A 72,089-nucleotide genomic window follows, 5' to 3' on the forward strand; every position below is an offset into this window, starting at 1 on the left:
GCAAAAACCGCATGAAGGAAGAACATCTGGGTGAGGCAGCCACCCACAGTAATGTTGTTCAGATTGAACCAAAATATACACAGTGCCTTTGGCACAACAGAGGTAGAAATGCCAATGTCTGTGAGCGCCAGCATGCAGAGCAGCAGGTACATTGGCTTGTGCAGGGTTTGCTCTTTGCTTACAACAAACAGAACCATGAAATTTCCCAATAGGCTGATAATGTAGAACATAGAGAAAGGGATGGAAATCCAGATATGGGCAGTTTCCAGGCCAGGGATGCCTGTTAGGAAGAATGTTGAAGGGTCAAAGGGGGAGAGGTTGAAAGCTGCCATGATGCGGTCGATGTGTTGACAGGAATCCAATATTCTCAAGGTGCCTATGAAGGGAGAGAAGCACAGAGAGCGGGGTTACACACTTTATAACAGATAGGTATGGTGAATATCTTATAGTTATTTACAATCCTGAAAGGAGGGTGAGCGGTGATATGACAACATTTACAGATGGCATCAGATTTTTTAGGTCATAGACAGTCCAGGAAAGTTGTCAAAGGGAGCTAACCAAGCCAGGTGAATGGGGAGCATGATGACAGATGAACTTCAAGGTCAATAACTGCAACATGTATGCCCAGTGGGGGGTGGGGTGAAGCACGAACTCCTCTGTCATAGGTTTCACCCCCACTCTGAACTTTAGGGTACAGATGTGGGGACCTGCATGAAAACCCCTAAGCTGATTTCCCAGCTTAAGTCAGTATGCTGACACCACCAAATAGTTTAAACAAATGTTTATGGGAAAGTTATTTGGAAACTTTTCCTTCCCCCTCCCCACCAATTTCCTGGTAAACACAATCCAAAATCCTTGGATCTTAAAACAAGGAAAAATTACTTATCCTCTCTTTCCTGGCAGGATTTGAGTCTAATTTTCCTTTCCCTCACCAATTTTTGTTGAGTCCAGATCCAATCCCCTTGGATTTTGAAACAAGGAAAAATTAATCAGGTTCTTAAAAAAAAGACTTTTAATTAAAGAAAAAGAAAGGTGAAAGGAAAACCTCTGTTTGCATAATTGGGAGAATTAAATTGTTTTTTTTTTTTAAAGTCTTAAAAAAAAGAAAGGTGAAAGGAAAACCTCTGTGAGATTTACATGCAAGGAAATCTCACAGACAACATATTTACAACACAGAGGAGTTCCCTCTGGGCAGAAACCTTAAAGTTACACAAAAGAAAAACTCAAGTTAATTCTTCCTCTTATGCAAAAGAAGTTACAGAAGAAAATAAACATAATCTAATACATTCCTTCTCTAATACTCACTACCCTGTTTGATTTCTGGATCTTTTCACTCCGGCCCACTTACAAAACAGAACAAAGGACAAAGACTTCCCTCCTTTCTCTTTGAAACATCTTGTCCCTCCATTGGTTCCTCTGGTCAGGTGTCAGCTAGGCTATTTAAACTTCTGAACCCTTTATAGGTAAAAGAGGAATTAACCCTTAATTGTCTATTTATGACATCATCAAACACCCAAAAACGTTGTAATTAAACTATGAACTCAGGACAGGGACCTGGGCATCATGGTACACAGCTCTGTGAAACCGTACCCAAAGTGCAAGCACAGACAGAAAATGAAGAAAATGTTGGGATCCAGGAGAAGTGGGATGGAGAATCATACTGAAAATACAATGCCATGTGGTCACCGAGTCAATGTTTCACCATCATATATTCTATTCTGTGTAGTACTGGTCACCCCGTCACAGAGGATATTGCAGAACTAGAGGGAATCAGTTATTGTTCTGGACTATGAGTTTGTGCTAAAAGGAATGGGCATGAAGGTCACAAGAGTCTCTGTTTTTAGGGCTACAGGTCTGCACCTCACCTACTTCTCCTGTGTCTTTCGGTGAGACACTTTCTTGCGGGCACCCAGCTTTGTCTGAGACATAAGTTACAGGTGTTAACTGACAAGAGACACTCAGCTGCTAACCCTTCTCATGCCTGAATAATAAAACTCATTCACCAAAACTGGGACTTTTCAGCTTGGAAAAGAGGAGACTAAGGGGGGATATGATAGAGGTCTCTAAAATTATGAGTGGTATAGAGAAAGTAAACAAGGAAATGTTATTTACTCCTTCTCATAATAAAAGAACAAGGGGCCACCAAATGAAATGAATGGGTAGCAGGTTTAAAACAAATATGAGAAAGTATTTTTTCACACAATGCACTGTCAACCTCTGGAACTCTTTGCCAGATGCTATTGTGAAGGCGAATACCATAACACGATTCAAAAGGGAGCTAGATAGATTAATGGAAGATAGATCCATCAATGGCTATTAGCCAGGATGGGCAGGGATGGTGTCCCTAGCCTCTGTTTGCCAGAAGCTGGGATTGGGCGACAGGGCATGGATCACTTGATGATAACCTCTCTGTTCATTCCCTTTGGGGCACCTGCCATTGGCCACCGTCAGGGGACAGAATACTGAGCTTGATGGAGCTTCGTTCGAACCCAACATGGCCGTTCTTATGCTCTGAATATTGATGAATTTTGTTGATGACACAAAAATTGGGGGATGATAAATAATGAAGATGACAGGTCACTGATTCAGAGCAATCTGAATTTTTTGGTAAACTGGGTCAAAGCAAAAAATACCTATTCTAATATGGCCATGTAGATATATACATCTAGGAAGAAAGAATGTAGGCGATCCTTACATGATGAGGGACTCCCACGGGAATCACAGTGATTCTGAAGATGATTTTGGGATGTGAAGGAATAATTAGCTAAACATGAGCTCCCAGTTTGACCGTGTGGCTAAAACAGCCAATCTGATCCTGGGAAGATAACCAGGGGGATCTAAAGGAGAGGGAGTGTGGTTATTTTACCTCTCTTTTTGGCAATGGTGCGACTGCTGCTGGAATCCTGTGTCCAATTCTGGTGTCAGGATTAAAGATGGATGTTAATACGCTGAAGAGGATTCAGAGAAGAATCACAAGAATTAGAAAAAGCTTAGAAAACCTGCTTTATAATGATAGACTCAAAGATCTCAATCTATTTATTGTAATAAAAATAGTCAAGGGGTGACTTAATAACAGTCAGTAAGTACCTGCATGGGGAACAAATATTTAATAATAGTCCTTTCAGCCTAGCATACAGAGGTGTAACATGATCCAATGTCTGGAAGTTGAAGTTAAAGAAATTCTGACTTGAAATAAAGTATAAATTTTATAAAGGGTGAGAGTAATTAACCACTGGAAGAACTTAGCAAGGGTCTTGGAGGATTCTTCATCACTGAGAAAGTTTAAATCAAGGTTGGATGTTTCCCTACAAGATCTGCTCTAGGAATAATTTTGGGTTGTTAAAGGGCCTGGGGGATGGGCAAAGAATTTCTTTCCACGGGCCACCTGTTGCTTCCAGGATTCCCAGAGGGGTGGGGGGGGGGGGCGCTGAGGATCCACCGGCCCCTCCCCCGCTTCCCCACCCCCTAGAGCTGCAGAGTGGCCAGCCACAGGTGGTCACTCACAGACACACCTGCACGCTGGGCAGGTAAGCTGAGTTCCGGAGTCTTCCTCCTGCCGCTTTTTGAGAGGCCGCCAGCAAGGTAAGGGGGGCTGCTGCAAGCTCTCCAGGGCAGCCCGGTGGGAAGGGCAAGGCAATTTGTCCCGGCTCGGGCCCGGGCCCTGCAGGGGCCCCCGGCCCCATGAGGATGCTAGATCGCAGGCCCTGGTTCTCATGGGAGACTTTAATCACCCTGATATGTGCTGGGAGATCATAAGGCGGTGCACAAACAATACAGGAAGTTTTTGGAAAGTGTAGGGGACAATTTCCTGGTGCAAGTGCTGGAGGAACCAACTAGGGGCAGAGCTTTTCTTGACCTGCTGCTCACAAACAGGGAAGAATTAGTAGGGGAAGCAAAAGTGGATGGGAACCTGGGAGGGAGTGACCATAAGATGGTCGAGTTCAGGATCCTGATACAAAGAAGAAAGGAGAGCAGCAGAATATGGACCCTGGACTTCAGAAAAGCAGACTCTGACTCCCTCAGGGAACAGATGGGCAGGATCCCCTGGGAGAATAACATGAAGGGCAAAGGGGTCCAGGAAAGCTGGCTGTATTTTAAAGAATCCTTACTGAGGTTGCAGGAACAAACCATCCCGATGTGTAGAAAGAATAGTAAATATGGCAGGCGACCATGGACTGCACTCTCAGCAAGTTTGCAGATGACACTAAACTGGGAGGCATGGTAGATACACTAGAGGGTAGGGATCGGATACAGAGGGACCTAGACAAATTAGAGGATTGGGCCAAAAAAAACCTGATGAGGTTCAACAAAGACAAGTGCAGAGTCCTGCATTTAGGACAGAAGAATCCCATGCACTGCTGCAGACTAGGGACCGAATGGCTAGGTACCAGTTCTGCAGAAAAGGACCTAGGGGTCACAGTGGACGAGAAGCTGGATATGAGTCAACAGTGTGCTCTTGTTGCCAAGAAGGCTAACGGCATTTTGGGCTGTATAAGTAGGGGCATTGCCAGCAAATCGAGGAACGTGATCGTTCCCCTTTATTCGACATTGGTGAGGCCTCATCTGGAGTACTGTGTCCAGTTTTGGGCCCCACACTACAAGAAGGTTGTGGAAAAATTGGAAAGAGTCCAGCGGAGGGCAACAAAAATGATTAGGGGTCCAGAGCCCATGACTTATGAGGAGAGGCTGAGGGAACTGGGATTGTTTAGTTTCCAGAAGAGAAGAATGAATGGGGATTTGATAGCTGCTTTCAACTACCTGAGGGGGGTTCCAAAGAGATGTTCTCAGTGGTGGCAGATGACAGAACAAGGAGCAATGGTCTCAAGTTGCAGTGGGGGAGGTCTAGGTTGGATATCAGCGGCACTGCTATGGGTACCCGCATGGCCCCACAGTATGCCAACATTTTTATGGCTGACTTAGAACAACGCTTCCTTAGCTCTCGTCCCCTAACGACCCTACTCTACTTGCGCTACATTGATGACATCTTAATCATCTGGACTCATGGAAAAGAAGCCCTTGAGGAATTCCACCATGATTTCAATAATTTCCATCCCACCATCAACCTCAGCCTAGATCAATCCACACAAGCGGTCCATTTCCTGGACACTACTGTGCTAATAAGCGATGGTCACATAAATACCACCCTATACCGGAAACCTACTGACCGCTATGCTTACCTACATGCCTCCAGCTTCCATCCAGGACACACCACACGATCCATTGTCTACAGCCAAGCTCTAAGATATAACCACATTTGCTCCAATCCCTCAGATAGAGACGAGCATCTACAAGATCTCTATCAAGCATTCTTAAAACTACAATACCCACCTGCTGAAGTGAAAAAACAGATTGACAGAGCCAGACGAGTACCCAGAAGTCACCTCCTACAAGACAGGCCCAACAAAGAAAATAACAGAACACCACTAGCTGTCACCTTCAACTAAAACCTCTTCAGCGCATCATCAGAGATCTACAGCCTATCCTGAAAGATGATCCTTTACTCTCACAGATCTTGGGAGACAGACCTTTCCTCACTTACAAACAACCTCCCAACCTAAAGCAAATACTCACCAGCAACCACACATCACTGAACAAAAACACTGACCCAGGAACCTATCCTTGTAACAAAGCCCGATGCCAACTCTGTCCACATATCTATTTAAGTGACATCATCATAGGACCTAATCACATCAGCCAGACCATCAGGGGCTCTTTCACCTGCACATCTACCAATGTGATATATGCCATCATGTGCCAGCAATGCCCCTCTGCCATGTACATTGGCCAAGCCGGACAGTCTCTCCGCAAAAGAAATAATGGACACAAATCTGACATCAGGAATCATAATACTCAAAAACCAGTGGGAGAAAACTTTAACCTGTCTGGTCATTCTATGACAGACCTGTGGGTGGCTATCTTACAACAGAAAAACTTCAAAAACAGACTCCGACGAGAGACTGCTGAGCTGGAATTGATATGCAAACTAGATACAATCAACTCAGGATTGAATAAGGACTGGGAGTGGCTGAGCCATTACAAACATTGACTCCATCTCCCCTTGTAAGTATTCTCACACTTCTTATCAAACTGTCTGTACTGGGCGAGCTTGATTATCACTTCAAAAGTTTTTTTTCTCTTACTTAATTGGCCTCTCAGAGTTGGTAAGACAACTCCCACCTGTTCATGCTCTCTGTATGTGTGTATATATATCTCCTCAATATATGTTTCACTCTATATGCATCCGAAGAAGTGGGCTGTAGTCCACGAAAGCTTATGATCTAATAAATTTGTTAGTCTCTAAGGTGCCACAAGTACTCCTGTTCTTTTTGCGGATACAGACTAACACGGCTGCTACTCTGAAACCTGTTTCACTAGGAGGGTGGTTAGCACTGGAATGGGTTACCTAGGGAGGTGGTGGAGTCTCCTTCCTCGGAGGTTTTTAAGGCCCGGCTTGACAAAGCCCTGGCTGGGATGATTTAGTTGGGAATTGGTCTTGCTTTAACAAGGGGGTTGGACTAGATGACCTGCTCAGGTCTCTTCCAACCCTGATATTCTATGATTCTATAGGATTGTGTTGTCTTCCCCCCTCCCCCCTCAGAGCCGCAGGATGTCCAGCTCAGCTGCTGAGCTCCAGCCTCCGGGCTACCGGCAACAGCGGGGGGGGGCTGCGAGGTCCAGGGCCATGGGGGGGGGGAATGTGTGGGGAAATTTGCCCGGGCCCCTGCCTCCCCCCATCCCCCAGCTTAGACCATTGTGTAGTTTGGGGAGTGCAGCTGTGTAGGGGGGACAAGTGTGTATAGTGTGTGCGAAAAGAGTTATGTGTTGCGAGGTGGCTGTGTAGCAGGGGAGTTGTGTGGCTGGGAGCGGGTCTGCACAGTGGTGGGTATGGTGGGGCTGGGGGGTTGCGTGGAGAAGGGAGGGAGTGTTGGTTAGAGTTCAGGGGAGTTTGGGGTGGTGGGGGTGGGTGGATAGGGGTCGGGGTGGTCAGAGGGCAGGGAACAGGGGGATTGAATGGGGGAAAGGGTCCTGGGGGGGCAGTCAGGAAGGGGCAAGGGTTGGATGGGGCGGTGGGGGGCAGTCAGGGGCAGGGGTTCCAGCGGCAGTCAGGGACAGAGAGAAGGGGTGGTTGAATGGGGCAGAGGTCCCGTGGTGCCATCAGGAATGAGAGGAGGGGTTGGATGGGGAAGCAAGAGGCAGTCAGGGGACAGGGAAGGGTGGTGGATGGGGCAGAGGTCCCAGGGGGGCATGAAGGAACATGGGCGGTTGGATGGGGCAGGAGTCCCGGGGGCAGGGGGGGCATGACCCCCTCATGGGGTGAGGAGGAGGGAACAGGTTGTTAATTTTTAGCAGCTCATCACTGAGTGAAGGACCCGCCGCAGAAGTGCCGCCAAAGACCTGGAGTGCCACCAGGTGAGTCATCCCTGTCGGGGCCCCATCAAAACTATTTGAATCGGGCCCCGTACTTCCTAAAGCCGACCCTGGCCAGCGTAAGTATCTCTTCCTCAAAGCAACACAAAGCTTTAACATATTGCAGCCCCTAAGAAACCCAGACACACCTTCCTGAGGCGGCTTTTCCAAGATGGCAATTGCTGATGTCACTACAACGTTGTAGTGGGGTTGCTCAGGGGAGGAGGGATGGTCCACATGCCGTTACAGTCTGAGACACCCCCTACCCCAGGAGGTCTCGTTATGCCTCTCTGGTCTGTGCATTACGTGGGATGTGCATTCTCTATTTCATCCAGCATCCGGACTCCGTACCACTGTGATCTGGATACTGCACATCCCTGCCCCTCCCCGCAGCACACACACACACTGTGCGTTCCTAGAACACCCCTGGTGAGATTTCCAACCCCAACCAGTTTGCTCTAAATCAGAAACATGCTTTTCTTTTTACTGCCTTTTGGTTCTTCTTGTCCTCTCCAGAGACAGAGATGCCGGGGCACAGAGAGACCAGATCCCTCCCCCCGCCCCACAAAAGAATTGTAATTCTAACTGTTCTGAACCTCTAAGCCTGTGGGTTTCAGATTTCAGCAACAATCCTATCAGTATTTATTTGGTCCAAATGAGATCACCCATCGTTAAAGGCCACGGGACGACTCAAGTTGAAGTCACTGGAGGCTCATGGCCAGTGTAAACCAGACCCACTGAAGACAGAATGTGAGAGCAGAATCTGGTCAGTGTGTGGCCCATTCTTGTTGTGAATGCTCTGGTAACACATATTCTCACTGAGAGGCATTGGCTGCACATCCTGACATGGCAGTGAAGTTGCTGAATTCGAAAACTTGAGCGAACCAGAGGAAAATCCATAGAAACCCAAAAAGGAAGGTTCTGAGATAGACAAAGGGAAAAAGAAAGTCTAAACAATGAGGAGTCCTTCTGGCACCTTAGAGACTGATGAAGTGGGTTTGAGCCCACAAAAGCATAGGCCCAAATACATTTGTTAGTCTCTAAGGTGCCACAAGGTCTCCTCGTTGTTTTTGCTGATACAGGCTACCACAGCTACCACTCTGAAAGAAAGTCTAAACCATTTCCGGTACATTTGCAGTTCCAATTTTACTTGGTAAATCACTTCATTTTCTGACAGCACAAAGAGTCCAACTTTTCATATTCTTAATGTTTGTGCAGATGGTTCTTGTATTGGACCCTTGAACACTTCCTGTGGCCTTAGCACTAACTTTAATGCAGAAACAGGCAACTCACCGAAATCCTGCTCAGCAGAGAGAGGAAATCTCCTTACAGCGACAGGAAAAGCAGAGCCCTGAGAATCAGTGTATGAATCTCTCATCTGACACTCGGCGTGCTGGACAGCAAACTTTATGATTTCCCTGTACAATCCCAGTGGACTCTCAGGTTGGCCAGGGCTCCCAGACTATCTCCTCAGCTCTGTGAGCAGTGGAAAGAGAAGAAATTGGACCCTGGAGAACTTCAACCTGAGATCTTCCCCCGGGAGTGAAGAAATAATTTGCTGATAGCAGGGGCTCAGATTGTCAGCACAAACTGAGTCTTGAAGACTGTTCAGCCTAGAAATTGATGATGGCTTTTCTTCTGTGTGTAATGTACTGCCATCTGCTCTATGTTTGAGAATGCTGCCACAAGATACGGGACCAAAAACTATTTTCAATTGATGTTAGCAGTTTATCATTGCATACTTCCCATGAAGTTGTAATATCCAGTCCATTAGTCTCTGAAATTCACTGCCACCCTATGGAGGCCAAATGACTTGATAATGAATTGATGCAAGTTGAAGGGAATGGAAAAGGATTTCTTCTCTCAAGTTTCTTATATAAAAGGTCCTTGCCAGTATCCCTTGGTGAGGTCTAAGGTGGATACATATATAGCAGCTCTGAACTGTTCTAATATGTCTTCTACTATCTGTATCAATAAGCATGACATTTCAATACTGTGTTGATCTTTCCAAAAAAGATGCAGAAATGGGTTTTTCTATCCTGCGTCAGAATTAATACCATGGGTTTCTCTGCTATATCTGGATTTTTGTTCGGTCTACAGTCTCTCCCCTGCACTTGTGTAACAGGTGCCTGGATGCCTAATTTGGGTTCTGGAGCACATGAATGTGATGGTTTGTCACCCCTGGTCCATGGGAACTGCTGCACCCCTCTAAACACCCAGCAGGGCTGGCCCTTTTCCACACCACTTTGCTAGTGATTCAGCCTCTCCAGGCCCTGTTATCACTCAAAACAACAGCAGATAGTGCCACACACCCAAATTGAGTTACCTGGGAGTTTACCTAAGCCACCCAAGTACAAACAGCAGACATCAGACATTAGAGGGCTTTCCCTTCACCCTCTCACATGATTTTTGTCACACGGACAGAAAGCAGAAGACCAGAAGTCCCAAGTGCAGACAATGTGATGCATATTCATGTTAGTGTCCAGCAAGCATGTGTACCAGAAAACTGAAACCGCAGAACCTTTTTTTCAGTGTCCCAACCTCCCCCTCCTTGGCAGGCATAATTATCTTATTTGTTCCATTATACCAACAAATCCATCTGGCCAGGCAGAAACAACACACACACTGTCTTTCTCCTTTTGTCACATGCATCGGCATAAGACATAAGATTATATAAATATAAGAGTATCAAAAATCGAACGGGCAAACAAGAGTCAAAATTCTATCTCAGGCAAAGATACGGGCTTGAATCTTACATAGTCACTAGCACTTTTAACACTCCACCTGATTTTTTTCTCTTTTCTTCTGGGACTCGCCTGCCCAGGTATCCAGGGAAAAGCATAAGGCATATGGTGGCACATTTCCTGAAAGACACAGGTATCAAAGTGGAATGTGTTGGTGCTCCATTTGTCCCACTACCTTCGTGCAGTATGATATTCTGCACCTTCCCTCATACAGGCATAATGCAAGTTTTGAAATTAGAGATCCAGATTTCTCATAGCAATGGGCCTGAGAAGGTTGGGTCCAGGTTATCTGTTACACTATGGTGGAGGGCCTACATCGCTTTATGTGTTACAATTAGCAGTTGTGCTTTATGTATCTGTGCCCTCCTTAATAACCACAGTACACATTGCACAATTAGTAAACGTAATAATAGTCCAATAACCATAATAATTCAAAGTAACACGGAGAGCCCTGACCATTGCAATATTGTCCGTCCTCTGGGCCACCACCAGAAGCACTGCTTCTCCTCTTTGGACAGGGTTAAGATTCTTTTAACACCATTCTAGAGAACATATTGTAAAAGTGTCCAATTGTTGGCTGCTCCATCAAGCTGTTCCTGAAGGTTTTGCATGTTTTTATTCATATCATGAGTCCATTGAATATCCAAAGAGAAAAGGGGTATTGTCCTAAACTAGCTTAATGACTTGGTATGGAATCAGGGAGTATGCACTGCTTTGATTGTTCACAGCAATGAGTTCCACAGATCAATTTATGCACCAAGCCAGTGTGTAGATGTGTGTAATTTGGCCAGATACTGGTAGAATTCTACCCCCAAGTGTTATAGCACTGAACTGTGCTCATTCCCAGCAGAACACTCCATTCCCCATATGCATTACACCTAATTGTCCACCTCTTGCAACATTGGGTCTGCTCCTCCATGGCCATCGGTGAGGGGCCCATCCAAATATTTTCCCTGGACAAACAATGGTTTAGCTTAATTATTTTCCAGTTTTCTCCATTCCACCCTCCGCATCTATTCTCCCATGGGATCCAGTGTGCTCCCTCATCTTCTCATTACTCCCATGAGGCTCATGGGGACCACCTTAGTTGCCGTCCGATTCCAAGGTACTACGGTAACTATTACACAGGTGCTAGCTACACGGGTTGAGGATGTTATTTTCCATGCAGATGTATATGTTTTTCCAAGTGTGGATAAATATTTGCTAGCTTCATGAGTTAAAGCTGAAGGGCATTGTCCCACCCATGTGTCCCTCATGACATTCATGAAAAATTGCTAGTTGAACATTTTGTATCCCCATACACACCTCCCACCATATTAGCCTTCTGAAGCCATCCCCCACCCACGTTGCAAGATCTTCTGTTCATTTTGTTAACCACAGTTTTACCTCTGCTGCCTCTTCTACCCTGTTGCGATTGCTGTGCCAGTAGTTCATTGATTTGCTGCTGCAATTTCACATTTTGGCATATCAGTTGTGTTAGAAGAAAGGAGCAGGTTGACCCAGATTTGGATTTGAGTACAGGACTCTTTATTGTGATACTTGTTCCCCTCAATCCAATTGGCGAGTAAGCACTGGATTATTTACAGCATACTCTTTTTATTTAGGTTAATATGTAAATGCCTACATTTGCTACAACACCCCCAAAACCCTAATTAAGTAATAGAACACCCACACTATGATTATACCCACCCCATCGACTGATTACAGCAGTACGCACATTATACACACATCTTTACCTTGAAAATACATTTCTTTTCAGTAATTTGTTGCTACAAGTTCCCTTAATCAGCAGTTCTCAGGGGAGGGAGAAAGGGGCCATGAGCAGTTCTCAGAGGCAGGAGGAAGGGGCCATGAGTCAGGGCTCGCTTATGGAGCTGGGAAAGAATGGAGGGGGAAGATAACACTATTTTTACCTAAAGGGTATTCTTTAGACAACTATATTTTTCATGCAGCTGCAACATTTATTTATCCCCAGCAAGCTGAAGGGGAGGGCTAGGAATGACACTTATCTATCAAGTGAAGAAACGGTGCCTGCCTGTGACTCTATTCCCTAATACCATACCAGCACACCAGCGCTCTCCCAGGTCTCTACTTAACCTTTACATATCCCCCAAAATTGCTTTTTTACCTAACTGTCCCCCAGATTCCATACACCCAACTCTGTGTTCCCTGCTGCCGTGTGTTTACGGTGACAATTCCATGTGTGTCACTTCACGCACCAATTACATTGATGCTTCAATCCTTAGAATCATACAATCATAGAATATTAGGGCTGGAAGAGACTTCAGGAAGTCATCTAGTCCAACCCCCTGCTCAGCGCAGGATCAACACCAACTAAATCATCCCAGCCAGGGCTTTGTCTAGCTGGGCCTTAAAAACTGCTAAGGATGGAGATTCCACCACCTCCCTAGGTAAAGCATTCCAGTGCTTCCTCACCCTGCTAGTGAAATAGTGTTTCCTAATATCCAACCTAGACCAACCCAACTGCAACTTGAGACCATTGCTTATTGTTCTGTCATCTGCCACCACTGAGAACAGCCGAGCTCCATCCTCTTTGGAACCCGCCTCAGGTAATTGAAGGCTGTTATCAAATCCCCCCCTCACTCTTGTCATCTGCAGACTAAATAACCCCAGTTCCCTCAGCCTCTCCTCCAGGGGCGGCTCTAGCTCTTTGGCTGCCCCAAGCACGGTAGGCAGGCTGCCTTCAGCGGCATGCCTACGGGATGTCCCCGGTCCTGCGGATTCAGTGGCATGCCTGCAGGAGGTCCGCAGCCAAATAATCTGATAATGCCATGGGAAAAGGGGAGAGTCTCTCTATGCTAGGAGGGAGAGAGAGCAGGGGTGGACTCCAATTTGGAAAGCGGAGTGAGATTGCTGCTGTGGAGTCAGTCCATTCCAGGAGCTGCTGCTGAGAGCCTGCCATGGCTTTGATCTGCAGGGAGCCTCAGAGGCTGTTGGTGGCTTCACTGGAGTCAGAGCAGAGATTGTGCTGTGCTTGGAGATGACTGAGGTGGGCCTGCAGTGAAGGACTGTGAGTAATTCTGGCTTGGGAAAGTGCAGGCAAGGGAAGGGGCTGTCATAAATATAAAGGGAAGGGTAACAACCTTTATGTGTGCAGTAACATAAAATCCCTCCTGGCCAGAGGTACAGAATCACTTTACCTGTAAGGGGTTAAGAAGCTCTAATAACCTGGTTGGCACCTGACCAAAAGGACCAATAAGAAAAGAAGATACCTACAAATATGGGGTGGGAGGGAAGGTTTTGTTTGTACTCTTTTTGTTAATTCCCTCTCTGGATAGAGAGCGAGACCAAGCAGGTAAACCATCTCTTGAAAAGATACCTAAAATGATACATCTAAAATTACAGTAATTGTAAGTAAAGGCAAGGAAATGCGTTAGATTACCTTTTGTTTTAGCTTGTGAATTTTCCCTGTGCTAAGAGGGAGTTTTATTCCTGGTTTTTTGTAACTTTGAAGCTAAGCCCAGAGGGGAATCCTCTGAGTTTTAAAATCTTTTTATTTACCTTGCAAACTTACCTTCCATCCTAATTTTTCAGGTGTGAGTCTTTTACTTTTTATTTAAAAAAAAAATTCTTCTTTTAAGAACCTGATTGATTTTCAGTGTTCTAAAAACCCAGGGGTTAGGTCTGTGCTCACTTTGTAACCAATTGGTTAGTATATTATTCTCAAGCCTCCCCAGGAAAGGGGGCGAAGGGGCTTGAGGGCATACAGGGAGTCAAAGTTTTTCCTGGATTTTTGTCAAAATAACTTGGTGGTGGCAACAATACCATCCAAGGGCAAGGGAAGGAATTTGTGCCTTGGGGAAGTTTTAACCTAAGCTGATAGAAATAAGTTTAGGGGGTCTTTCATGCGGGTCCCCACATCTGTACCCCAGAGCTCAGTGTGGGGAGGGAACCCTGACAGGGGCACAGCAGCGAGACTGAATCTGAAGAGGGGCGGAGTGCAAGCAGCCAAAACAAAACAAAATAAAACAAAAAAGAAGCCGTGATCGCGATCTGCGGCGGCAATTTGGAGGGAGGTCCTTTGCTCCCAGGCGGAGTGAGGGACTGTCCGCCGAATTGCCGCCGAATACCTGGACGTGCCGCCCCTCTCCGAAGCTGCCACCCCAAGCACCTGCTTGAGAAGCTGGTGCCTGGAGCCGGCCCTGGCGGAGTGATCTTCCCATTGTGCCAGGACCCAGAGCTTCTGACATCTGGCAAGGCCAACTAAAATTTCAGAGGGGTTGTGCAGCTTGTTATCTTGGGTGGACTGATAGACACAACCTGCACAGTGTTGTCTCCAGCTGCAGATCTCCAAGCATGCCCACGCAAGCATCTGGGATTCTGAAATCCAGAGTAGTTTACACTCCAGGGTGGGGCAAATGGGGGCAGTGTAAATGTCAATTGAATAAGTCTAATTTATTACTGTATCCTGTATTTGTTAATTGATTTTATTCAAGTGTGCCTGGTTGTTCAAATCAGTATTAATATTTAATTTTAAACTGTTATACCTTTTTTCTTTAAGTTAAGTAAAGGAGTGTTAGTTCAAATTAAGTATATTGGAATGTATATAATTTATAATTGGTGTTTTAGACTTACATCCATGTCACAGATTATATTATTATTAATTATTAGAATGGGTTTATTCCTGGAGGTTCCCAAGGCACACCATTAAGTGTGTACCGTGGCCAGCCAGGTGGAAGCACCACCAATTTTAATTTTTTTAGGAGTAAAGGAAAAGCAGAAGAGGGGTGGATAGAGGATTCCCACCTATGTAACAGCACCACTGGGATACTCAGGATCTCCCTTAGTATCAACAACATCAGGTCCCCAGGCACACAAGTGAGTGTTGCCTGCTCCCGAGTAACCCAGGGTGAGAAGGGGTGAGGGGTTAACAGAATGCAGGGCAGGAAAATAATGATGGTCTTCAGCTTTACCTCTGCCTCACCACCCCAAAGAGATACTTGAAAACACCTGGAAACAAAAGGATGGTATCTGTGGGGGGCGGGGAGGACTGCTAGCCCCAGGCTAAGAGTTACCTGGCCTGTGAAAGACTATCTGAAACAGTAACCAGGGTGAGAAATTATCATTTGTAACCAGTTCTTCAGTGAATCTAGCATAGATTGCATGCTTTTCATTATTTTCTTAGCCCCGTCTACACTACAAACTTCAAAGCACTGCTGCGTGGCTCCCAGTGCTCTGAGCCTGTTCACACTAGAGCTTTACAGAGCTCAAACTTGCTACACTCAGGGCTGTGATTTTTCACACCCCTGAGACAGGAAGTTAGGCCTTGGCTACACTTGAGAATTCACAGTGCTGCTGAGGCAATCCTGTGAAGCGCGAGTGTAGTCGCGCCGCCAGCGCTGCGAGAGCTCTCTCCACCTCTCCGAGGGGAATAGCTTGCAGCGCTGCGAGCGAGCGTGCAGCGTTGCAGGCGCTGATTACACTGGCACTTTACAGCGCTGCGCTTGGGGCGGGGGGGGGGGCGTTTTCACACCCCTGAGCACAGCAAGTTGCAGTGCTGTACAGCGCCAGTGTAGCCAAGGCCTCAGAGCGCTTTCAAAGTTAAGTGTAGACAAGCCCTTATTAACCTGCTTTGTTCTATTTCCTACATCTTTTACCACCTGAAATACACCTTTTCATAGTTAATAAATTATTGTTTGGTTTATAATATAACCCAGTTTATGTACTTTCTAACTGGTGTGTGTGTGTGTGTGTGTGTGTGTGTGTATTCTCTTCCACACTGAGAGAAGATGCAGATTTCATATAATTTTGGGTTTGTTCTCCAAAGCGGGGTGGACATCTGGGTGCCATGAGAAGTCCCTTAAACGGAGTATTCCCAGAGCTGATCTCTGTGTCTGTTTCTGAAGCTGAGGGTGGCCGTGCCAGTAAGCTTCGCTAGAGGAGGCTTTAGTACCTGGCTCAGCAAGACAGGGTTTAAGGGGGCCCCAGGCTGGCAGAAGAGTCTGACTCAGTGGTATCCCATTACTCCAGGTGACATCCCAGGTGGTCCAGCCCATCACAACAGGGTCTCTCAAACCATTGGAAAACTGTCTGCAAGGAAAGCAGAACACTACATCTGCCTGCTCACTGTACTCGAAAAATGAAAATGTCTTGTCATAGTCCGATGTAAATGAGCAAGACCAAGACACAACTTATTTGCTCCTTCTTTGGACTTTATGCCAATGAATCACCTCTGGCATTTGCATTCCTCTGCGCTTTGGTTGATGTCTGGCTCCTACACCTGGCCCAGCTGTGGGACTCCTGCTGGGGCTGTGACCTGCTGGTGCTGGAGAAACCCAGATAAGGGAGCTGGAACACAGGGGCTGAGGAGGCCAGGGCAGTTGGTAGGGATGGAGTAGAGTGGGGCCTCAGCAGGCGGTGGGCAATGGGCCGTGTGGGAGGAGGACAGAGAAGAGGAGGGACTTAATGAGATGCTCTTAGTAGGGACATGGAGGAACTGGTGGAGGGGAGGAGAGAGTCCCCAGTAGAGAGAACACCACAGGGAATGGAGGGGCCCTGTGGGGGTAGAGGAGGGGGGATACTCAATGAGTGGTGGTCTGTGGGGGCTGCTTGGGGGAGGAGAGGAAGGATTTAGTGAGAAGCAGCTGGGGGTTTTCCGGAGTGGTGGCGCAGGGACAGGAAGAGGTGGAGCATGGGTGGGGCCATAGGGGAAAAGCTGGAGGGGCATCAGCGGCGGAATGCAGGCCAGGCTACTGTAGTAAGATGAGTCCATGAGACATAAACCCTTGGTATCAGGGCCCAGTATGAGGCCTGAGGCCTGAACTAGAGTAATAGTCAAGACATTGTTAAGCAAAGCTGGGCTGTGAGCCAGAGGCAGGTCCCACTCACAGAAGTTGGCAAGAAGAGGGATGCTAGAAGTCACTAATAAAATGAACATGTGCCAAGACGGCACCGGAACAGCTGGGTAGGAACATATCCCACACAGATAACAAGGAACAGGTAGACCTAGCCTAAAGACAGTATAGAAGAACAATATGTTGGATAGACAATATGAAAGGACAATACAGTGGAGACAATATGATATGAAAGGACAATACAATGGATAGTTTGATGGATAGTTTGTTTGAACGAACCCGTGCCAGGAGAAGGCAACCCCCTAATAGAGGGGCTGTACCTCAATATGTCAGGAGTGATGAGTAATCTGTTTGCAAAAGTGTATAAGAATGCATCGCTGAGGGGACGTCTTTGTCTGGCCTGGGGGCAGTGGAAAGTCCTGCCACTGACTGAGCTGTGTCCATTCTCAGGGGGCACAAATTCGTAGTATGTCCTGTAGAGTATATAAGAAACTATTACTGTGCTTCATTTGACAATAAACCTGGCCCGAGTGCCTTCATACCTTACTAGACTCTGTGGTCATTGGGGGTTCTCTCGGGGTCTGCTGTGTCAGCTCTCTGCGCAGAGCCGGGGCAGCACACAGAGGGAACACACGCACGCAGCTAACTGATATCAACATTGAACAGAGCAAAGCACCACACTGGTAGCGTCTGACGACAGACCACGTGTCCTCTCTCTCAAAGGCAGTGAGTCAGGAGCTGCACAGCTCAAGAGCTTTAGCTTCCCTGGACTTATTATAATCTTTCTGTACGTAAGATAGCCCTCCCGGGGCCACTTCCTACCCCCTCCCTGTTAATGTCCCAAGGCTGTTGTCTAGGGTACGGCAGCATGAAGGGTGTCTGCTCACCCCAAACCCCCTTTTGGTGCTTGCATGCAACAATGTCTTTCTCCTTTTTTCTCAGGCAGCAATTGCCTCTTCCTGTGGTATGGCCCAAAATTTGAGGGACAGCTTATTTCATGGGCTCTCCCCTACTGGGATAGTCCAAACAGCAAATAAAGGGAATCAGTCAAGTCCAGCATTCATATCAGAGATGAATGCTTGGCTGTTCCTGTAGCAGGCCCTCCGTTCCCTCTGGGAGGGAGCTCGGGGTAGTTGTTCAGGGGGACGTTCTGCCTTCCCTCATCTCATTTCCCCTGGAGCTGCTGGTAGCAGGTCTGCTATCCTCCCTGGCCTGCCATAAAACGAGCTGATCTTCTGCCTTTTTTACTTCCTCAGGCACTTTGTCTCAGACTTTATTTGTCTGCCCCATTTTCTTGATAATTTACTTGCTGTGCATTTGGCTTTTTTTAACTCAGTTTGAAACGTAGCTACAAGTTCAGTGGCTGTGGGTGATAACACTGCTGTTTTGTATAGGTCTGTGTCTCTGGACTATAGCAGTTTTGAAACAGCATTTCCCATATTCAGAATCATTCTTTGGAGCACATTGAGAAAAACTAAACTAATTTTTTTCTTTAATTCTGTTGGCTTGTAAACTTCAACAGCATTTTTTCTCAGACAAATTATTTCTGTGGGTTTCTCCATTGTGTCTAAATACCGAAATCTGAGAGGAAGGAGTGATTCATACTGGTTGTTGATAAATTCTCTAGTCAATTCCTTGACCAAGCTTCCATTTGTTATGAAATATGTTCTAGAGGTCAAACACACAATCTCAGATCTAGTGCTCTAACCCCATAATTAGACAGTACAGGGAAAAGGTTTTATATGATACCAGTCTCTGGGAAGCTATCTTGTACAGCGATATTATATTCATCTTATCCCCAAAGTTACACATTGCAGCTTTTATCATTCATATGAAGGTTTCACAAGTTACAAATCTCTTTAAAGGTCATTCAAATCCAACCCATCACTTTCTTCCAGTTCCCTAATGTAAGTGGGGAACTACTGTGGGGACCTTTCCTGGCTTCTGCATTGCCCCAGAGGAAATAGCTACAGAAAGGTTCTGAGTCCACGCTCCCACTCCCTGTACCCAGAGCCCTGCCTCACCTCCAGGACATCACCTCCACTCCCCTGTGTGGCAGAGTCCTCGTAATGGTGACACGGCTGGGCCCAGGATTCCTTTGAGGCTGAAACCCCAGTCTCATTCTTGTCACTTAGGACAGGGGCTACGATGTCCCCACTCCTGGGTACTCTCTTCATACTGGATGGTTCCCTGACCCACTGATCGCTACATTCAGTTCAAACTAACTATAGTTTATTAAACAGCAACAGTAAAATAATGAGAAAAAAATGGGAAAGGTTCAAGGTAACAAGGCGCCCCAGTCTGTGGGCATGGGGACATCACAAACAGCTGTCCCTGGGACATAAGAAAAATTCAAAGTCTGTGCCTCACCCATTCCAGGCCTCCTACCCATACCCTTGCTGCATTGCAGTGAGACGGTGGGTCAGACATTGCTCTGGCAGTGACCACATGCCCTGAGGGTCTAGGTGGCAGGACTCTTCTCCCCAACAATTGCCCACCCCATATCCAAACTTCTCAGTCCAGCCTTCAAAGCCCTCTTGTCTGGTGACGTCTCCCTGTGCCGGTTCCTCTGCCCATAGCCCCACCTTGCTCTCCTCACGTCTCATTGTGCTCGGCTGCTGGGTTATTTGTGGCACAGCCGGCATCCGCTATACTGGCTCTGACCCCGCAGCTCCCCACTGTAGCTCAGCCCTGGCTCCCCGTTGGTGCAGCTGGTCTCTCCTGACCCAGCTCCCGGTTCTGGTCTGTTCCAGCAGCAGCTCCCCAGCTCTGCCTCAGCACCGCTGCTCTGCCTCCAGCCCAGCCCTGACTCTTCTGGCTCAGTGCTGCTGCCCTGACCACGGCCCAGCTCTGCCTCCTGGGCTCCTTCTCTGGCCCTTGTGTTTCTGCCTGCTGCTGCGCTGACTCCAGCTCCGCTTGAGGTAGTTTGCCAGACGTCTACTGCATTAATAGCCCCCAAACAAGGTAAAAACTAACTGTAGGGTGGCCTGATCTATTGCTTGAAACACACTTTCTTTATTCACACATTTGTCTATTCATCAAATAGCAAATGAAATCTTCCCTGACATACCTACTAGAGATTTGATTTTTTTAAAAAGGATACAGGCCCCAGCACAAGTTTGTCCACATTAGCAACAAATGTACGAGATGACACTGGAATTCAAAGTCAAAGCCCCAGTACTTGATTGTATCTCGGTTGATGGCTGGCAGGTGTTTCAAAGAAAAAAAAAAAGGTGAATAATAGTGTTAAAAATAGCCCCAAAGGAACCCAAAACTTAGGTAGTGTAAAAACATCAATGACATTCTTATATTATTTATTTCTAATTGCATTGAGTGATGGTAGAAAGTCGCCATATTATGTGTTGAATGAGTTTGTTAAAAGACAACCTTTCAGCCTTGCTGTTTTTGTCAGAAGTAGAATGCTTCTGCTGCCTGTCATGCATCAGAGCAGTGACCAGTGCAAACATTCCCTCTGTCAATGCAATCTCTTCACAACAGATTTTGCGTCATTGCCTGTACCCCCTAACATGAGGAATGTTTTCTAAAAGTTCCTCTTGCATCTTGCTTTGTTGGTCTTTTAAATCAGGTTCCTCTTAAAAAAAACAACAACAGTCTTTCACCTGCAGTATTGCTAAAAACTAGCCAAAGCAATGAAAGAGCAAAGAAGCCGAGTTCACTAAAGTCTTTGGCCCCAGTGGCATCCATGCGTTTGAGACCTGCCACCCAAAAGTGCTCTACTTGGCTGTTCTGATTATGAGGCCAGTGAGCCATAGGCAAAATTCTCCACCAGGATACAATGATAAGAAAGAGATATCAGTCAGTCTAGGATGCGAAGGAGTTAGTATTATTCCCATAATACAAGAACTAGGGGTCATCAAATGAAATTAATAAGCAGCAGGTTTAAAACAAATAAAAGGAAGTTCTTCTTCACGCAGCGCACAGTCAATTTCTGGAACTCCTTACCCGAGGAGGTTGTGAAGACTAGGACTATAACAGCGTTTAAAAGAGAACTGGATAAATTCATGGTGGTTAATTCCATTAATAGCTATTAGCCAAGATGGGTAAGGAATGGTGTCCCTAGCCTCTGTTTGTCAGAGGAAGGAGATGGATGGCAGGAGAGAGATCACTTGATCATTGCCAGTTAGGTTCACTCCCTCTGGGACACCTGGTATTGGCCACTGTCGGTAGCTAGGATACTGGGCTAGGTGGACCTTTGGTCTGACCCAGTCCGGCTGTTCTTATGTTCTTATATACTGCAAGTGACTCAATCACCTGGACATTTGGTTGCAATCTCTATTTCATCTGTTTCACAAACTCCAAAATGAAATTTTGATACCTACTTTTCACATCTTGGACAATGGGAATGGTTAGTGTGTATTTTGAAAGTTGGAGCTCAAAGTGATTTCAAAATCAATTGAACAAAGTGTTTTGGACTCCAAGGCGACATTGTAGTTTAACACAGTAGTCCATTGCCCAGTTTTTTCGAGAAACCCTAGCAGGGGCAACTTAAGTATTTCACTCCAGGCAGTGTCAGGAATCAATCAATGGGAACACAGCAATTTTGTCTGAACCATTAAATGCAAGTCAGCATCCTCTTGTCTAACAACGCAGTTCATTACACTGAAACACACACAGACATAATGAAAGGTTTCAGAGTAGCAGCCGTGTTAGTCTGTATCCGCAAAAAGAAGAACAGGAGGACTTGTGGCACCTTAGAGACTAACAAATTTATTAGAGCATAAGCTTTCGTGGACTACAGCCCACTTCTTCGGATGCATATAGAATGGAACATATATTGAGGAGATATATATACACACATACAGAGAGCATAAACAGGTGGGAGTTGTCTTACCACCTCTGAGAGGCCAATTAATTATATCTCCTCAATATATGTTCCATTCTATATGCATCCGAAGAAGTGGGCTGTAGTCCACGAAAGCTTATGCTCTAATAAATTTGTTAGTCTCTAAGGTGCCACAAGTCCTCCTGTTCTTCTTTACACAGACATAAGTAATTGGTTTAGAACATCCCAGATATTTACCTAACATCTGGAACCTTACTGAGTAATTAACATCAGATTTGCAGTGGTCAGTTGCTCAACTGCTGGGGTGAAAGGGTGTGAGGGAAAAGGTCTCTCAAGATGGCTTCAAAGGACTGCTCCAAAGTGCACCGTATTAGCTAATCTTTTAGCAATGTTACAAAACCCATAGTAACCACACTGGACCATCATTATTTGTAATTTATAATAAACTTCTAATATCACAGGAATCTAGACTCAAGGTTTTCATCCATTTATATTCTTCAATTCTCACTTATTTACATGTCTGTCCACCCCTCCCATTCTGATGAGCAGAAACTGACAGCCAGATTTTAACCTTGTATCTAAAAGGCTGCTTTCCAAATAACTCTGAACTATGTGATGTTCTATTCTATTAATTCATAGTGGTTGAGTGTATACCCTCTTGTTGCCATTGGCATCATCTGAATGTGGGGTAAACACCCCCAAAATCCAGAGTAATACATTCCAGTTCTCAAAAACACAATTTCATAGTGTTCTCTGATAATCTCTAGTAGAATATCCTCAATTCCTGCAGCACTCTTCCTATATGAGCAGTTTCCAATAAAAACATTTGGTTTATTCTCCAGGCTTTCTGATGGATTGGGCATAGAAATATCAGGTACATTTTGCTCACTGGATCACTGTACATTTAATTTAAAAGTTTAGCACTGTAGTTGCATTCTTTGTCTTTGGTTATAAGAAAACAAAGCTTCAGTTCATCAAACTGAATCAGAACAAAGCTTCAGTTTGTCAAATGGGGGAGGGATAGCTCAATGCTTTGAGCATTGGCCTGCAAAATGCAGGGTTGTGAGTTCAATCCTTGAGGGGGCCACATAGGGATCTGGGTCAAAATCAGTACTTGGTCCTGCTAGTGAAGGCAGGGGGCTGGACTCAATGATCTTTCAAGGTCCCTTCCAGTTCTAGGGGATAGGATATCTCCATAAATCTATTTAAAACTCATTAAGAACCCTGTTCAAACAGGCTCTAATTAAAAGCCATCTTGTTTCAGAAAGCTGCAATATCTTCTGGTAGTCTAGAAGTCATGGAAATGGTGAGTGACAGGTTGTGTATAGGTGGGAGCAGATGGATGATACTGAAAGAGAATAGGTTACAGAGTAGCCGCTGTGTTAGTCTGTATCCACAAAAAGAACAGGAGTACTTGTGGCACCTTAGAGACTAACACATTTATTAGAGCATAAGCTTTTGTGGGCTACAGCATCCGAAGAAGTGGGCTGTAGCCCACGAAAGCTTATGCTCTAATAAATTTGTTAGTCTCTAAGGTGCCACAAGTACTCCTGTTCTTTTTGAAAGAGAATAGGTGATGGTCAGAAAAATGAGGACCAGAGCGAAGTGTGCTTCGTGATGCACTGATAAAGTGTTAGACATGAGGAGCTTCTCACATTCTCAACTTTCACAATGCTAAGCTCAGCCAAACTGGGAGACAGCATCGTTGATTAACTGGGAGGTAGTCTTTCCCCCTTTTGTCATGCATGTTTAAAGTCAGTGGTCCCAGGCGATTACCTTCTGCAGCTGTATTTGCAAACTTTGTCAGAAAGCTCTTTGGTTTTGACCCCATAAATGATAGGATTGAGCATAGGGGTAACAGCGGAATAGAGGTTGGCCAACATGACGGTTATATGGGGAGCAATGCCCTGACCAAACCGGTATGTCAAGGTGGAGAAGATGAAGGGAGGATAAAACATCAACATCACAAAAATGTGGGCTGTGCAGGTGTTGAGGGCTTTCTGGTGGGTTTTCTTTGAGGATATTCTGAAGAGGGCCCTGGTGATCAGAACATAGGACAGGGCAATGAGGGGCAGGTCTAACGCAGTGAATACAATCACTATCACCAAGGCGTACATCCTGCTGACTGTGGTGTCCCCACATGAAATCTTTGCCACAGACATGTGATTGCAGAATGTGTGTGGGATAATGCGGTTGGCACAGAATGGCTGCCTGCTCAGGAGCAGAGGCATAGGCAGAATAACAAGAAAAGCTCTTATCAAACCCACTAGCCCTAGTTTAGCTATTCGATGGTTGGTGAGGATGGTGGTGTATCTCAGAGGGTTACATATGGCAACATAGCGATCGAAGGCCATTATCATGAGGATGGATGACTGCATAGAAGAAATTGCATAAAGGAAGAACATCTGGGTGAAGCAGCCACTCACAGTAATGCTGTTCAAATTGAACCAAAATATACACAGTGCTTTTGGCACAACGGAGGTAGACGTGCCAATGTCTGTGAGTGCCAGCATGCAGATCAGCAGATACATCGGCTTGTGGAGGGCTTGCTCTTTGCTTACAACGAACAGAATTGTGAAATTTCCCAATAGGCTGATAATGTAGAACATAGATAAAGGGATTGAAATCCAGATATGGGCAGCTTCCAGGTCAGGGATGCCTGTTAGGAAGAATGTTGAAGGGTCAAAGTGGGAGAGGTTGAAAGCTGCCATGACGTTGTCGATGTGTTGATAGGAATCAGATATTCTCAAGGTGCCTATGAAGAGAGAGAAGCACAGAGAGGGGGTTACACACTTTATAACAAATGGGTATGGTGAATATCTTATAGTAATTTACAATCCAGAAATGAGGGTGAGCAGTGACAGGGCAACATTTACATATGGCATCAGATGTTTTAGGCCCAGAGAAGTTGTCAAAGGGAGCTAACAAGCCAGGTGAATGGGAAAGATGATGGCAGATAAACTTCAAGGTCAATAACTGCAATGTGTATGGCCATTGTTGGGAAAAGCATGAACTCCTCAAACACCTAAAAAGATTGTAATTAAACTATGAACTCAGGACAGGGACCTGGGCATCATGGTACACAAGCTCTGTGAATATATACCCAAAGTGCAAGCACAGACAGAAAATGAAGAAAATATTGGGATCCAGGAGGAGTGGAATGGAGAATCATACTGAAAATACAATGTCATGTGCTCACTAAGTCAATGTTTCACTGTCCTCTAGACTCTTCTGTGTACTACTGGGCACCCCGTCTCACAGGATATTGAAGAACTAGTGGGAAATCAGTTATTGTTCTGGGCTATGAGTTTGTGCTCAAAGGAATGGGCATGAAGGTTACAAGGGTCTTTGTTTTTCAGGCTACAGGTCTGCACCTCTCTTACTTTTCCTGTTTCTTTTGGTGAGACACTTTCTTGTAGGCACCCAGCCTTGTCTAAGACATAAGTTACGGGTGTTAACTGACAAGAGACATTCAGCTGCTAACCCTTCTCATGCCTGAATATCAATGAAGTTTGCTAATGACACAAAAAATTGGGGGATCATAAATAAGGAAGAGGACAGGTCACTGATTCAGAACATTCTGGATTGTTTGGTAAACTGGGTCAAAGCAAAAAATGCATATTCTAATATGGCCATGTAGATATATACATCTAGGAAGAAAGATTGTAAGCGATCCTTACGTGATGGGGGACTATTGTGGGAAGCACAGTGATTTTGAAGAAGATTTTGGGATGTGAAGGGACAATTAGCTAAACATGAGCTCCCAGTGTGACCCTGTGGCCAAAATGGTGAATGTGATCCTGGGATGATAACCAGGGAAATTTCAAGGACAGGGAGTGCAGTTATTTTACTTCTGTATTTGGCACTGGTGCGACTGCTGCTCAAATCCTGTGTCCAGGTCTGGCGTCCAGGATTAAAGATGGATGTTGATACACTAAAGAGGATTCAGAGAAGAATCAGAAGAATTAGGAAAAGATTAGAAAACCTGCCTTATACTGACAAACTGAAAACGTGATAACAGTCTGTAAGTACCTGCATAGGGAACACATATTTCATAGTCCTTTCAGCCTAGCATACAGAGGTATAACATGATCCAATGTCTGGAAGCTGAAGTTAAAAATATTCTGACTCAAAATAAAGTATACATTTTCTAAACAGTGAGAGTAATTAACCACTGGAACAATTTACCAAGGGTCTTGGAGGATTCTTCATCCCTGAGAAAGGTCGGCTTTCTCCTAAAAGATCTGCCCTAGGAATAATTTTGGGGGTATGTTATACAAGCCTGTGCTATACAGTCAAGATGATCACAATGGTCCCTTCTGGCCTTGAAATCTCAAACATGTCTCCAGGAGTCAGCTGGAGGCATTTTTTTCTATTCATGACCATTTTGAATTTAGCCCCATGGGGAGAAATTCTCATGTGACTGTGGTGCCTTCGAAGCATTACACTATGTGTGTGTTTCACGAGCCTGAGGAATCCCGTGAGGCACTGTGGGGATGAACATTTTAGGTGAGAAAAATAATAACAGGAGCCATGAAATCTCTGTATTTAGGAATAAATGTACAACCCTTGCCAATATTGAGTGACAGAGCTGGGTGGCAAATGGTACCAGAGCATCACTTCTTTACTGTCTCTGTCCCAGTGACACACTCTTTCAGTCTGCTACCAGGGATTCCTGTACATGGCGGCTGTACTTATCTAGACCCCATATGTCCCAGAGTTGCTGCTCTTATTATAGAATGTGCACGCTTCGCAGCTTCCAAGTTGTTCCTGTGTAGCAGTCCTTGAAGCACCATGCGGTGTGTATGGGTGTAACAAGAGAAGCTGCCCAGGTGCCTGTCTTGGCATTTACCACTCATGAGATTTCTCACGAGTAAGACACAGTCACTGATTGCCCTGCAACCAAGGGAGTAGGTGTGACGGGAGGCACCTCACCCCTGCAGAGGAAGAGCTGTGGGGAGTGTGAGGAGGCTTGGAGGTTGTGCGAGCCAGGGATGACCAGGGACCATGGAGAAGATAGTGGAGACCAGTGTGCTATTGGAATCAGGGCAGCCTGCGACGGGGAAGGAGGGTACTGACAGGGGGATCAGAGTATGATGGGGAATTGAATCTACTGATGAGCAAAGATCAGGCATTTCACTGGTGAATTTACATAATAAACATTCAACAACAACCATTGGAAACAACACTGAGTAAAGGTTGTGACACCCAGGCTGCACTTCTGTGGTTTGGCAGGACAAACAGAATCTGACAACCCCGCCACCCCAAATACACTATGGGCCAAGGAAGGTCCCTCCCTGCCTCCATAACCCTCAGTGCTCCTCACCTGCCCATATACACCCCGATCCAGACCCCAGAACCCCCAGTGTTGGCTACTTGTCCATATAGGTTCCCTACCCCCTGCCCCGAACTTCCAACCCTGCCACACCATGATACCCCTCACCCAGGACCAAAACCATGTGCCAGACCCCACAACAACAGAAATATCTCCTCAGACGAGGTTAAACTCAGTGTCTTCCTGCACCGGGGAAAAGGGGGAGATCAGCCTGAACAGCCGTTCGATGGCTGAAAGGAACCCCAGTAACAGCTCAGGCTGTGCAGGGAAGGAGAGAGGGACAGACTTGGCGGGAGGCAGAGAGGACGTGGAGACTAAAAGGAGGCAGCGTAAGTATCTCGTCCTCAAAGCAACACAAAGCTTTAACGTGTTGGAGCCCCTTTGAAACCCAGACACCCCTTCCTGAGGCTGCTCTCCAAGCTGGCAATTGCTGATGTCACCACAACACTGTAGTGGGGTTGCTCACGAGAGGAGGGATAGTTGGGATGTGGGATGGTGACCGAGACAATCTGCTACAGTGTGGTCCACATTCCGTTACAGTGAGACACCCTCTACCCCAGGAGGTCTCGTTATGCCTTTCTGATATGTGCATTAGGTGGGATGTGCATTCTCTATTTCATCAGGCATCCGGACTCCATACCACTGTGAACTGGTTACTGCACATCCCTTCCCCTCCCCGCAGCACACACACACACTGTGCGTTCCTGGAACTCCCCCAGTGAGATTTCCAACCCCAATTGGTTTGCTCTAAACCAGAAATATGCTTTTCTTTTTACTGCCTTTTGGTTATTCTTGTCTTCTCCGGAGCCAGAGATGCCAGGGCACGGAGAGAGCAGATCCCTCCCCCGCCCCACAAAAGAACTGTAATTCTAATTGTTCTGAACCTCTAAGCCTGTGGGTTTGAGATTTCAGGAACTCTCCTGTCAGTTTTTATTTGGTCCAAATGAGCTCCCCCACCGTTAGAGGCCTCTGGAGGATTCAAGTTGAAATCACCGGAGGCTCATGGCCAGTGTAAATCAGGCCATTTATTTAAGTCCCCACATATGGATTTATTGTGGTCCCATTGGGGTCAATATTTCACCCTTTCATCTGTTTAACTTTTGGCTGTGAGCTGCGAAAATTACTGCTTCTGTTCCTGCTACAGAGGGCCTATTCTGTTAAAGTGCTGAAAGAATCTGAAGGAAATCCCCAGTTTATGGGGCATTCTCAGCCCTGCCATGAACGATGGGGATTCCAAAAAACGTGGGCCCTGATTTTGCTTTCAGGAAGGCCAGTGTCAATTTGGAGTGACCCACTGAAGAAAGATTGTGAGAGCAGAATCTGGCCAATGTGTGGCCCATCCTTGTTGTGAACCCTCTGATAACAGAGATCTTCACTGCAAAAGCCTTGGCTGCACAGGGCAGTGAAGTTGCTGAATTGGAAAACTTGAGTGAACCAGGGGAAAATCCACAAAAAAACAAAAAGGACGGTTCTGAGACAGATAGAGGAATACAGAAAGTCTAAACTATTTCCAATTCATTTGCAGTTCCAATTTTACTTGGTAAATTACTTCATTTTCTAACAGTATTAAACAGTCCAAATTTCCATATTCTGAATTCTTGTGCAGATGGTTCTTGACTTGAACCCTGGAATGCTTCCTGAGCCCTTAGCACTAACTTTTACGCAGAAACAGGCAACTCACCGAACTCCCGCTCAGCAGAGAGAGGAAATCTTACAATGGCAGGAAAGCAGATCCCTGAGAATCAGTGTATGAATCTCACATCTGACACTCGGCGTGCTGGACAGTGAACTTTATAATTTCCCTGTACAATCCCAAGGGACTCTCAGGTTGGGCAGACTCCCAAACAATTCCCTCGGATCCATGAGCAGCGGGAAGAGCAGAAATTGGACCCTGGAGAACTTTAGCCTGAGAGCTTCCCTTGGGAATGAAAAAATGATTCACCAAAACCAGGGGCTCAGATTGTCAGGGAAAATTAAGTCTTGCAGACTGTTTAGCCTAGAAATTGATTTATTCACTTTCTCCACACCACTCATGATTTTATATACCTCTATCATATCCCCCCTTAGTTTCCATTTTTCCAAGCTGAAAAGTCCTAGCCTGTTTAATCTCTCCTCAAAGAAACAACTGCTATATCTGCATCTTTCGTTCAGTCTAGTGTCTCTCCCCTGTGCTTGTGTAAAAGGTGTTTGGGGGCCTATTTTGGGTTCTGGAGCATATGAATGTGATAGTTTGTCACCCCTGGGCCATGGTAACTGCTGCACCCCCGTAATCACCCAGCAGGGCTGGCCCTTTTCCACACCACTTTGCTGGTGATTCATCCTCTCCAGGCCCTGTTATCACCCAAACCAACAGCAGATGGCGCCAGAAACCCAAAACGAGCTACCTGAGCGCTTACCTAAGCCTCCCAAGTACAAGCAGCAGCCATCAGACATTAGAGGGCTTTCCCTTCACCCTCTCACCTGAGTCTTGTCACATAGGCAGAAAGCAGAGCAGAAGTCCCAAGTGCAGGCAATGTGATGCTTATTCATGTTAGTGTCCCGCAAGCATGGGTACCATAAATCTGACACCGCAGGACTTTATTTCCCAGTGTCTCGACCTCCCCCTCCTTGGCAGGTATAATTATCTTACCTGTTCCATTATACTAACAAAGCCATATGGCCAGGCAGAAACAACACAAACAGTGTCTTTGTCCTTTTGTCACATGCTTTGGCATATGATATAAGAGTATACAGATATAAGAGTATCAAAAATCAATTGGGCAAACAAGACCCAAAATTCTATCTCAGGCAAAGATACTGGCCTGAATCTTACATAGTCACTAGCACTTCTAACATTCCACCTGATTTTTGTTTCTCTTTTCTTCTGGGACCCTCCTGCCCAGGTGTCATGGGAAAAGCATAAGGCATATGGTGGCACATTTCCTGAAAGGGCCAGGTATCAAGGTGGAATGCGTTGGTGCTCCATTTACCCCACTACCTCCTGTGCAGTATGATGTCCTGCACCTTCCCTCATACGCACATACTGCAAATTTTCAAAGTAAAGTTCCAGACTTTCCACAGCAATGGGTCTGAGAAGGTTGGATCCGGGTTATCTGTTACACTGTGGTGGAGGGCCTACACAGCTTTATGTGTTACAATTAGCAACTGTGCTTTATGGACCTGTGCCCTCCTTAAACACCACAATACACATTGCACGATTAGTATATGTAATAATAGGGCAATAGCCATAATATTCCACAGTCACACTGAGATCCCTGACCATTGAAATAATCTGGGCCACCACCAGAAGCACTGCTTCGCCTCTTTGAACGGGGTTGGCTTTTCCATTAAGCTGTTCCTCCAGGTTTTGCATATTTTTGTTCATATCATGAGTCCACTGAATATCCAAAGAGAAATGGGGTATTGTCCTAAACCCGCTTAATGAATTGGTATGGAATCAGGTAGTATGCACCACTTTGCACAGCAATGAGTTCCACAGATCTATTTGTACACCAAGACAGTGTGTAGCTGTGTGTAATTTGGCCAGATGCTGGTAGAATTCTACCCCCAATGTTATAGTACTGAACTGTGCTCATTCCCAGCAGAACACCCCATTCCCCATATGCATTACACCTAATTGTCCACCTCTTGCAACATTGGGTCTGCTCCTCCATGGCCATCGGTGAGGGACCACATCCAAATATTTTCCTTGGACAAGCAATGCTTTAGTTGAATTATTTTCCAATTTACTCCAATCCACCCTCCCCATCTATTCTCCAGTGTGATCCAGTGTGCTCCCCCATCTTCTCATTACTCCCATGAGGCAATTCCATGTGTGTCATCTTACCCACCAATTACATTGATGTTTCAATCCTTAGAATCATAGAATAGTAGGTTTCGAAGGGACCTCAGGAGGTCATCTAATCCAATCCCCTGCTCAATGCAGGACTGTAGCGAAGCGAGACTCACCGTCACGGTGCCTCCTGCCGGCTATCCTGGGAATTAGCTCTTGTCCAGCCCGGAGGGCCCTCTGCAGGCCCGTGTCTCGCCTGCCTTAGGGCCCCCGTGTCCCTCCCAGACCCCAATGCCCCTTTTCCTTTGGGTTCTGCCCCCAGCAGTAACCCATAGTCTGTGTCTCCCCTACAGGGGAAGCCCCAACCCTCTATCCTCACCTTGCCTCAGTGGCTACTGCCAGTCATAGATTCATAGATTCATAGATTCTAGGACTGGAAGGTACCTCGAGAGGTCATCGAGTCCAGTCCCCTGCCCGCATGGCAGGACCAAATACTGTCTAGACCATCCCTGATAGACATTTATCTAACCTACTCTTAAATATCTCCAGAGATGGAGATTCCACAACCTCCCTAGGCAATTTATTCCAGTGTTTAACCACCCTGACAGTTAGGAACTTTTTCCTAATGTCCAACCTAGACCTCCCTTGCTGCAGTTTAAACCCATTGTTTCTGGTTCTATCCTTAGAGGCTAAGGTGAACAAGTTTTCTCCCTTCTCCTTATGACACCCTTTTAAATACCTGAAAACTGCTATCATGTCCCCTCTCAGTCTCTCTTTTCCAAACTAAACAAACCCAATTCTTTCAGCCTTCCTTCATAGGTCATGTTCTCAAGACCTTTAATCATTCTTGTTGCTCTTCTCTGGACCCTCTCCAATTTCTCCACATCTTTTTAAAAATGCGGTGCCCAGAACTGGACACAATACTCCAGCTGAAGCCTAACCAGAGCGGAGTAGAGCGGAAGAATGACTTCTCGTGTCTTGCTCACAACACACCTGTTAATACATCCCAGAATCATGTTTGCTTTTTTTTGCAACAGCATCACACTGTTGACTCATATTTAGCTTGTGGTCCACTATAATCCCTAGATCCCTTTCTGCCGTACTCCTTCCTAGACAGTCTCTTCCCATTCTGTATGTGTGAAACTGATTTTTTCTTCCTAAGTGGAGCACTTTGCATTTGTCTGTGTTAAACTTCATCCTGTTTAACTCAGACTCAGATTAACTCATCATATAGTCCCCGCTCATTGGGGCAAAATGCAGTCTGTCACTGGCAAAGGGGCTTTGGACCAGCTGCCTCTGCCTAACCCCAGTACCTTTCTTTAGGCCTTGCACAAGGCCTGCAGCCTGGGGGGTTACCAGGCTGGAGCTCCCCAGCTCCCTTGCCCTATTCCCCAGCACTGCTCCAGTTCAGGTACCCTTTTCTCCCAGGCAGCCAAGTCCTTTGCTCTCCCCAGCTAGAGAAAGACTGACTCACCCCTGAATCACAGCCCTTTTATAGGGCCAGCTGTGGCCTGATTAAGGTGTGGTCCCAGTTGTGGCTGCTTCCCCAATCAGCCTAGCCTTTTCTCTCTGGAGTGGGGTAACTGCCGCGTTACAAGGACCAACACCCACTAAATCATCCCTGCCAGGGCTCTGTCGAGCTGAGACTTAAAAACCTCTAAGAATGGAGATTCCATCACCTCCCTAGGTAACCCATTCCAGTGCTTCACCACGCTCCTAGTGAAATAGTGTTTCCTAATATCCAACCTAGACCTCCCCCACTGCAACTTGAGACCATTGCTCCTTGTTCTGTCATCTGCCACCACTGAGAACAGCCGAGCTCCATCCTCTTTGGAACCCCCCTTCAAGTAGTTGAAGGCAGCTATCAAATCCCCCCTCACTCTTGGAAAAGAGGCGACTAAGTGGGGATACGATAGAGGTCTATACAATCATGAGTAGTATAGAGAAATTAAACAAGGAAGTGTTATTTACTCCTTCTCATAATACAAGAACAAGGGACCACCAAATGAAATTAATAGGTATCGGGTTTAAAACAAACACCGGAAAGTATTTTTTCATGCAACGCACTGTCAACCTCTGGAACTCCTTGACAGAGGGTGTTGTGAAGGCCAATACTATAACGGGGCTCAAAAGGGAGCTAGATAGATTCATGGAAGATAGGTTCATCAATGGCTATTAGCCAGGATGGGCAAGAATGGCGTCCCTAGCCTCTGTTTTCCAGAAGCTGGGATTGGGTGACAGGGCTTGGATCATATGATGATAACCTCTCTGTTCATTCCCTGTGGGGCACCTGCCATTGGCCACTGTCAGAGGACAGGATACTGGGTTTGATGGACCTTTGGTCTGACCCAGTATAGCCGTTCTTATGTAATAGCGACATGGCTGGGCCCAGGATTCCTGGGAAGCTGAAGCCCCAGTCTCATTCTGGTCACTTAGGACTGGGGCTAGCGTGTCCCCACTCCGGGGTACTCTCTTCACACTGGATGCTTCCCTAACCCACTGTTCACTAATAAAATATATTTGGTTTGAACTTAATGTAAACAGCAACTGTAAAATTATAAGCTAAAAATGGGAAAGGTTCAATGTAACAAGCAGCCTTGGTCTGTGGGCATGGGGACATCACGAACAGCTGTCCCTGGGATGTAAGGAAAGTTCACAGCCTGTTCCTCACACATCCCAGGCCTCCTGCCTAGGCCCTGGCTGTGGTGTGGTGATACCACAGGTCAGACACTTGCTCAAACAGTGGCCACATGCCCTGAGGGTCTAGGTGGCAGGACTCTTCTCCCCAGCAACTGCCTGCCCCATATCCAAACTTCTCAGTCCAGCCTTCAAGGCCTTATTGTCTGGTGACATCTCCCTGTGCCGGTCCCTCTGCCCATAGCCCCACCTTGCTCTCCTCACGTCTCATTGTGCTCGGCTGCTGGGTTATTTGTGGCACAGCCGGCATCCGCTATCCTGGCTCTGACCCCGCAGCTCCCCGCTGTAGCTCAGCCCTGGCTCCCCGTTGGTGCAGCTGGTCTCTCCTGACCCAGCTCCCGGTTCTGGTCTGTTCCAGCTGCAGCTCCCCAGCTCTGCCTCAGCACCGCTGCTCTGCCTCCAGCCCAGCCCTGACTCTTCTGGCTCAGTGCTGCTGCCCTGACCACGGCCCAGCTCTGCCTCCTGGGCTCCTTCTCTGGCCCTTGTGTTTCTGCCTGCTGCTGCGCTGACTCCAGCTCCGCTTGAGGTGGTTTGCCAGACGTCTACTGCATTAATAGCCCCCAAACAAGGTAAAAACTAACTGTAGGGTGGCCTGATCTATTGCTTGAAACACACTTTTTTTATTCACACATTTGTCTATTCATCAAATAGCAAATGAAATCTTCCCTGACATACCTACTAGAGATTTGATTTTTTTAACAAGGATACAGGCCCCAGCACAAGTTTGTCCACATTAGCAACAAATGTACGAGATGACACTGGAATTCAAAGTCAAAGCCCCAGGACTTGATTGTATCTCGGTTGATGGCTGGCAGGTGTTTCAAAGAAAAAAAAAGGTGAATAATAGTGTTAAAAATAGCCCCAAAGGAACCCAAAACTTAGATAGTGTAAAAACATGAATGACATTATTATATTATTTATTTGTAATTGCATTGAGTGATGGTAGAAAGTCGCCATATTATGTGTTGAATGAGTTTGTTAAAAGACAACCTTTCAGCCTTGCTGTTTTTGTCAGAAGTTGAATGCTTCTGCTGCCTGTCATGCATCAGAGCAGTGACCAGTGCAAACATTCCCTCTGTCAATGCAATCTCTTCATAACAGATTTTGCGTCATTGCCTGTACCCCCAGCATGAGGAATGTTTTCTAAAAGTTCCTCTTGCATCTTGCTTTGTTGGTCTTTTAAATCAGGTTCCTCTTAAAAAAAACAACAGCAGTCTTTCACCTGCAGTGTTGCTAAAAACTAGCCTAAGCAATGAAAGAGCAAAGAAGCCGAGTTCACTAAAGTCTTTGGCCCCAGCGGCATCCATGCATTTGAGACCTGCAACCCAAAAGTGCTCTATTTGGCTGTTCTGATTATGAGGCCAGTGAGCCATAGGCAAAATTCTCCACCAGGATACAATGATAAGAAAGAGATATCAGTCAGTCTAGGATGCGAAGGAGTTAGTATTATTCCCATAATACAAGAACTAGGGGTCACCAAATGAAATTAATAGGCAGCAGGTTTAAAACAAATAAAAGGAAGTTCTTCTTCACGCAGCGCACAGTCAACTTCTGGAACTCCTTACCTGAGGAGGTTGTGAAGGCTAGGACTATAACAGCGTTTTAAAGAGAACTGGATAAATTCATGGTGGTTAATTCCATTAATAGCTATTAGCCAAGATGGGTAAGGAATGGTGTCCCTTGCCTCTGTTTGTCAGAGGGTGGAGATGGATGGCAGGAGAGAGATCACTTGATCATTGCCGGTTAGGTTCACTCCCTCTGGGACACCTGGCATTGGCCACTGTCGGTAGACAGGATACTGGGCTAGATGGACCTTTGGTCTGACCCAGTTCGGCTGTTCTTATGTTCTTATATACTGCAAGTGACTCAATCACCTGGACATTTGGTTGCAATCTCTATTTCATCTGTTTCACAAACTCCAAAATGAAATTTTGATACCTACTTTTCACATCTTGGACAATGGGAATGGTTAGTGTGTATTTTGAAAGTTCGAGCTCAAAGTGATTCCAAAATCAATTGAACAAAGTGTTCAATTCCTGCAGCACTCTTCCTATATGAGCAGTTTCCAATAGAAACTTTTGGTTTATTCTCCAGGCTTTCTGATGGATTGAGCATAGAAATATCAGGTACATTTTGCTCACTGGATCACTGTACATGTAATTTAAAAGTTTAGCACTGTAGTTGCATTCTTTGTCTTTGGTTATAAGAAAACAAAGCTTCAGTTCATCAAACTGAATCAGAACAAAGCTTCAGTTTGTCAGATGGGGGAGGGATAGCTCAATGCTTTGAGCATTGGCCTGCAAAACGCAGGGTTGTGAGTTCAATCCTTGAGGGGGCCACATAGGGATCTGGGTCAAAATCAGTACTTGGTCCTACTAGTGAAGGCGGGGGGCTGTACTCAATGATCTTTCAAGGTCCCTTCCAGTTCTAGGAGATAGGATATCTCCATAAATCTATTTAAAACTCATTAAGAACCCTGTTCAAACAGGCTCTAATTAAAAGCCATCTTGTTTCAGAAAGCTGCAATATCTTCTGGTAGTCTAGAAGTCATGGAAATGGTGAGTGACAGGTTGTGTAGAGGTGGGAGCAGATGGGTGATACTGAAAGAGAAGAGGTTACAGAGTAGCAGCTGTGTTAGTCTGTATCCACAAAAAGAACAGGAGTACTTGTGGCACCTTAGAGACTAACACATTTATTAGAGCATAAGCTTTTGTGGGCTACAGCATCCGAAGAAGTGGGCTGTAGCCCACGAAAGCTTATGCTCTAATAAATTTGTTAGTCTCTAAGGTGCCACAAGTACTCCTGATTTTTTTGAAAGAGAATAGGTGATGGTCAGAAAAATGAGGACCAGAGCGAAGTGTGCTTCATGATGCACTGATAAAGTGTTAGACATGAGGAACTTCTCACACTCTCAACTTTCACAATGCTAAGCTCAGCCAAACTGGGAGACAGCATCGTTGATTAACTGGGAGGTAGTCTTTCCCCGTTTTGTCATGCATGTTTAAAGTCAGTGGCCCCAGGTGATTGCCTTCTGCAGCTGTATTTGCAAACTTTGTCACAAAGCTCTTTGGTTTTCACCCCATAAATGAAAGGATTGAGCACAGGGGTGACAGCAGAATAGAGGTTGGCCAACATGACGGTTATGTGGGGATCAATGCCCTGACCAAACCGGTATGTCAAAGTGGAGAAGATGAAGGGAGGATAAAACATCAACATCACAAAAATGTGGGCTGTGCAGGTGTTGAGGGCTTTCTGGTGGGTTTTCTTTGAGGATATTCTGAAGAGGGCCCTGATGATCAGAACATAGGACAGGGCAATGAGGGGCAGGTCTAACGCAGTGAATACAATCATTATCACCAAGGCGTACATCCTGCTGACTGTGGTGTCCCCACATGAAATCTTTGTGACAGCCATGTGATTGCAGTATGTGTTTGGGATAATGCGGTTGGCACAGAATGGATGCCTGCTCAAGAGCAGAGGCATTGGCAGAACAACAAGAACAGCTCTTATCAAACCCACTAGACCTAGTTTAGCTATTCGATGGTTGGTGAGGATGGTGGTATATCTCAGAGGGTTACATATGGCAACATAGCGATCGAAGGCCATTGTCACGAGGATGGATGACTGCATAGCAGAAATTGCATAAAGGAAGAACATCTGGGTGAGGCAGCCACTCACAGTAATGCTGTTCAAATTGAACCAAAATATACACAGTGCTTTTGGCACAACGGAGGTAGACGTGCCAATGTCTGTGAGTGCCAGCATGCAGATCAGCAGATACATCGGCTTGTGGAGGGCCTGCTCTTTGCTTACAACGAACAGAATTGTGAAATTTCCCCATAGGCTGATAATGTAGAACATAGATAAAGGGATTGAAATCCAGATGTGGGCAGCTTCCAGGCCAGGGATGCCTGTTAGGAAGAATGCTGAAGGGTCAAAGTGGGAGAGGTTGAAAGCTGCCATGACGTGGTCGATGTGTTGATAGGAATCAGATATTCTCAAGGTGCCTATGAAGGGAGAGAAGCACAGAGAGGGGGGTTACACACTTTATAACAAATGGGTATGGTGAATATCTTATAGTAATTTACAATCCAGAAAGGGGGGTCAGCAGTGACATGGCAACATTTACATATGGCATCAGATGTTTTAGGTCCAGAGAAGTTGTCAAAGGGAGCTAACAAGCCAGGTGAATGGGAAAGATGATGGCAGATGAACTTTAAGGTCAATAACTGCAACGTGTATGGCCATTGTTGGGAAAAGCATGAACTCCTCAAACACCTAAAAAGATTGTAATTAAACTATGAACTCAGGACAGGGACCTGGGCATCATGGTACACAAGCTCTGTGAATATATACCCAAAGTGCAAGCACAGACAGAAAATGAAGAAAATATTGGGATCCAGGAGGAGTGGAATGGAGAATCATACTGAATGTCATGTGCTCACTAAGTCAATGTTTCACTGTCCTCTAGACTCTTCTGTGTACTACTGGGCACCCCGTCTCACAGGATATTGAAGAACTAGTGGGAAATCAGTTATTGTTCTGGGCTATGAGTTTGTGCTCAAAGGAATGGGCATGAAGGTTACAAGGGTCTTTGTTTTTCAGGCTACAGGTCTGCACCTCTCTTACTTTTCCTGTGTCTTTTGGTGAGACACTTTCTTGTAGGCACCCAGCTTTGTCTAAGACATAAGTTACGGGTGTTAACTGATAAGAGACATTCAGATGCTAACCCTTCTCATGCCTGAATATCAATGAAGTTTGCTAATGACACAAAAAAATGGGGGATCATAAATAAGGAAGAGGACAGGTCACTGATTCAGAGCATTCTGGATTGTTTGGTAAACTGGGTCAAAGCAAAAAATGCATATTCTAATATGGCCATGTAGATATATACATCTAGGAAGAAAGATTGTAAGCGATCTTTACGTGATGGGGGACTATTGTGGGAAGCACAGTGATTTTGAAGAAGATTTTGGGATGTGAAGGGACAATTAGCTAAACATGAGCTCCCACTGTGACCCTGTGGCCAAAATGGTGAATGTGATCCTGGGATGATAACCAGGGGAATTTCAAGGAGAGGGAGTGCAGTTATTTTACCTCTGTATTTGGCACTGGTGCGACTGCTGCTCAAATCCTGTGTCCAAGTCTGGCGTCCAGGATTAAAGAGGGATGTCGATACACTGAAGAGGATTCAGAGAAGAATCAGAAGAATTAGGAAAAGATTAGAAAACCTGCCTTATACTGACAAACTGAAAACGTGATAACAGTCTGTAAGTACCTGCATGGGGAACAAATATTTCATAGTCCTTTCAGCCTAGCATACAGAGGTATAACATGATCCAATGTCTGGAAGTTGAAGTTAAAAATATTCTGACTCAAAATAAAGTATACATTTTCTAAACAGTCAGAGTAATTAACCACTGGAACAATTTACCAAGTGTCTTGGAGGATTCTTCATCCCTGAGAAAGGTCGGCTTTCTCCTAAAAGATCTGCCCTAGGAATAATTCTGGGGGTATGTTCTACAAGCCTGTGCTATACAGACAGGATGATCACAATGGTCCCTTCTGGCCTTGAAATCTCAAACATGTCTCCGGAGTCAGCTGGAGGCATTTTTTTCTATTCATGACCATTTTGAATTTAGCCCCATGGGGAGAAATTCTCATGTGACTGTGGTGCCTTCGAAGCATTACACTATGTGTGTGTTTCACGAGCCTGAGGAATCCCGTGAGGCACTGTGGGGATGAACATTTTAGGTGAGAAAAATAATAACAGGAGCCATGAAATCTCTGTATTTAGGAATAAATGTACAACCCTTGCCAATATTGAGTGACAGAGCTGGGTGGCAAATGGTACCAGAGCATCACTTCTTTACTGTCTCTGTCCCAGTGGCACATTCCTTCAGTCTGCTACCAGGGATTCCTGTACATGGCGGCTGTACTTATCTAGACCCCATATTTCCCAGAGTTGCTGCTCTTATTATAGAATGTGCATGCTTCGCAGCTTCCAAGTTGTTCCTGTGTAGCAGTCCTTGAAGCACCATGCGGTGTGTATGGGTGTAACAAGAGAAGCTGCCCAGGTGCCTGTCTTGGCATTTACCACTCATGAGATTTCTCACAAGGAAGACACAGTCACTGATTGCCCTGCAACCAAGGGAGTAGGTGTGATGGGAGGCACCTCACCCCTGCAGAGGAAGAGCTGTGGGGAGTGTGAGGAGGCTTGGAGGTTGTGCGAGCCAGGGATGACTGGGGACCGTGGAGAAGACAGTGGAGACCAGTGTGCTGTTGGAATCAGGGCAGCCTGGGATGGGGAAGGAGGGTACTGACAGGGGGATCAGAGTATGATGGGGAATTGAATCAACTGATGAGCAAGGATCAGGCATTTCACTGGTGAATTTGCATAATAAACATTCAACAAAAACCTTTGGAAACAACAAAAGGTTGTCACACCCAGGCTGCAGTTCTGTGGTTTGGCAGGACAAACAGAATCTGACAACCCCGCCATCGCAAACACACTCTGGGCCAAGGAAGGTCCCTCCCTGCCTCCATAACCCTCAGTGCTCCTCACCTGCCCATATACACCCCGATCCAGACCCCAGAACCCCCAGTGTTGGATACTTGTCCATATAGGTTCCCTACCCCCCGCCCCGAACTTCCAACCCTGCCACACCATGATACCCCTCACCCAGGACCAAAACCATGTGCCAGACCCCACAACAACAGAAATATCTCCTCAGACAAGGTTAAACTCAGTGTCTGCCTGCACCAGGGAAAAGGGGGAGATCAGCCTGAACAGCCGTTCGATGGCTGAAAGGAACCCCAGCAACAGCTCAGGCTGTGCAGGGAAGGAGAGAGGGACAGACTTGGCGGGAGGCAGAGAGGACGTGGAGACTAAAAGGAGGCAGCGTAAGTATCTCGTCCTCAAAGCAACACAACACTTTAACGTATTGCAGCCCCTTTGAATCCCAGACACCCCTTCCTGAGGCTGCTTTCCAAGCTGGCAATTGCTGATGTCACCACAACACTGTAGTGGGGTTGCTCACGAGAGGAGGGATAGTTGGCATGTGGGATGGTGTCTGAGACAATCTGCTACAGTGTGGTCCACATTCCATTACAGTGAGACACCCTCTACCCCAGGAGGTCTCGTTATGCCCTTCTGATATGTGCATTAGGTGGGATGTGCACTCTCTATTTCATCAGGCATTCGGACTCCATAGCACTGTGATCTGGTTACTGCACATCCCTTCCCCTCCTTGCAGCACACACACACACTGTGCGTTCCTGGAACTCCCCCGGTGAGATTTCCAACCCCAACTGGTTTGCTCTAAACCAGAAATATGCTTTTCTTTTTACTGCCTTTTGGTTGTTCTTGTCCTCTCCGGAGCCAGAGATGCCAGGGCACGGAGAGAGCAGATCCCTCCTCCGCCCCACAAAAGAATTGTAATTCTAATTGTTCTGAACCTCTAAGCCTGTGGGTTTGAGATTTCAGGAACTCTCCAGTCAGTTTTTATTTGGTCCAAATGAGCTCCCCCACCGTTAGAGGCCTCTGGAGGATTCAAGTTGAAATCACTGGAGGCTCATGGCCAGTGTAAATCAGGCCATTTATTTAAGTCCCCACATGTGGATTTATTGTGGTCCCATTGGGGTCAATATTTCACCCTTTCATCTGTTTAACTTTCGGCTCTGAGCTACGAAAATTACTGCTTCTGTTCCTGCTACAGAGGGCCTATTCTGTTAAAGTGCTGAAAGAATCTGAAGGAAATCCCCAGTTTATGGGGCATTCTCAGCCCTGCCATGAACGATGGGGATTCCAAAAAACGTGGTCCCTGATTTTGCTTTCAGGGTGGCCAGTGTCAATTTGGAGTGACCCACTGAAGAAAGATTGTGAGAGCAGAATCTGGCCAGTGTGTGGCCCATTCTTGTTGTGAACCCTCTGATAATAGAGATCTTCACTGCAAAAGCCTTGGCTGCACAGGGCAGTGAAGTTGCTGAATTGGAAAACTTGAGTGAACCAGGGGAAAATCCCCCCCCCCCCCCACAAAAGGAAGGTTCTGAGACAGATAGAGGGATACAGAAAGTCTAAACTATTTCCAATTCATTTGCAGTTCCAATTTTACTTGGTAAATTACTTAACTTTCTGACAGTATTAAACAGTCCAAGTTTCCATATTCTGAATTCTTGTGCAGATGGTTCTTGACTTGAACCCTGGAATGCTTCCTGAGCCCTTAGCACTAACTTTTACGCAGAAACAGGCAACTCACCGAAATCCCGCTCAGCAGAGAGAGGAAATCTTACAATGGCAGGAAAGCAGATCCCTGAGAATCAGTGTATGAATCTCACATCTGACACTCGGCGTGCTGGACAGGGAACTTTATAATTTCCCTGTACAATCCCAGTGGACTCTCAGGTTGTGCAGAGTCCCAAACAATTCCCTTGGATCCATGAGCAGCGGGAAGAGCAGAAATTGGACCCTGGAGAACTTTAGCCTGAGAGCCTCCCTTGGGAATGAAAAAATGATTCACCAAAACCAGGGGCTCAGATTGTCAGGGAAAATTAAGTCTTGCAGACTGTTCAGCCTAGAAATTGATGATGGCTTTTTTTCTGTGTGTAATGTACTGCCATCTGCTCTATATTTGGGAATGCTGCCACAAGATATGGAACCAAAAACCATTTTCCATTGATGGTAGCAGAGTACCATTGCATGCTTCCCATGAAGTTGTAATAAACAGTCCATCAGCCTCTTTAAATTCATGGGCACCCTATGGAGGCCAAATGTCATTATACTGAATTGATGCAAGTCGAAGGGCATGGAAAAGGTTTTCTTCTCTCAGGATTCTGACATAAAAGTTCCTTGCCAGTATTCCTTTGTGAGGTCTGAAGTGGATACATATATAGCAGCTCTGAACTGTTCTAATAGTTCTTCTCCTCTCTGCATCAATAAGCATGAAATTTCAATACTGTGTTGATCTTTCCAAAATCAATGCAGAAATGTTTTTTTCTATCCTGCGTCAGAACTAGTACCATGCGTTTCTCTGCTCACTCTTTGATTCCTTCACTCCCAAGGGCAAAATGACCTGGAGTTCATCTCACAAGGTATCCCATATTTTATGGGGGATGCAGCCATGGAGTTTGCCAGATGTGTTGCCCTGGGGTCATTTCAGTGTGGTGATATTTTAAATAGGTATGCCCTGCTGGGGCGCGAATACAGCGGTGAAGGAAAGAACATAAGAACGGCTGTACTGGGTCAGACCAAAGATCCATCTAGCCCAGTATCCTATCTACCGACAGTGGCCAATGCCAGGTGCCCCAGAGGGAGTGAACCTAACCGGCAATGATCAAGTGATCTCTCTCCTGCCATCCATCTCCACCCTCTGACAAACAGAGGCTAGGGACACCATTCCTTACCCATCCTGGCTAATAGCCATTAATCGACTTAACCTCCATGAATTTATTCAGTTCTCTTTTAAACGCTGTTATAGTCCTAGCCGTCACAACCTCCTCAGGCAAGGAGTTCCACAAGTTGACCGTGCACTGTGTGAAGAAGTACTTCCTTTTATTTGTTTTAAACCTGCTGCTTATTAATTTCATTTCGTGGCCCCTAGTTCTTGTATTATGGGAATAAGTAAATAACTTTTCCTTATTCACTTTCTCCACACCACTCATGATTTTATAGACCTCTATCATATCCCCCCTTAGTCTCCATTTTTCCAAGCTGAAAAGTCCTAGCCTGTTTAATCTCTCCTCAAAGAAACAACTGCTATTTCTGCATCTTTCGTTCCGTCTACTGTCTCTCCCCTGTGCTTGTGTAAAAGGTGTTTGGGGGCCTATTTTGGGTTCTGGAGCATATGAATGTGATAGTTTGTCACCCCTGGGCCACGGTAACTGCTGCACCCCCTAATCACTCAGGAGGGCTGGCCCTTTTCCACACCACTTTGCTGGTGATTCATCCTCTCCAGGCCCTGTTATCACCGAAAACAACAGCAGATGGCGCCAGAAACCCAAAATGAGCTACCAGAGGGCTTACCTAAGCCTCCCAAGTACAAGCAGCAGCCATCAGACATTAGAGGGCTTTCCCTTCACCCTCTCACCTGAGTCTTGTCACGCAGACAGAAAGCAGAGCAGAAGTCCCAAGTGCAGGCAATGTGATACTTATTCATGTTAGTGTCCCGCAAGCATGGGTACCATAAATCTGACACCGCAGGACTTTATTTCCCAGTGTCTCAACCTCCCCCCTTCTTGGCAGGCATAATTGTCGTCTCTGTTCCATTATACTAACAAAGCCATATGGCCAGGCAGAAACAACACAAACAGTGTCTTTCTCTTTTTGTCACATGCTTTGGCATATGATATAAGAGTATACAGATATAAGAGTATCAAAAATCAATTGGGCAAACAAGACCCAAAATTCTATCTCAGGCAAAGATACTGGCCTGAATCTTACATAGTCACTAGCACTTCTAACACTCCACCTGATTTTTGTTTCTCTTTTCTTCTGGGACCCTCCTGCCCAGGTGTCACGGGAAAAGCATAAGGCATATGGTGGCACATTTCCTGAAAGGGCCAGGTATCAAGGTGGAATGCGTTGGTGCTCCATTACCCCACTACCCCCTGTGCAGTATGATGTCCTGCACCTTCCCTCATACGCACATACTGCAAATTTTCTAAGTAAAGTTCCAGACTTTCCACAGCAATGGGGCTGAGAAGGTTGGATCCGGGTTATCTGTTACACTGTGGTGGAGGGCCTACACGGCTTTATGTGTTACAATTAGCAACTGTGCTTTATGGATCTGTGCCCTCCTTAAACACCACAGTACACATTGCACAATTAGTACATGTAATAATAGGCAAATAGCCATAATATTCCACAGTCACACTGAGATCCCTGACCATTGAAATAATCTGGGCCACCACCAGAAGCACTGCTTCGCCTCTTTGAACGGGGTTGGCTGTTCCATTAAGCTGTTCCTCCAGGTTTTGCATATTTTTGTTCATATCATGAGTCCACTGAATATCCAAAGAGAAATGGGGTATTGTCCTAAACCAGCTTAATGAATTGGTATGGAATCAGGTAGTATGCACCACTTTGCACAGCAATGAGTTCCACAGATCTATTTGTGCACCAAGACAGTGTGTAGCTGTGTTTAATTTGGCCAGATGCTGGTAGAATTCTACCCCCAATGTTATAGTACTGAACTGTGCTCATTCCCAGCAGAACACCCCATTCCCCATATGCATTACACCTAATTGTCCACCTCTTGCAACATTGGGTCTGCTCCTCCATGGCCATCGGTGAGGGACCACATCCAAATATTTTCCTTGGACAAGCAATGCTTTAGTTGAATTATTTTCCAATTTACTCCAATCCACCCTCCCCATCTATTCTCCAGTGTGATCCAGTGTGCTCCCCCATCTTCTCATTACTCCCATGAGGCAATTCCATGTGTGTCATCTTACCCACCAATTACATTGATGTTTCAATCCTTAGAATCATAGAATAGTAGGTTTCGAAGGGACCTCAGGAGGTCATCTAATCCAATCCCCTGCTCAATGCAGGACTGTAGCGAAGCGAGACTCACCGTCACGGTGCCTCCTGCTGGTTATCCTGGGAATTAGCTCTTGTCCAGCCCGGAGGGCCCTCTGCAGGCCTGTGTCTCGCCTGCCTTAGGGACCCCGTGTCCCTCCCAGACCCCAACGCCCCTTTTCCTTTGGGTTCTGGCCCCAGCAGTAACCCATAGTCTGGGTCTCCCCTACAGGGGAAGGCCCAACCCCCTATCCTCACCTTGCCTCAGAGGCTACTGCCAGTCATAGATTCATAGATTCTAGGACTGGAAGGGACCTCGAGAGGTCATCGAGTCCAGTCCCCTGCCCGCATGGCAGGACCAAATACTGTCTAGACCATCCCTGATAGACATTTATCTAACCTACTCTTAAATATCTGCAGAGATGGAGATTCCACAACCTCCCTAGGCAATTTATTCCAGTGTTTAACCACCCTGACAGTTAGGAACTTTTTCCTAATGTCCAACCTAGACCTCCCTTGCTGCAGTTTAAACCCATTGCTTCTGGTTCTATCCTTAGAGGCTAAGGTGAACAAGTTTTCTCCCTTCTCCTTATGACACCCTTTTAAATACCTGAAAACTGCTATCATGTCCCCTCTCAGTCTCTCTTTTCCAAACTAAACAAACCCAATTCTTTCAGCCTTCCTTCATAGGTCATGTTCTCAAGACCTTTAATCATTCTTGTTGCTCTTCTTTGGACCCTTTCCAATTTCTCCACATCTTTTTTAAAATGCGGTGCCCAGAACTGGACACAGTACTCCAGCTGAGGCCTAACCAGAGCAGAGTAGAGCAGAAGAATGACTTCTCGTGTCTTGCTCACAACACACCTGTTAATGCATCCCAGAATCATGTTTGTTTTTTTTTTGCAACAGCATCAAACTGTTGACTCATATTTAGCTTGTGGTCCACTATAATCCCTAGATCCCTTTCTGCCGTACTCCTTCCTAGACAGTCTCTTCCCATTCTGTATGTGTGAAACTGATTTTTTCTTCCTAAGTGGAGCACTTTGCATTTGTCTTTGTTAAACTTCATCCTGTTTAACTCAGACTCAGATTAACTCATCATATAGTCCCCGCTCATTGGGGCAAAATGCAGTCTGTCACTGGCAAAGGGGCTTTGGACCAGCTGCCTCTGCCTAACCCCAGTACCTTTCTTTAGGCCTTGCACAAGGCCTGCAGCCTGGGGGGTTACCAGGCTGGAGCTCCCCAGCTCCCTTGCCCTATTCCCCAGTACTGCTCCAGTTCAGGTACCCTTTTCTCCCAGGCAGCCAGGTCCTTTGCTCTCCCCAGCTAGAGAAAGACTGACTCACCCCTGAATCACAGCCCTTTTATAGGGCCAGCTGTGGCCTGATTAAGGTGTGGTCCCAGTTGTGGCTGCTTCCCCAATCAGCCTAGCCTTTTCTCTCTGGAGTGGGGTAACTGCCGCGTTACAAGGACCAACACCCACTAAATCATCCCTGCCAGGGCTCTGTCGAGCTGAGACTTAAAAACCTCTAAGAATGGAGATTCCATCACCTCCCTAGGTAACCCATTCCAGTGCTTCACCACGCTCCTAGTGAAATAGTGTTTCCTAATATCCAACCTAGACCTCCCCCACTGCAACTTGAGACCATTACTCCTTGTTCTGTCATCTGCCACCACTGAGAACAGCCGAGCTCCATCCTCTTTGGAACCCCCCTTCAAGTAGTTGAAGGCAGCTATCAAATCCCCCCTCACTCTTGGAAAAGAGGCGACTAAGTGGGGATACGATAGAGGTCTATACAGTCATGAGTAGTATAGAGAAATTAAACAAGGAAGTGTTATTTACTCCTTCTCATAATACAAGAACAAGGGACCACCAAATGAAATTAATACGTATCAGGTTTAAAACAAACACCGGAAAGTATTTTTTCATGCAACGCACTGTCAACCTCTGGAACTCCTTGACAGAGGGTGTTGTGAAGGCCAATACTATAACGGGGCTCAAAAGGGAGCTAGATAGATTCATGGAAGATAGGTTCATCAATGTCTATTAGCCAGGATGGGCAAGAACGGCGTCCCTAGCCTCTGTTTTCCAGAAGCTGGGATTGGGTGACAGGGCTTGGATCATATGATGAGAACCTCTCTGTTCATTCCTTGTGGGGCACCTGCCATTGGCCACTGTCAGAGGACAGGATACTGGGCTCGATGGACCTTTGGTCTGACCCAGTATAGCCGTTCTTATGTAATAGCGACATGGCTGGGCCCAGGATTCCTGGGAAGCTGAAGCCCCAGTCTCATTCTGGTCACTTAGGACTGGGGCTAGCGTGTCCCCACTCCGGGGTACTCTCTTCACACTGGATGCTTCCCTAACCCACTGATCACTAATAAAATATATTTGGTTTGAACTTAATGTAAACAGCAACTGTAAAATTATAAGCTAAAAATGGGAAAGGTTCAATGTAACAAGCAGCCTTGGTCTGTGGGCATGGGGACATCACGAACAGCTGTCCCTGGGATGTAAGGAAAGTTCACAGCCTGTTCCTCACACATCCCAGGCCTCCTGCCTAGGCCCTGGCTGTGGTGTGGTGATACCACAGGTCAGACACTTGCTCAAACAGTGGCCACATGCCCTGAGGGTCCAGGTGGCAGGACTCTTCTCCCCAGCAACTGCCTGCCCCATATCCAAACTTCTCAGTCCAGCCTTCAAGGCCCTCTTGCCTGGTGATGTCTCCCTGTGCCGGTCCCTCTGCCCATAGCCCCACCTTGCTCTCCTCACGTCTCATTGTGCTCGGCTGCTGGGTTATTTGTGGCACAGCCGGCATCCGCTATCCTGGCTCTGACCCCGCAGCTCCCCGCTGTAACTGAGCCCTGGCTCCCCGTTCGTGCAGCTGGTCTCTCCTGACCCAGCTCCCGGTTCTGGTCTGCTCCAGCAGCAGCTCCCCAGCTCTGCCTCAGCACCGCTGCTCTGCCTCCAGCCCAGCCCTGACTCTTCTGGCTCAGTGCTGCTGCCCTGACCGCAGCCCAGCTCTGCCTCCTGGGCTCCTTCTCTGGCCCTTGTGTTTCCGCCTGCTGCTGCGCTGACTCCAGCTCCGCTTGAGGTGGTTTGCCAGACGTCTACTGCATTAATAGCCCCCAAACAAGGTAAAAACTAACTGTAGGGTGGCCTGATCTATTGCTTGAAACACACTTTTTTATTCACACATTTGTCTATTCATCAAATAACAAATGAAAGCTTCCCTGACATACCTACTACAGATGTGATTTTTTTTTAAAAAGGATACAAGCCCCAGCACAAGTTTGTCCACATTAGCAACAAATCTACGAGATGACACTGGAATTCAAAGTCAAAGCCCCAGTACTTGATTGTATCTCGGCTGATGGTTGGCAGGTGTTTCAAAGAAAAAAATCATGAATAATAGTGTTAAAAATAGCCCCAAAGGAGCCCAAAACTTAGGTAGTGTAAAAACATCAATGACATTCTTATATTATTTATTTCTAATTGCATTGAGTGATGGTAGAAAGTCGCCATATTATGTGTTGAATGAGTTTGTTAAAAGACAACCTTTCAGCCTTGCTGTTTTTGTCAGAAGTAGAATGCTTCTGCTGCTCGTCATGCATCAGAGCAGTGACCAGTGCAAACATTCCCTCTGTCAATGCAATCTGTTCATAACAGATTTTGCGTCATTGCCTGTACCCCCTAACATGAGGAATGTTTTCTAAAAGTTCCTTTTGCATCTTGCTTTGTTGTTTTTTTAAATCAGGTTCCTCTTAAAAAAAACAACAGCAGTCTTTCACCTGCAGTGTTGCTGAAAACTAGCCAAAGCAATGAAAGAGCAAAGAAGCCGAGTTCACTAAAGTCTTTGGCCCCAGTGGCATCCATGCGTTTGAGACCTGCCACCCAAAAGTGCTCTACTTGGCTGTTCTGATTATGAGGCCAGTGAGCCATAGGCAAAATTCTCCACCAGGATACAATAATAAGAAAGAGATATCAGTCAGTCTAGGATGCGAAGGAGTTAGTATTATTCCCATAATACAAGAACTAAGGGTCACCAAATGAAATTAATAGGCAGCAGGTTTAAAACAAATAAAAGGAAGTTCTTCTTCACGCAGCGCACAGTCAACTTCTGGAACTCCTTACCTGAGGAGGTTGTGAAGACTAGGACTATAACAGCGTTTAAAAGAGAACTGGATAAATTCATGGTGGTTAATTCCATTAATAGCTATTAGCCAAGATGGGTAAGAATGGTGTCCCTTGCCTCTGTTTGTCAAAGGGTGCAGATGGATGGCAGGAGAGAGATCACTTGATCATTGCCGGTTAGGTTCACTCCCTCTGGGACACCTGGCATTGGCCACTGTCGGTAGACAGGATACTGGGCTAGATGGACCTTTGGTCTGACCCAGTCCGGCTGTTCTTATATTCTTATATACTGCAAGTGACTCAATCACCTGGACATTTGGTTGCAATCTCTATTTCATCTGTTTCACAAACTCCAAAATGAAATTTTGATACCTACTTTTCACATCTTGGACAATGGGAATGGTTAGTGTGTATTTTGAAAGTTCGAGCTCAAAGTGATTCCAAAATCAATTGAACAAAGTGTTCAATTCCTGCAGCATTCTTCCTATATGAGCAGTTTCCAATAGAAACATTTGGTTTATTCTCCAGGCTTTCTGATGGATTGGGCATAGAAATATCAGGTACATTTTGCTCACTGGATCACTGTACATGTAATTTAAAAGTTTAGCACTATAGTTGCATTCTTTGTCTTTGGTTATAAGAAAACAAAGCTTCAGTTCATCAAACTGAATCAGAACAAAGCTTCAGTTCGTCAAATGGGGGAGGGATAGCTCAATGCTTTGAGCATTGGCCTGCAAAACGCAGGGTTGTGAGTTCAATCCTTGAGGGGGCCACATAGGGATCTGGGTCAAAATCAGTACTTGGTCCTACTAGTGAAGGCGGGGGGCTGGACTCAATGATCTTTCAAGGTCCCTTCCAGTTCTAGGAGATAGGATATCTCCATAAATCTATTTAAAACTCATTAAGAACCCTCTTCAAACAGGCTCTAATTAAAAGCCATCTTGTTTCAGAAAGCTGCAATATCTTCTGGTAGTCTAGAAGTCATGGAAATGGTGAGTGACAGGTTGTGTAGAGGTGGGAGCAGATGGATGATACTGAAAGAGAATAGGTTACAGAGTAGCAGCTGTGTTAGTCTGTATCCACAAAAAGAACAGGACTACTTGTGGCACCTTAGAGACTAACACATTTATTAGAGCATAAGCTTTTGTGGGCTACAGCATCTGAAGAAGTGGGCTGTAGCCCACGAAAGCTTATGCTCTAATAAATTTGTTAGTCTCTAAGGTGCCACATGTACTCCTGATTTTTTTGAAAGAGAATAGGTGATGGTCAGAAAAATGAGGACCAGAGCGAAGTGTGCTTCATGATGCACTGATAAAGTGTTAGACATGAGGAGCTTCTCACACTCTCAACTTTCACAATGCTAAGCTCAGCCAAACTGGGAGAGAGCATCGTTGATTAACTGGGAGGTAGTCTTTCCCCGTTTTGTCATGCATGTTTAAAGTCAGTGGCCCCAGGCGATTGCCTTCTGCAGCTGTATTTGCAAACTTTGTCAGAAAGCTCTTTGGTTTTCACCCCATAAATGAAAGGATTGAGCACAGGGGTGACAGCAGAATAGAGGTTGGCCAACATGACGGTTATGTGGGGATCAATGCCCTGACCAAACCGGTATGTCAAAGTGGAGAAGATGAAGGGAGGATAAAACATCAACATCACAAAAATGTGGGCTGTGCAGGTGTTGAGGGCTTTCTGGTGGGTTTTCTTTGAGGATATTCTGAAGAGGGCCCTGATGATCAGAACATAGGACAGGGCAATGAGGGGCAGGTCTAACCCAGTGAATACAATCATTATCACCAAGGCGTACATCCTGCTGACTGTGGTGTCCCCACATGAAATCTTTGTGACAGCCATGTGATTGCAGTATGTGTTTGGGATAATGCGGTTGGCACAGAATGGATGCCTGCTCAGGAGCAGAGGCATTGGCAGAACAACAAGAACAGCTCTTATCAAACCCACTAGACCTAGTTTAGCTATTCGATGGTTGTTGAGGATGGTGGTATATCTCAGAGGGTTACATATGGCAACATAGCGATCGAAGGCCATTGTCACGAGGATGGATGACTGCATAGCAGAAATTGCATAAAGGAAGAACATCTGGGTGAGGCAGCCACTCACAGTAATGCTGTTCAAATTGAACCAAAATATACACAGTGCTTTTGGCACAACGGAGGTAGACGTGCCAATGTCTGTGAGCGCCAGCATGCAGATCAGCAGATACATCGGCTTGTGGAGGGCCTGCTCTTTGCTTACAACGAACAGAATTGTGAAATTTCCCCATAGGCTGATAATGTAGAACATAGATAAAGGGATTGAAATCCAGACATGGGCAGCTTCCAGGTCAGGGATGCCTGTTAGGAAGAATGCTGAAGGGTCAAAGTGGGAGAGGTTGAAAGCTGCCATGACGTGGTCGATGTGTTGATAGGAATCAGATATTCTCAAGGTGCCTATGAAGGGAGAGAAGCACAGAGAGGGGGGTTACACACTTTATAACAAATGGGTATGGTGAATATCTTATAGTAATTTACAATCCAGAAAGGGGGGTCAGCAGTGACATGGCAACATTTACATATGGCATCAGATGTTTTAGGTCCAGAGAAGTTGTCAAAGGGAGCTAACAAGCCAGGTGAATGGGAAAGATGATGGCAGATGAACTTTAAGGTCAATAACTGCAACGTGTATGGCCATTGTTGGGAAAAGCATGAACTCCTCAAACACCTAAAAAGATTGTAATTAAACTATGAACTCAGGACAGGGACCTGGGCATCATGGTACACAAGCTCTGTGAATATATACCCAAAGTGCAAGCACAGACAGAAAATGAAGAAAATATTGGGATCCAGGAGGAGTGGAATGGAGAATCATACTGAATGTCATGTGCTCACTAAGTCAATGTTTTACTGTCCTCTAGACTCTTCTGTGTACTACTGGGCACCCCGTCTCACAGGATATTGAAGAACTAGTGGGAAATCAGTTATTGTTCTGGGCTATGAGTTTGTGCTCAAAGGAATGGGCATGAAGGTTACAAGGGTCTTTGTTTTTCAGGCTACAGGTCTGCACCTCTCTTACTTTTCCTGTTTCTTTTGGTGAGACACTTTCTTGTAGGCACCCAGCTTTGTCTAAGACATAAGTTACGGGTGTTAACTGACAAGAGACATTCAGCTGCTAACCCTTCTCATGCCTGAATATCAATGAAGTTTGCTAATGACACAAAAAATTGGGGGATCATAAATAAGGTAAACTGGGTCAAAGCAAAAAATGCATATTCTAATATGGCCATGTAGATATATACATCTAGGAAGAAAGATTGTAAGCGATCTTTACGTGATGGGGGACTATTGTGGGAAGCACAGTGATTTTGAAGAAGATTTTGGGATGTGAAGGGACAATTAGCTAAACATGAGCTCCCACTGTGACCCTGTGGCCAAAATGGTGAATGTGATCCTGGGATGATAACCAGGGGAATTTCAAGGAGAGGGAGTGCAGTTATTTTACCTCTGTATTTGGCACTGGTGCGACTGCTGCTCAAATCCTGTGTCCAAGTCTGGCGTCCAGGATTAAAGATGGATGTCGATACACTGAAGAGGATTCAGAGAAGAATCAGAAGAATTAGGAAAAGATTAGAAAACCTGCCTTATACTGACAAACTGAAAACGTGATAACAGTCTGTAAGTACCTGCATGGGGAACAAATATTTCATAGTCCTTTCAGCCTAGCATACAGAGGTATAACATGATCCAATGTCTGGAAGTTGAAGTTAAAAATATTCTGACTCAAAATAAAGTATACATTTTCTAAACAGTGAGAGTAATTAACCACTGGAACAATTTACCAAGCGTCTTGGAGGATTCTTCATCCCTGAGAAAGTTTAAATCAAGGTCGGCTTTCTCCCTAAAAGATCTGCCCTGGGAATAATTTTGGGGGTATGTTCTACAAGCCTGTGTGATGATCACAATGGTCCCTTCTGGCCTTGAAATCTCAAACATGTCTCCAGGAGTCAGCTGGAGGCATTTTTTTCTATTCATGACCATTTTGAATTGAGCCCCATGGGGAGAAATTCTCACGTGACTGTGGTGCCTTCGAAGCATTACACTATGTGTGTGTTTCACGAGCCTGAGGAATCCCGTGAGGCACTGTGGGGATGAACATTTTAGGTGAGAAAAATAATAACATGAGCCATGAAATCTCTGTATTTAGGAATAAATGTACAACCCTTGCCAATATTGAGTGACAGAGCTGGGTGGCAAATGGTACCAGAGCATCACTTCTTTACTGTCTCTGTCCCAGTGGCACATTCCTTCAGTCTGCTACCAGGGATTCCTGTACATGGCGGCTGTACTTATCTAGACCCCATATTTCCCAGAGTTGCTGCTCTTATTATAGAAGGTGCACGCTTCGCAGCTTCCAAGTTGTTCCTGTGTAGCAGTCCTTGAAGCATCCTGCGGTGTGCATGGGTGTAACAAGAGAAGCTGCCCAGGTGCCGTCCTTGGCATTTACCACTGGTGAGATTTTTCACCAGTGAGACACAGTCACTGATTGCCCTGCAACCAAGGGAGTAGGTGTGACGGGAGGCACCTCACCCCTGCAGAGGAAGAGCTGTGAGGAGTGTGAGGAGGCTTGGAGGTTGTGCGAGCCAGGGATGACCAGGGACCATGGAGAAGATAGTGGAGACCAGTGTGCTGTTGGAATCAGGGCAGCCTGGGATGGGGAAGGAGGGTACTGACAGGGGGATCAGAGTATGATGGGGAATTGATTCAACTGATGAGCAAAGATCCGGCATTTCACCGGTGAATTTACATAATAAACATTCAACAACAACCATTGGAAACAACACTGAGTAAAGGTTGTGACACCCAGGCTGCACTTCTGTGGTTTGGCAGGACAAACAGAATCTGACAACCCCGCCACCCCAAATACACTATGGGCCAAGGAAGGTCCCTCCCTGCCTCCATAACCCTCAGTGCTCCTCACCTGCCCATATACACCCCGATCCAGACCCCAGAACCCCCAGTGCTGGCTACTTGTCCATATAGGTCCCCCCCCCTCCGAGAACTTCCAGCCCTGCCACACCATGATGCCCCTCACCCAGGACCAAAACCAGGTGGCAGACCCCACAACGAGAGAACCACCACCTCAGACAAGGTTAAACTCAGTGTCTGCCTGCACCAGGGAAAAGGGGGAGATCAGCCTGAACTGCCTTTCTTGGGGCGAAAGGAACCCCAGCAACAGCTCAGGCTGTGCAGGGAAGGATAGAGGGACAGACTTGGTGGGAGGGAGAGGGGACATGGAGATTAAAAGGAGGCAGCGTAAGTATCTCTTCCTCAAAGCAACACAAAGTTTTAATGTATTGCAGCCCTTTAGACACCCAGACACCCCTTCCTGAGGCTGCTTTTCCATGTTGGCAATTGCTGATGTCACCACGACGTTGTAGTGGGGTTGCTCATGGGAGATGGGATGGTTGGGATGGGGGATGGTGTCAGAGACAATCTGGTACTGTGTGGTCCACATCCCGTTATAGTCTGAGACACCCCCTACCCCAGGAGGTCTCGTTATGCCTCTCTGGTCTGTGCATTAGGCTGGATGTGCATTCTCTATTTCATCCAGCATCCGGACTCCATGCCGCTGTGATCGGGATACTGCACATCCCTGCCCCTCCCCACAGCACACACACACACTGTGCGTTCCTGGCACTCCCCCAGTGAGATTTCCAACCCCAACTGGTTTGCTCTAAACCAGAAATATGCTTTTCTTTTTACTGCCTTTTGGTTCTTCTCATCCTCTCCAGAGCCAGAGATGCCCGGGAACAGAGAGAGCAGATCCCTCCCCATGCCTTACAAAAGAATTGTAATTCTAATTGCGATTAACCTCTAAGGCTGCGGGTTTGAGATTTCAGCAACTCTCCTGTCAGTTTTTATTTGGTGCAAATGAGCTCCCCCACCATTAGAGACCATGGGACAATTCCTTTTGAAGTCACTGGAGGCTCATGGCCAGTGTAAATCAGCCCATTGATTTAAGTCCCTATATGTGGATTTATTGTGATCTCATTGGGGCCAATATTTCACCCTTTAATCTGTTTAACTTTCGGCTCTGAGCTGCGAAAATTAGGGCTTCTGTTCCTGCTACAGAGGGCCTATTCTGTTAAAGTGCTGAAAGAGGCTGAAGGAAATCCCCAGTTTATGGGGCATTCTCAGCCCTGCCATGAAAGATGGGAATTCCAAAAAACGTGGGCCCTGATTTTGCTTTCAGGGAGGCCAGTGCCAATTTGGAGTGACCCACTGAAGACAAAATGTGAGAGCAGAATCTGGCCTGCGTGCGACACATTCTTGTTTTGAAAGCTCTGGTAACACAGATCCTCATTGCAGAGGCCTTGACTGCACCTCTTGATAGGGCAGTGAAGTTGCTGAACTGGAAAACTTGAGCGAACCAGAGGAAAATCCACAAAAACACAAAGAGTAAGGCCCTGAGACAGACAGAAGGAAAAAGAAAGGCTAAACTCTTTCCAATACATTTGCAGTTCCAATTTTACTTGGTAAATCACTTTGTTTACTGAAAAAAGAACAGGAGTACTTGTGGCACAGACTAACACGGCTGCTACTCTGAAACCTTCGTTTACGGACAGTGCTAAATAGTCCAAGTTACCATATTCTGAATTCTTGTGCAGATGGTTCATAATTTGAACCCTTGAACGCTTCCTGAGTCCTTAGCACTAACTTTAATGCAGAAACAGGCAACTCACTGAAATCTCGCTCAGCAAAGAGAAGAAATCTCCCTATGGTGACAGGAAGGCAGAGCCCAAAGTATCAGTGTATGAATCTCTCATGTCTGATGCTCACCATACTGGACTGTGAGCTTTATGATTCCCTGTAAATTCCCAGCCGACTGCCCAGGAATCCCAGACAATTCCCTCGGCTCCCTGGCCACAGGGAAGAGTACTACAGCTTGAGATCTTCCCCTTGATGGAAGAAGAAATTCGCTGATAACAGAAGCTCACATTGTCAGGGCAAACTGAGTCTTGCAAACATTTCTAAAACCCATTTTCAATTGATCGTAGCAGCGTACCTCCCAGGCAGTTGTAATATCCAGTCCATTAGCCTCTGTAATTCATAGCCACCCTATGCAGGCCAAATGACATGATAATGAATTGATGCAAGTTGAAGGGAATGGAAAAGGATTTCTTCTCTCAGGTTTCTTATATAAAAGGTCCTTGCCAGTATCCCTTGGTGAGGTCTAAGGTGGATACATATATAGCAGCTCTGCACTGCTCTAATATGTCTTCTACTATCTGTATCGATAAGCATGAAATTTCAATACTGTGTTGATCTTTCCAAAATTGATGCAGAAATGGGTTTTTCTATCCTGCATCAGAATTAATACTGTTGGTTTCTCTGCTCACTCTGTGATTCCTTCACTCCCAAGGCCAAGATGACCTGGAGTTCATCTCACAAGGTATCCCATATTTTAGGAAGGATGCAGCCATGGAGTTTGCCTGATGTTTTGCCCTGGGGCCATTTCAGTGTGGTGGTATTTTAAATACGTGTGTCCTGCTGGGGCGAGAACACAGTGGTAAAGGAAAGAAACAACTGCTATATCTGCATCTTTTGCTCGGTCTACAGTCTCTCCCCTGCGCTTGTGTAACAGGTGCCTGGGGGCCTAATTTGGCTTCTGGAGCATATGAATGTGATGGTTTGTCACCCCCGGTCCATGGGAACTGCTGCACCCCTCTAATCACCCAGTAGAGCTGGCCCTTTTCCACTCCACTTTGCTGGTGATTCAGCCTCTCCAGGCCCTGTTATTACCCAAAACAACAGCAGATAGTGCCACACACCCAAATTGAGCTACCTGAGAGTTTACCTAAGCCACCCAAGTACAAACAGCAGACATCAGGTATTAGAGGGCTTTCTCTTCACCTTCTCACCTGATTCTTTTCACACAGACAGAAAGCAGAAAACCAGAAGTCCCAAGTGCAGGCAATGTGATGCGTATTCAGGTTAGTGTCCAGCAAGCATGTGTACCAGAAATCTGAGACCGCAGAACCTTGTTTCCCAGTGTCCCTTCTCAGCTCTGATGCCACAGAGCCTTTACCTGTATCCCCCTTTCCCAGCTCTGATGCCATAGAGCCTTGTTTCTCAGTGACCCGACCTCCCCCCTCCTTGGCAGCCATAATTATCTTATCTGTTCCATTATACCAACAAATCCATCTGGTCAAGCAGTGTCTTTCTCCTTTTGTCACATGCATTGGCATAAGATATAAGATTATATAGAGATCAGAGTATCAAAAATTGAATGGGCAAACAAGACCCAAAATTCTATCTCAGGCGAAGATACAGGCCTGAATCTTACATAGTCACTAGCACTTTTAACACTCCACCTGAATTTTTTCTATTTTCTTCTGGGACCCGCCTGCCCAGGTATCCATGGAAAAGCATAGGGCATATGGTGGCACATTTCCTGAAAGAGACAGCTATCAAAGTGGAATGTGTTGGTGCTCCATTTGTCCCACTGCACGAGGGCAGTGGGACAAATGGAGCACCATGATGTTCTGCACTTTCCCTCATACAGGCATACTGCAAGTTTTGAAATTAGAGTTCCAGATTTCTCATAGCAATGGGCCTGAGAAGGTTGGGTCCAATCTGTTACACTATGGTGGAGGGCCTACATTGCTTTATGTGTTACAATTAGCAGTTGTGCTTTATGGATCTGTGCCCTCGTTAATCACCGCAGTACACATGCAGAACTAGTCTACATAATAATAGGCCAATAACCATAATAATCCAAAGTAACACAGAGAGCCCTGACCATTGCAATATTGTCCATCCTCTGGGCTATCATCAGAAACACTACTTCTCCTCTTTGGACAGGGTTAAGATCCTTTTAAAACCATTCTGGTGAATATACAAAGCCATTCGTGCACCACGGCAGTGTGTAGAGGTGCATAATTTGGCCAGATGCTGGCAGAATTCTACCCCCCAAGTGTTATAGTACTAAACTGTGCTCATTCCCAGCAGAACACTCCAGTCCCCATATGCATTACACCTAATTGTCCACCTCTTGCAACATTGGGTCTGCTCTTCTATGGCCATCGGTGAGGGGGCACATCCAAATAGTTTCCCTGGACAAGCAATGCTTTAGCTTAATTATTTTCCAATTTACTCCATTCCACCCTCCCCATCTATTCTCCAGTTGGTCCCAGTGAGCTCCCCCGCCTTCTCATTACTCCCATGGATTTCAGGGAGACCACATTAGTTGCCATCCCATTCCAAGGTACCACGGTAACGATTACACATGTGCTAGCCCCACAGGTTGGGGATGTTATTTTTCATGCAGATGGGTATGTTTTTGCGAGTGTGGATAAATATGGGCTCGCTTCATGATTTAAAGATAAAGGCCATCATCCCGCCCTCCTGACATTCATTAACATTGCTAGTTGAGTATTTTGTAACCCCATACACACTTCCTCCTACGTTAGCCTTCTGAAGACATTCCCCACCCATGTAATGAAGGTCTCCTGTCCATTGCATTAACCACAGGTTTACCTCAGCTGCCCTTTTCCACCTCGTTGTGATTGCAGGCAGCTCCTTGATTTGCTGATGCAATTTCACATTTTTACACAGCTGTACATAGATTACATTTGTATACATTTGGGGGCAATTAAGTTCTAATAGAAACCCTTATGTTCTTTTAACGAATTTGACTAAATTGTTTATAGTCAAATGATTTAAATTAGATTGGGTTGGGGTTTTTTTGCTTGGATTATTTACAGACATTCCTCTGGAAAATGGTTCATTTTCCCTAAAGAATGGCTGGAAATAAACCAAGAATTCTTTTCTATAACAATTTTTAAAACATTTTTACAACTTTTAACTGCTTAATTTCCTCCAGTCTCTGCCGAGTTAACTTTCTACTTAAATATATACACCTGCTTAGGTCCCAAACTGACACCTTCATTAACTCAGACTTTACCATTCCAAGTATTGTTCCAGGGATCTGAATTCACCATGCCCGTACTTACTGCTTCCCTTACTCCTGCCCCTCTGCCCCTCAGGGCTCCCAGACTGTTTTGCAATCTCTTTATCTGTTTGTGTGGGCCCGATCCTGCTTTCCTCGCTGAACTGTCCCTTCCATGGAAACAGGCTTTGTTCCACTACCAATTTAGCAAGGAGGGTGGGCTCCCTTAACTAGACCCCACCACTCTTGGTCCCTTTCCTTATACATTTTTCTTTAAATTGTGACATTACCACAAAACACTCACAAAAAAAGTGCCTTCCTGGACTTGCACTGGTGAAATTTCCAACATCTAGTTTCTGCTAAGCCAGAAACATGCTTTTCTTTGTACTGCCTTTTGGTGCTTCCCATCCCCTCCAGGACCAGAGATGCAGGGGCATGGAGACAGCAGACCCCTCTCCCTCCCTGAAAAAAAAATGTTATCCTCTATGCCTGTGAGTTTGAAATTTCAGCAACTCTCCTCTCGTTTCTTCTTTGGTTTAAAAAAGCTCACCCTTCCTTAGAACCCAGAGGACAATTCTAGTTAAAGTCACTGGAGGCTCATGGCTGGTGTAAATCAGACCATTTATTTAAGTCCCTACATATAGATTTAGGGTGAACTCCTGGCTGTGTTTGACAATGGAACCAGATTCACCCTCAGTGTTTAACTTTCGGCTCTGAGCTGTGAAAATCACGGCTTCTTGTCCTGCTGCAGAGAGCGCTATTCGGTTAGGGTGCCAAAAGGGTCTGAAGGAAACCCCCAGTTTATATGGCACGCTGAGACTGGGCATGAAGGAGAGGGATCTCAAATACAAGAGGCCTGATTTTGCTTTCAGGGAGGCCAGTGTCAACCAATGGAGGCAGAATGTGAGAGCAGAATATGGTCAGTGTGTGACCCATTCTTGTTGTGAGCCCTCTGGCAACACAGATACCCTCTGCAGAGGCTTTGACTGCACTTCCTAACAGGGCAGTGAAGTTGCTGAATTGGAAAACTTGAACAAACAAGAGGAAAATCCACACAAACCAAAAAAAAAAGGAACCTATTGAGACAGATAGAAGGACACAGTAAAGAGACAAGTTTCAGAGTAACAGCCGTGTTAGTCTGTATCCGCAAAAAGAAGAACAGGAGTACTTGTGGCACCTTAGAGACTAACAAATTTATTAGAGCATAAGCTTTCGTGGACTACAGCCCACTTCTTCGGATGCATATAGAATGGAACATATATTGAGGAGATATATATACACACATGTGTGTATATATATCTCCTCAATATATATATATGTGTGTATATATATCTCCTCAATATATATATATGTGTGTATATATATATATACATGTGTGTATATATATCTCCTCAATATATGTTCCATTCTATATGCATCCGAAGAAGTGGGCTGTAGTCCACGAAAGCTTATGCTCTAATAAATTTGTTAGTCTCTAAGGTGCCACAAGTACTCCTGTTCTTCTTTTTAGTAAGAGACAAGGCACTGCTCTTAAAAACAAATATTTGCCTGAATTATTTCCAATACGTTTGCAGTTCCAATTTTACCAGGTAAACCCCTTGGTGTTTCTGACAATATTAAACAGTTCAAGTCACCGTGCTGGTGAATTTCTGTAGCTGATCTTTGACCTGAACCCTGGAACCCTTCCTGAGCCCTTAGCACTAACGTTAATGCAGAAACAGGCAACTCACCAAAATCCCGCTCAGCAGAGAGAGGAAATCTCTTTACAGAGACAGGAAAGCAGAGCCCTGAGAATCAGTGTATGACTCTCACGTCTGACACTCGGCGTGCTGGACAGCGAACTTTATGATTTCCCTGTACAGTCCCAGAGGACTCTCAGGTTGGGCAGGACTCCATGAGCAGAGTGAAGAGCAGAAATTGGACCCTGGAGAACTTCAGCCTGAGAGCCTCTCCTGGGAGTGAAGAAATGATTCTCTGATCCCAGGGGCTCAGATTGTCAGGGCAAACTGAGTCTTGCAGACTGTTCAGCCTGGAAATTGAGGATAGCTTTTTTTCTGTGTTTAATGTACTGCCATCTGCTCTATGTGTGGGAATGCAGCCACAAGATATGGGACCATAAACCATTTACAATTGATGGGAGCAGCGTACCATTGCATGTGTCCCATGCAGTTGTAATATCCAGACCATTAGCCTCTAAAATTCACTGCCACCCTGTGGAGGCCAAATGACGTGATCATGAACTGATGCAAGCCAAAGGCCATGGAAAATGCTTTCTTCTGTCAGGATTCTGGCATCAAAGGTACTTGCCAGTATCCCTTTGTGAGGTCAAAAGTGGATATATATCTGGCAGCTCCTAACTGTTCTAATAGTTCATCTACTGTCTGCATTGGGGAAGCATCAAATTTCAATACTGTGCTATCCTGCATCAGAACTAGTACCATGGGGTTTCAACACTCACTGTGTGATTCCTTCACCAGTCCCAAGGGCTAAAATGACCTGGAGTTCATTTCACGTTATCCCACATTTTATGCCCGGGGACCATTTCAGTATGGTGGCATTTTAGGTATGTGTGTCCTGCTGGCGTGAGAACACATCAGGAAAGGAATCAACCAACTGTTACATCTAGATCTTTTTTTTTTAGGGGGCGGCTACAGTCCCTCCCACAAGTTTGTATCACAGGTACCTGGTGGCCTAATTTGGGCTCCAGAGATTCTGAGTGTGATGGGTTGTCACACCCAGGGTGCACTCTGGGAGCCGTGGGAACTGCTGCACCCCTCTAGCCACCCAGCTGGGCTGGCCCTTTGTCAGACTGCTTTGCTGGTAATTCAGCCTTTTCAGGAGCTGTTATCTCCCAACACAACAGCAGATAGAGCCACACACCCACACTGAGCTGCCTGGGAGCTTACCTAAGCCACCCAAGTACAAACAGCAGACACCAAGTGTTAGGGGACTTTACCTTCACTCTCTCCTCTGGCTCTTGTCATGCAGACTGAAAGCAAAAGACCAGAGGTCCCAACTGCAGGCAATGCAATGTTTATTGGGGTTAGTTTTCAGCAAGTATGTGTACCAGAAGTCTGATGATGCAGAGCCTTTACCCATATCCCCTTCCCCACTTTGACGTCGCAGAGCCTTGTTTCCCAGTGTCCCAACCTTCCCCCTCCTTACCAGGCTGAATTATCTTATCCGTTCCATTATAGACATTAGTTCCTCGCTGGGTTGTGGACTTGGGCTGGGTCCCACTGGAAGCGATGCAGGTGATAGGGTTGTTTCCAATGACAGTGAACCTCTCTCCACTAGTGCACTAGGTGGTATTTCAGGCTCCGGTTTAGCTTCTTGTGCTGGTTTAGCTGCTGCTGCAGGTGCAGGCTCAATGGCGCCCTTTGGTGCTGGCTCCCCTGACTCTGGTGGGGTTGCAAGCACGGGCTCTGTTGCTGACTGCTCCGCCAGTTCAGATACTTGGGCTGGTTCTGGCTGGGTCCCAGGGGCTGGATTTACAATAGCTACCACAGGCTCTGGTCTGGAGTCTCGTTCCACCACCTCTGGCTGGGTTACTGTAAGAGGCTCAGGGATGGAGTTAGGTGTGGAGGCCTGTTAGCCTGGCTGCGGGTGACCGTCCCCACCCTTTTTGTTAGCCTCACCTGGTTGGCTAAGTCTTCTTCCAGCAGCATGGGAATGGGATAATCGGCATAGACTGCAAAAGTTCATATTCCTGACCAGCCCTTGTACTGGACAGGCAACTTGGCAAGTTAAAAGAGTTGGCCTTAAAGGGTTGCACCATCACTTGGGCCTCTGGGTCGATGAATTGGGGGTCCACCAGGGATTGGTGGATAGCTGACACCTGTGCTCCAGTGTCTCTCCATGCAGTAATAGTCCTCCCGCCCACACTCACAGTTTCCCTTCGCTCTGGGGGTATTTGAGAGACATCTGGGCCTGAAGACATTCGGTGGGACTCTGGGGTGATGAGTTGTAATTGGCTGGTGCTCTTGGGCAGATGGCTTTCACATGCCCCAGCTCATTAGATTCAGAGCATCATCCAGCTGACTGTGGGCTGGGATGGGGTGAGTGGTTGGAGAGTGGGGTGTGGTGGGAAGAGAGGGCAGCTGGGGTCTCCCTGGCTGTGTGGAGGGCTCCTCCTTATGAGGTGGGGCTTTGGGCTGACCCCAATGGTGGGGTGTCATCTCGGGTTGTCCCTTCTGGTATCTGCACCAACTGCTACTAACTTCCTTTTTCTCCGCCACCTCTACATATTTGTTTCCGATCTCCCCCCACCTCAATTATAAGAACTGCTCTATTTGCATTAGGAGAGACAGATCTTCCAGAGATTTAACACTTGCTCCTGATATCCAGGCATCCCAGTTTTTTACAATGTGGTAGGCGTGTTGGGAAAATGCCATGTCTGGTTTCCACCTTAGGGCTCTGAACCACCAACGGGCATGCTCAGGTATCAGCCTCATTCTAATTCTGACCTTTTGTTTAAAAAGGTTGTACTCATTCATGTGTTCTTTAGGCATTTCAGCTGCCACATCTGCTAAGGGTCCACTGAGTTGCGGCCTCAGCTCCACAATATACTGGTCTATAGGGGTGTTGTACCCAACACAGGCCCTTTTGAAATTTTCTAAGAAGGCCTCTGTATCATTGCCTACTTTGTATGTGGAGAGTTTCTTGGAATGAGGCGCAGTACCTGGAGAAGGACTGTTAGGGTTACTTGGTGGTCCCAGATTAGCCCTTTCCAGCTCTAAGCACTTCAGCGCTAATTCTGCCTACAAGCACTTTGCCTGCATTTCCACCTCCAAGCGCTTCACCTCTCTTTCTGCTTCCGCCTCCAAGCACATCATCTCTAGAAAGAAATCCCTGTCTTCCACAGTCAGAACTTGGTCTGGATTAAGGGCATCCCTCCAGCTTGGCACCTGCATCTTTGTCGGGGGAGGGTTGAACCTTCCCTCCTGGGACGTTCCCAGTCCCCATCCCCTCTCTTCATTTCCATCATGGAGCAGGATGTCTGGGCTTAATCTGGGTCTGTCTTCTCTATGGTGTGCCACTTTGGGAAGACTGGTTGCTTAGGGTTTCCGTGCCCGACCTCAACCTCAACCTCATGCAGAGGGGTGCCCTACTCTAGCCTAATTATTTCATTGCCACGAAGCTAGAAAATAAAAAAAACTGCTTGTTGGACTCCCCGGCTTTGCAGGCTAATCTTTTGGCGTGCCTGTTTCCCTGTCAGGCAGCAAAGAAAAGAAAAGAAAAAAACTCCTTGGTTTTCAAGCAGCCAAAAGGAAAAATGTGTCCATTTAAAATCCTGAGGTCTGTGCTTCTGGTTCAAAATGATCCCACCGCTCTGACACCATGTCAAGGCTGAATCCCCACTCTGTCAATTTGAGTACAGAAGGTGGGGGCCTGCAAAGGATTTTAAAAATTAATACTTGCCATGCCAGGCTTGTATTAACTCCCAAGATTACAGCTTTTCTCTGATCTTGGCTTGGTAAACGCTGCCTCCACCCAAATGCAAAAAAAACTCCCCTTGGACCCAGGACGGAGCACTTGGGAATTCCTCCATGTCGGGTACCCTCAAGCCTGTAGCCTATAGGACTAACCTGCTTGCTTGTGTATATATATATATTTTCTTATAGTTTAAGTATTTGGTTTATTGTAATAGGTTTATAGATTCATATTTAAGTAAGTTTGGCTGTAATGCAAGAGATCTACAGGCCATATCCTGTATGTTAAGCTAAAGCAAAGTTAACATATCTATATTAAAACCTTTTACTCAGAAAGCAAAGTTGACCTATAGTTTGTTACCTAAATAGATAAGTACCCACGCCTATGTCTATGACCTATTATCTAGACCAATAAACAATGGAGAATAGCATAAGGGGGTTTTCAGTGTTGTACCTACAAATTTAACAGGTACACCACAAGGGAACATACGTACGTAGGTACATGTCATCAATATGCACATACATTGTAGCCTATGGAGTAAGCGTACCCTAACATTTAGTGGGTGAGGAATGAAATTTGGGCATAGGAGGAAGGATTTCCAGCACTTGCCCTATAAAAGAGGTAACCCACCTCGCTAGAGGGCTCCATTTTCTCACTTTACTCCATTTTCTCACTTACATTCTATTTCTACTCTATCTATTCTATCTATCTACGATGACTGCTACTATTAGTAGGCTATACTTGTTCTTCTTAAACTTTAAATTTCAAGGGAACGAGGCTAAGCTGGGTTTTCCCTAAGTTTTATTCTTTGTTTATTAGGTTTTGATTTAAGTTTAAGTTAGTCAAGTAAACCCTAGTCAGCTTTGATCGCTCTTAGCATTTTCTAAGCACTGCATCCCTCACTCAAGAATTGAGAAACCTGAACCGCAAGGCTGGTCCTATGTCTCTTACTACCAGGTTATCAAGAATGGGTGTGAATATATTAACCAAAGCTCTGTTGCATATAATACTATATTAGCATATGTATCTTTTGAATAGCAGTAATGCCATTGTAACTTTGTAACTCTGGGTATTGTACCATTGACTTACTGTTATTGATTTTAATAAAAAGTCTTTAAGGCTATATCTATCTCAGTGGGAGCTTCCTGTCATATCCTCGAGGGTCTTTTTGTAAATTCTGTGGCGCCTGATTCAGGACAAGAACTTTTATCTTCTGATCAAACAGATTAGCGAACCCAAGACCCATAGTAATTAATATTAATGATTAAGTATGATTAATATTAATAAATTAAATTAATGAATTAAATTCCCATTTTATCCAAAGTAATATTATCAGTACACCCTAAATCAGGCTACCAGCCCTTTCTCACACACACCCCAGGGAAGAGCTGAGAAAGAGAGTTACCAACTAATCAAGCAACATTCACAAACCTCTTAGGACACCAACAATCCAATTCTGTTCTTAAAAATGGTAAATTTTATTAAAAAAAAATACATCTGGAAGTTAGGCTTTTGCTAGATTTTAAAAGAGAAATTCCAAAAATTAAGCACCCAAAATAGCTTTCTTGGAGGTTCAGCTTTAAGGTTATAAGCAAACAAAAGCATCTGGTGTTAGCACAGATGAGTCCACAAGCCTTAAAAAACAAACAGAAGCAAACCTAATCACATCTTCCTAAACATTCCTAATTTACTTACATATTTGGGTTGTTAAAAGTAGTTCTAGATATGATCTGATGGTTTTTATATCTGGCTCAAACTTTACACAGCATTCCTGCTGCCCGTCTCTTCAGCTCAGAGAGAACGACAGAGAAAGGGAAAGTTTCTTTCCCAGTTTTATAAAGTTCCACCCTTCCCAGTCGCTCAGGTGCCCACTTTTTTTTTTCTTTACCTAGGGGACTTTTTAACCCTTTACAGGTAAAGCAAGTAGAGAACAGCCACCAAGAGGGATTTCTCAGCTAACAGGCTGGCTGGGTGTCCATCAAAGGGAGCTACCCCCCCACAAACATTTAATTTATCACAGATTTATACCATGTGACTGTTTTTCAAATAAATTACTGTGCATTAAGTGTACTGTACCTGAGTCTTCACTGGTACTGGTAACCATCTGCCCAGCGGTTGGTCATAAACAATCTTTTTCAACATAGGGCCTGGAGGAATATTTGGGGGGGGCAGTAAGTGGCAATGCCAGGTGGCTCGGGCTTCAGCCCCAGGAAGCGGGACTCAGGCTTCGGTCCTGGGCCACCTCCTTAGTGAACATCTGCTTTAATACATGACATGGCTTTGGTTCACAGACTCTTGTTCAGGCCTCAGATTTTGTACCAGACCCCATGCTCCAGGCTCTCTCTTTGCTACACTGTCTAGTCCTAGGGAGGATCTAAAACCCCTCTCATCCCGTTCTCCCATGTCGATAACCTATTTGAAAGGCTAGGCATGGACTTTGTGTGGCCACCAGAGAAGAGTGCTATGTGGGATAAAGATATCCTCATTATTCTTGACTATGCACTGCATACCTCAAAGCCATTCCCTTGTGCTCCACCAGTGCACTTATCACAAATGAGCTTATGAAATTATTTTCCCAGGTGATAATACCCTGAGAAATCCTTATTATTGACTGATCTAACTTCACTTTACAACTAATTAAAGTACTGTACAATCTACTGAGGGCAAAGACATTCTGAACATTTATCTACTATTGCCAAACTGATGGGTTGGTAGAGCGATTTCACAGAACGTTGATGGCAACGTTAAAGAAGTTTGTAGCCTTGGATTGCAGACACTGGTACTAACTCTTCCCCTGCCCTCTTTTTGATATGAGGGAGGTGCCTCAAGCGTAGGGTTCTAATGGCACAAAACTGAACACTCCTGCCTCGCTCCTTCCTCGAGTTCCCACCCCTATTCCACCCCTTCTCTGAGGCCCCACCCCTCTTCACCCATTCTCCAAGGCCCTGGCCCCATTTGCTCCAAACCCTTACTCACTTTCACTGGGCTGGGGTAGTGAAATGTGGGAGGGGGTGAGGGCTTCAGCTGGGGGTGCAGGTTCTGGGGTGGGGACAGGAATGAGGGGTCTGGGGTGTGGGAAAGGGCTCTCGGCTGGGGAGGGAGTTGGGGTGTGGGAGGGAGTGAGGACTCCTGCTGGGGATTTGGGCTCTTGGGTGGGGCTGGGGATGATGGGTTTGTGGTACAAGAGAGGGCTCTGGGCTGGGTAGGGAGTTGGGTGGGGGTGTGGGCTCTAGGGTGGAGTCAGGGATCAGAGGTTTGGGATGCAGGAGAAGGCTTGGGCCTGGGGCACTGCCCCAGAAGTTCCTATTGGTCGTGGTTCCCAGCCAATATGATCTGCAGAGACAGCACTCAGGCTAGGGCAGGTTGTGGAGCCTCCCAGGTCACCCAAGTGCCAAGGGGCTGTAAGGATCTGTTGGCCGCTCCTGAGAACTGTGCAGAGCTGGGGCAGGACAGGAGTCTGCCTTAACCCCTGGCCTCAACTGCACCATTGACCGGACTTTTAATGGCCCACTTGGCAGTGCTGACCGGAGCCGCCATGGTCCCTTTTTAACAAGGTATTCTGGTAAAAAAAAAAAAACAGATGGTGGCAACCCTAATCAAGAAGTCAATTTTTCTCCCTTTGAACTGCTATCTGGAAAGCAACCTCGAGGCTTTCCAGACCTTTTTGGAGAAACGTGGAAGAGCAAAGACCCCAGGCAATGAACATAGTCTGATACATTCTTCGACTAAAGAAATCACGCCACGTGTTTATGCGTGTTTGGTAGAATAATTTGATAAATTCACAACAGGTACAAGAGAAGGCCTATAACAAAGGAGCCCAGCTGTGACTATTCAAATTGGGTGATTGAGTGTTATGTTATTACAAAGAGTGCAGTTCAAATTACTGGCTCAATGGCAGGGACGGTTTGAGGTAGTGAAGGAAGTATGAGGTCCAGCACCCAGAGAAGAAAAAGGAGACTCAGAAAATAACATAAAACTGGGCACATTGGGTCATATCAATGATCCATCTAGTCCAGTACCCTGTCTTCTCACAGTGGCAAGTGCCAGGTGCTTCAGAGGGAAAGAACAGAACAGGGAAATTATCGAGGGATCCCAGCATTTGGAAGTCAGAGGCTAAGGCACCCAGCGCATGAGGTTGTGTCCCTGAACCTCTTGGCTAATATCCTTGTGATCAGGCGTGGACTCACCCCTGTGGCGCCTGCTGCTGGTTACTCCAGGAATTAGCTCACCCAGCATCCGGAGAGCTCTCTGCAGGCCAGTTGTCCCACCTGTTGTTGGCCCCCGTGTCCCTCCCGGACCTCGGTGCCCTTGGCTTGGGTGCTGCCCCCCTGGCAGTACCCCACTCTCTCTCTGGGTCTCCCCACCCAGGGGAACCCCCACCCCCTATCCCAATGTTGCCTCAGTCATGGCTACTGCCAGTCACCATTTAGTCCCCGCGCCCTGGGGCAGACGGCAGTCTATCAGCCAATCATCACCAGCAACAAGGGGTTTGGACTGGTTGCCTTTGCCCACCCTCAGGTTGCCCCTCTGCAACCCCACTACCTATGTGGCCCTAGGACCAGGCCCTGCAGCCTGGGGAGTTGCTGGCCTAGGGCTTCCCAGCCCCCAAGGCCTTTCCCCAGCCCTGCCTCACTCTAGGTCCCTGGGTGAGCTCCCTACAGCCAGGCCTGTCTCTCTCTCCTGTCAGAGGGAGACTCCTCTACTCTGGCTGCCCTGGCCTTCTTAGAAGGCTGAGTGGCTCAGTTTGGGGCATGGCCCCAGCTGCAACCACTTCCCCAATCAGCCGGGGTTTTGCCCCTTTACACCCCCATCCCTCTGCAGGGCTTTTCCAACCCCTTCAGGGCTGGAGCGGGTGTTCACCCCGCTACAATCCTCCATAAACTTATCTAGTTCTTTTTGAACCCTGTTGCAGTCTTGGCCTTCACAACATCCCCTGGCAAAGAGTTCCACAGGTTGACTGTGCATTGTGTGAATTATTTCCTTTTGTATGTTTTAAACCTGCTGTCTTTTAACTTCACTAGGTGACCCCTAGTTCTTTTGTGTTGTGAAGGAATAAAAAAAAAACCACTTCTATATTCACTTCCTCCAAACCAGTCACAGATTTATAGATCTATATCATACCCCCTCTTAGTCATAAGAACGGCCACACTGGGTCAGAGCAAAGGTCCATCTAGCCCAGTATCCTGTTTTCTTACAGCGGCTAATGCCAGGTGCTTCAGAGGTAATGAACTGAACAAGTAATCATCAAGTGATCCATTCCCTGTCACCCATTCCCAGTTTCTGGCAAAGAAAGGCTAGGGACACTATCCCATCCCATCCTGATTAATAGCCCTTGATAGACTGATCCTCAAGGAACTCTTTGGACCTATTCTGTGGAACTCTTTGCCAGAGGACGTTGTGAACACCAAGAATATAATTGGTGCCTACTGCCTTTGTGCCTTTAACGATCTGAGTCCCACTCAGTGTGGATGGACATTGGGCACCTAACTCACATCTGTGCCTCTGAACATCTCCCTCCACCTTCCCTATCCTAATTACAGCCTGTGCGGTAACTCTAGCAGTCCCCAGGCTTCAGGGCACATACTGATCACTGAAGGGGGCTTAGGAAGCTGCCCCTGCCCAGGGCACGATACTGCGCTATGGGAGTTTATGACATAGCACGGGCAATCTGCGCTGCCCTCGGTCAGAGAGAAGCTATCAGATCAGAGTGCCTATTACTCTCTGTTTGAAACACAGATGTGTGAGACCCTTTCCATTGCATGTTGTGTTCTCAGGGATTCAGAGCAGGGCTCGTCATTTGGGAGGAGAGGAGGAGAAGCTCAGATTCTATGACGATGGTGATATGAAATGCTGATAAATAAATGATCATGTCTAACCCTTTGCTCTTCCTTGTCTCTCAGGGGTTTCAATAATGACAGACCAGTCTATTGAGGCTGCCAGACTCAATTTGCCCTAATGATCCGAGCCTCTGGTATTAGAGAATAATTGCTTCACTCCCAGGGGAGGGTCCCAGGCTGAAGTTCTCCATGGTCTATTTTCTGCTCTTCCCACTGCTCATGGGGCAGAGGGAATTGTCTGGGAGTCCAGGCCAACCTGAGAGTCTGCAGGGACTGTACAGGGGAATGATAAAGGTCGCTGCCGAACATGCTGAGTATCAGACATGTGAGATTGATAAGCTGATTCTCAGGGCTCTGCCTTCTTGTTCCTATAAGGGGATTTCCTCTCTCTGCTGAACGGGATTGTGGTGAGTCATTTGTTTCTACATTAAAGTTAGTGCTGAGGGCTCAGGAACGGTTTCAGGGTTAAAGTCAAGAACTATCTGGGCAGGAATTCAGCAGTACAGTGACTTGAACTGTTTAGTATTGTCAGAAAAAAGCAAAGAATTTACCTGGTAAATTTGGACTTGCAAAATTGTAAATTTTAGGCAAATATTAGAGTGACCCAGAGAAATTTAAGGGTTGGACCAAAAGAAATCTGATGAGGTTCGACAAGGACAAATGCAAAGTCCTGCACTTAGGACAGAAGAATCCTATGTACTGCTACAGGCTGGGGACTGACTGGTTAAGCAGCAGTTCTGCAGAAAAGGACCTGGAGATTACGGTGAACAAGAAGCTGGATATGAGTCAACAGTGTGCCCTTGTTGCCAAGAAGGCTAACAGCATATTAGGCCAGAAGATCGAGGGAAGTGATTATTCCCCTTTATTCACTATTGGTGAGGCCACATCTGAAGTATTGTGTCCAGTTTTCGTTCCCTGCTACAAAAAGGATATAGACAAACTGGAGAGAGTCAAATGGAGGGCAACAAAATTGATTAGGGGTGCTGAGACACATGACTTATGAGGAGCGGCTGAGGGAACTGGAGTTATTTAGTCTGCAAAAAAGAAGAGTGAGGGGGGATTTGATAGCAGCCTTCAACTCCCTGAATGGGGGTTCCAAAGAGGATGGAGCTAGCTAGGGAGGTGTTGAACCTTAGAGGTGTTTATGGCCTGGTGTGACAAAACCCTGGCTGGAATGATTAAGTTGGGGTTGGTCCTGCTTTGAGCAGGGGTTGGACTAGATGACCTCCTGAGGTCCTTTCCAACCCTGATATTCTATGATTATTTTCTTCTGTGATTCACCCTAAATCTACATGTAGAGATTGATGTACATGGTCTGGTTTACACCGGCCCTGAGCCAACAGTGACTTCAACTGGAGTCATCCCATGGCCACTAAGGATGGGTGAGTTGGTTTGGACCAAAGAAGAATTGACTGGAGAGTTGCTGAAATCTCTACACCTCCCTCCCCCCGCTCAGATTAGAGGTTCAAATGAATCAGGATAACAGCTTTTGAATGGGGGAGAAGGGTCTGCTCTCTCTGTGTCCCTGCATCTCTGATTCTGGAGAGGATGAGAAGCACTAAAAAGGAAGAAAAATAAAAGTATGTTTCTGGGGGAGAGGAAACCAGGCTGTGTTAGAAATCTCACAAGGGAAGGTCAAGGAACACATGGGGT

At 46.0% G+C, this 72,089-nt stretch overlaps 4 protein-coding genes across 4 annotated transcripts in view; all 4 read right to left on the reverse strand.

The window, feature by feature from the left end:
• LOC135972229 (olfactory receptor 52D1-like) overlaps positions 1–332 on the reverse strand; it is a 939-nt gene extending 607 nt beyond the window's left edge. Inside the window, exon 1 of the mRNA XM_065549399.1 lies at positions 1–332. This exon is cut by the window's left edge and continues 607 nt beyond it. Within this exon, the coding sequence (XP_065405471.1) occupies positions 1–332 (332 nt within the window).
• A 23,210-nt stretch (positions 333–23,542) lies between these two features.
• On the reverse strand, positions 23,543–24,481 carry LOC101946937 (olfactory receptor 52E4-like). The gene has a single exon (XM_005315310.2). It carries the CDS (start codon positions 24,479–24,481, stop codon positions 23,543–23,545), a length of 939 nt encoding a protein of 312 aa, XP_005315367.2.
• Positions 24,482–36,565: 12,084 nt separating this feature from the next.
• On the reverse strand, positions 36,566–37,537 carry LOC135981742 (olfactory receptor 52E4-like). Its single transcript, XM_065585802.1, has one exon. The coding sequence runs from the start codon at positions 37,535–37,537 to the stop codon at positions 36,566–36,568; it is 972 nt and encodes a 323-aa protein (XP_065441874.1).
• Positions 37,538–50,652: 13,115 nt separating this feature from the next.
• LOC135981759 (olfactory receptor 52D1-like) lies at positions 50,653–51,624 on the reverse strand. The gene has a single exon (XM_065585869.1). The coding sequence runs from the start codon at positions 51,622–51,624 to the stop codon at positions 50,653–50,655; it is 972 nt and encodes a 323-aa protein (XP_065441941.1).
• Positions 51,625–72,089: the final 20,465 nt, after the last annotated feature.

This window comes from Chrysemys picta, chromosome 1 (assembly GCF_011386835.1).
Source record: "Chrysemys picta bellii isolate R12L10 chromosome 1, ASM1138683v2, whole genome shotgun sequence".
Taxonomy (NCBI): Eukaryota; Metazoa; Chordata; order Testudines; family Emydidae; genus Chrysemys; species Chrysemys picta.

What these genes read in the sequence shown, in the direction of transcription:
- LOC101946937 (XM_005315310.2), bottom strand. Translation starts at nt 24,481, where the DNA reads ATGGCAGCTTTCAACCTCTCCCACTTTGACCCTTCAACATTCTTCCTA.
- LOC135981742 (XM_065585802.1), bottom strand. Translation starts at nt 37,537, where the DNA reads ATGGCAGCTTTCAACCTCTCCCACTTTGACCCTTCAGCATTCTTCCTA.
- LOC135981759 (XM_065585869.1), bottom strand. Translation starts at nt 51,624, where the DNA reads ATGGCAGCTTTCAACCTCTCCCACTTTGACCCTTCAGCATTCTTCCTA.